Source organism: Balaenoptera physalus, assembly GCF_965194825.1.
Source record: "Balaenoptera physalus genome assembly, contig: HAP1_SCAFFOLD_818, whole genome shotgun sequence".
Classification (NCBI taxonomy): domain Eukaryota; kingdom Metazoa; phylum Chordata; class Mammalia; order Artiodactyla; family Balaenopteridae; genus Balaenoptera; species Balaenoptera physalus.
Window position 1 is genome coordinate 271,494 of NW_028125962.1, and position 72,089 is coordinate 343,582.

General features: G+C 45.6%; 1 long non-coding RNA gene across 1 annotated transcript; it reads left to right on the plus strand.

The window, feature by feature from the left end:
• Positions 1-43,724: 43,724 nt before the first annotated feature.
• Positions 43,725-48,804, plus strand: LOC309653674. The gene is made up of 2 exons (XR_014259356.1): positions 43,725-44,079; positions 48,736-48,804. It is a non-coding gene; the product is annotated as an uncharacterized lncRNA (long non-coding RNA).
• The last annotated feature ends 23,285 nt before the right edge of the window (positions 48,805-72,089 follow it).

Below are 72,089 nucleotides of genomic sequence, written 5' to 3' on the forward strand. Positions count from 1 at the left end.
ATGACAAGTGTCATGGAGCATTGTATGACATTTGCATGGTGCATTATGATGACAAGAGTTCTGGAGCATTATGATGACAAAGGCATGGAGCATTGTGATTACAGGGGCCATGGAGCTATGTGATGACATGGGCAGGGAACACTGGGATGGCAGGTGTCATGGATCGTTGTGATGACAACTGTCATGGAACATTGTGGTGAGAGGTGTCATGGAGCATTCTGAGTACATAGGCCATGGAGCATTGTGATGTCGGGGTCATGGGAATTGTAATGAAAATTGTCATGGATCATTGTGATGACAAGTGTCCCAGAACATTGTGATGACCAGGTTCATGGAGCATTGTGAAGACAAGGGCCATGGCGAATTGTGATGACAGGTGTCATGGAGCATTTTGATGACAATGGCCATGGAACATTCTGATGACAAGTGTCATGGACCATTGTGATGACACGTGCATGGAGCATTATGATGACAAGAGTTCTGGAGCATTGTGATGACAAGGGCATGGAGCATTGTGATTACAAGGTTCATCGAGCATTGTGATGACAGTGGTCATGGAATGTTGTGATGTCAACAGCCATGGCGCATTGTGAGCACAGGTGTCATGGGGCATTGTAATGACAGTGCTCATAGAGCATTGTGATGAAAGGCATCAGGGTGTAATGTGATTAGTGGGGCCACGGAGAATGGTGAAAACATAGGGCATGGAGCATTGTGATGACAGGGGTCATGAAATATTGTGACGAAAGTGGTCATGGATCACTGTGATGACAAGTTTCCTGGAACATTGTGATGACACGGTTCAGGGAGCATTGTGAAGACAAGGGCCATGGCGAATTGTGATGACAGATGTCAGGTGGCATTGTGATGATAGTGGTCATCTAGAATTGTGATGAAATGTATCATGGAGCACTGTGATGACAGGGGCCATGGAGCATTGTGATGACAAGTGTCAAGGAGCATTGTGGTGACACGGGAATGGAGCATTATGTTGAAAAGAGTTCTGGAGCGTTGTGATGACTAGTGCATGAAGCATTGTGATTACAGGGGCCATGGAGCATGGCGATGACAAGGGTCATCGAGCATTGTGATGAGAGGGGTCATGGAGCATTGTGATGACAAGGAACATGGCGAATTGTGATGACAGGGTTCATGGGGCATTGTGATGACAGGGGGCCTGGAACATTGTGATGAAAATGGTCCTGGAGCATTGTGATGACAGCGGTCACGGAAAATTGTGATGACAGTAATTATGCAGCATTGTGATGACTAGGGTCATGGAGCATTGTGATGACAGTGGTCGGTGAACATTGTGACGACAAGGTTCATGAAGCATTGTGATGACAAGGGCTTTGAGCATTGTGATGGAATGGGTCATCGTGAATTGTGATGACAGGGGTCATGGAGCATTGCGTTGACATGGGTATGGAGCATTTTAATGAGAAGAGATCTGGAGCATTGTAATGACAAGGGTATGGAGCATTTTGAGTACAGGGGCCAAGGGGCATTGTGCTGACAAGTGCATGGTGCCTTGTGATGAGAAGTGGTATGGACCATTGTGATGAAAATGTTACTGGAGCATTGTGAAGAAAGCGGTCATGGATCATTGTGATGACAGGGTTCATGGAGCTTTGTGATGACAAGGACCATGGAGCATGGTGATGACAGGGGTCATGGGGCATTGTGATGACAGGTGGCATTGGGAATTGTGATGAAAGGGTCATGGAGCACTCTGATGAAAGTTTTCCTGGAGCATTGTGATGAAAAGAACCATGGATTATTGTGATGACAAGTGCCATGGAGCATTGTGAGGACAAGTGTCATGGAATATTTTGCTGACAGGAATCATGGAGCATTGTGATGAGTGGGGCCATGGAGCATTGTGATGAAAGACGTCATGGGGCATTGTTATGACAGTGGTCATGGGGCATTGTGATGAAAGGGATCATGGGGCAATGTGATTACAGGGGCCATGGAGCATTGTGAATACATAGGACATAGAGCATTGTGATGAGAGGTGTCATGGAGCATTGTGATGAAAGTGGTCATGGATCATTTTGATGACAAGTGACCTGGAACATTGTGATGACACGGTTCATGGAGCACTGTAATGACAAGGGCAATGGCGAATTGTGATGACAGGTGTCATGGGGAAAGGTGATGACAGTGGTCATCTCGAATTGTCATGAAAGGTATCATGGAGCACTGTGATGACAAGGGCTATGGAGCATTGTGATGACATAGGCCATGGAACATTGGGATGACAAGTGTTATGGAGCATTGTGATGACACGGGCATGGAGCATTGTGATGACAAGGGTCATCGAGCATTGTGATGACAGGGGCCCTGGAGCATTGTGTTGACACGAGCATTGAGCAATGTGATGAGAAGAGATCTGGAGCATTGTGATGACAAGGGCATGGAGCATTTTGATTACAGGGGCCAAGGAGCATTGTGCTGACAAGGCATTGTGCACTGTCATGACAAGTGGCATGGAGCATTGTGATGAAAGTTGTAATTGACCATTGTGATTACATGTGTCCTGGAAACTTATGATGACACAGTTCAAGGAGCATTGTGATGACAAGGGCCATGGCGAGTTGTGATATAAGGTGTCACGGGGCATTTTGATGACAGTGGTCATCTAGCATTGTGATGAAAGGTATCATGGAGCACTGTGATGACAGGGGCCATGTAGCATTCTGATGACAAAGGCCATGGAGCATTATGATGACTCAGGCATGGGACATTATGATGACAAGCGGTCTGGAGCATTGTGATGACAAGGGCATGGAGCATTGTGATTATAGGGGCCATGGAGCATTGTGATGACCATGGCATGGAGAATTGTGATGACATGGGTCATCGAGCATTGTGATGACCAGGGTCTTGGAGCATTGTGTTGACACAGGCATGGAGCATTGTGATGAGAAGAGAACTGGAACATTGTGATGACAAGGGCATGGAGCATTGTGATTATAGGGGCCAAGGAGCACTGTGCTGACAAGGGCATGGTGTATTGTGATGAAAAGGGCATGGAGAATTGTGATGACATGGACAGGGAACATTGTGATCACAGAGGTCATGGAAAATTGTGATGACAAGTGTCATGGAACATTGTGCTGACAGGGATCATGGAGCTTTGTGATGAGAAAGGTTTTCGAGCATTGTGATGACAGGTGTCATGGGGCATTGTGATGACAGTGGTCATGGAGCAGTGTGATGAAAGGTGTCATGGAGCGCTGTGATTACAGCGGCCATGGAGCATTGTGATGAGCAAAGGCAACGGAGCATTGAGATGACAGGGGCAATGGAGCCTTGTGATGAAAACTGTCCTGGAACCTTGTGATGACACGGTTCATGGAGCATTGTGATGGCATGGGCCATGGCGAATTGTGATGACAGGTGTCATGGGGCATTGAGATGACAGGGTGCATGGAGCATTGCAGTGAATGTGGTCATAGAGCATTGTGATGAAAAGCACCATGGAGCATTGTGATGACAAGGGTCATAGAGCATGGTGATGACGCTAGTCATGGAGCATTGTGATAACATGAGATCTGGAGCATAGTGATGACAAGTGTCATGGAACATTGTGATGAAAGTGATCATGGAGCAATGTGATTACATGGGCCATGCAGCAATGTGAATACATAGGCCATGGAGCATTGTGATGACAGGGGTCATGGAACATTGTGATGAATGTGGTCACGGATCATTGTGATGACAAGTGTCCTGGAACATTGTGATGACATGGCGCATAGAACATTGTGATTACAAGGGCCATGGCGAATTGTGGTGACAAGTGTCATGGGGCACTGTGATGTCATTGGTCACCTAGGATTGTGATGAAAGGTATCATGGAGCACTGCGATGACAGGGGCCGTGGAGCATTGTGATGACAAATGCCATGGAGCATTGTGATGACAAGTGTCATGGAGCATTGTATGACATTTGCATGGTGCATTATGATGACAAGAGTTCTGGAGCATTATGATGACAAAGGCATGGAGCATTGTGATTACAGGGGCCATGGAGCTATGTGATGACATGGGCAGGGAACACTGGGATGGCAGGTGTCATGGATCGTTGTGATGACAACTGTCATGGAACATTGTGGTGAGAGGTGTCATGGAGCATTCTGAGTACATAGGCCATGGAGCATTGTGATGTCGGGGTCATGGGAATTGTAATGAAAATTGTCATGGATCATTGTGATGACAAGTGTCCCAGAACATTGTGATGACCAGGTTCATGGAGCATTGTGAAGACAAGGGCCATGGCGAATTGTGATGACAGGTGTCATGGAGCATTTTGATGACAATGGCCATGGAACATTCTGATGACAAGTGTCATGGACCATTGTGATGACACGTGCATGGAGCATTATGATGACAAGAGTTCTGGAGCATTGTGATGACAAGGGCATGGAGCATTGTGATTACAAGGTTCATCGAGCATTGTGATGACAGTGGTCATGGAATGTTGTGATGTCAACAGCCATGGCGCATTGTGAGCACAGGTGTCATGGGGCATTGTAATGACAGTGCTCATAGAGCATTGTGATGAAAGGCATCAGGGTGTAATGTGATTAGTGGGGCCACGGAGAATGGTGAAAACATAGGGCATGGAGCATTGTGATGACAGGGGTCATGAAATATTGTGACGAAAGTGGTCATGGATCACTGTGATGACAAGTTTCCTGGAACATTGTGATGACACGGTTCAGGGAGCATTGTGAAGACAAGGGCCATGGCGAATTGTGATGACAGATGTCAGGTGGCATTGTGATGATAGTGGTCATCTAGAATTGTGATGAAATGTATCATGGAGCACTGTGATGACAGGGGCCATGGAGCATTGTGATGACAAGTGTCAAGGAGCATTGTGGTGACACGGGAATGGAGCATTATGTTGAAAAGAGTTCTGGAGCGTTGTGATGACTAGTGCATGAAGCATTGTGATTACAGGGGCCATGGAGCATGGCGATGACAAGGGTCATCGAGCATTGTGATGAGAGGGGTCATGGAGCATTGTGATGACAAGGAACATGGCGAATTGTGATGACAGGGTTCATGGGGCATTGTGATGACAGGGGGCCTGGAACATTGTGATGAAAATGGTCCTGGAGCATTGTGATGACAGCGGTCACGGAAAATTGTGATGACAGTAATTATGCAGCATTGTGATGACTAGGGTCATGGAGCATTGTGATGACAGTGGTCGGTGAACATTGTGACGACAAGGTTCATGAAGCATTGTGATGACAAGGGCTTTGAGCATTGTGATGGAATGGGTCATCGTGAATTGTGATGACAAGGGTCATGGAGCATTGCGTTGACATGGGTATGGAGCATTTTAATGAGAAGAGATCTGGAGCATTGTAATGACAAGGGTATGGAGCATTTTGAGTACAGGGGCCAAGGGGCATTGTGCTGACAAGTGCATGGTGCCTTGTGATGAGAAGTGGTATGGACCATTGTGATGAAAATGTTACTGGAGCATTGTGAAGAAAGCGGTCATGGATCATTGTGATGACAGGGTTCATGGAGCTTTGTGATGACAAGGACCATGGAGCATGGTGATGACAGGGGTCATGGGGCATTGTGATGACAGGTGGCATTGGGAATTGTGATGAAAGGGTCATGGAGCACTCTGATGAAAGTTTTCCTGGAGCATTGTGATGAAAAGAACCATGGATTATTGTGATGACAAGTGCCATGGAGCATTGTGAGGACAAGTGTCATGGAACATTTTGCTGACAGGAATCATGGAGCATTGTGATGAGTGGGGCCATGGAGCATTGTGATGAAAGACGTCATGGGGCATTGTTATGACAGTGGTCATGGGGCATTGTGATGAAAGGGATCATGGGGCAATGTGATTACAGGGGCCATGGAGCATTGTGAATACATAGGACATAGAGCATTGTGATGAGAGGTGTCATGGAGCATTGTGATGAAAGTGGTCATGGATCATTTTGATGACAAGTGACCTGGAACATTGTGATGACACGGTTCATGGAGCACTGTAATGACAAGGGCAATGGCGAATTGTGATGACAGGTGTCATGGGGAAAGGTGATGACAGTGGTCATCTCGAATTGTCATGAAAGGTATCATGGAGCACTGTGATGACAAGGGCTATGGAGCATTGTGATGACATAGGCCATGGAACATTGGGATGACAAGTGTTATGGAGCATTGTGATGACACGGGCATGGAGCATTGTGATGACAAGGGTCATCGAGCATTGTGATGACAGGGGCCCTGGAGCATTGTGTTGACACGAGCATTGAGCAATGTGATGAGAAGAGATCTGGAGCATTGTGATGACAAGGGCATGGAGCATTTTGATTACAGGGGCCAAGGAGCATTGTGCTGACAAGGCATTGTGCACTGTCATGACAAGTGGCATGGAGCATTGTGATGAAAGTTGTAATTGACCATTGTGATTACATGTGTCCTGGAAACTTATGATGACACAGTTCAAGGAGCATTGTGATGACAAGGGCCATGGCGAGTTGTGATATAAGGTGTCACGGGGCATTTTGATGACAGTGGTCATCTAGCATTGTGATGAAAGGTATCATGGAGCACTGTGATGACAGGGGCCATGTAGCATTCTGATGACAAAGGCCATGGAGCATTATGATGACTCAGGCATGGGACATTATGATGACAAGCGGTCTGGAGCATTGTGATGACAAGGGCATGGAGCATTGTGATTATAGGGGCCATGGAGCATTGTGATGACCATGGCATGGAGAATTGTGATGACATGGGTCATCGAGCATTGTGATGACCAGGGTCTTGGAGCATTGTGTTGACACAGGCATGGAGCATTGTGATGAGAAGAGAACTGGAACATTGTGATGACAAGGGCATGGAGCATTGTGATTATAGGGGCCAAGGAGCACTGTGCTGACAAGGGCATGGTGTATTGTGATGAAAAGGGCATGGAGAATTGTGAGGACATGGACAGGGAACATTGTGATCACAGAGGTCATGGAAAATTGTGATGACAAGTGTCATGGAACATTGTGCTGACAGGGATCATGGAGCTTTGTGATGAGAAAGGTTTTCGAGCATTGTGATGACAGGTGTCATGGGGCATTGTGATGACAGTGGTCATGGAGCAGTGTGATGAAAGGTGTCATGGAGCGCTGTGATTACAGCGGCCATGGAGCATTGTGATGAGCAAAGGCAACGGAGCATTGAGATGACAGGGGCAATGGAGCCTTGTGATGAAAACTGTCCTGGAACCTTGTGATGACACGGTTCATGGAGCATTGTGATGGCATGGGCCATGGCGAATTGTGATGACAGGTGTCATGGGGCATTGAGATGACAGGGTGCATGGAGCATTGCAGTGAATGTGGTCATAGAGCATTGTGATGAAAAGCACCATGGAGCATTGTGATGACAAGTGTCATAGAGCATGGTGATGACGCTTGTCCTGGAGCATTGTGATAACATGAGATCTGGAGTGTAGTGATGACAAGTGTCATGGAACATTGTGATGGAAGTGATCATGGAGCAATGTGATTACATGGGCCATGCAGCAATGTGAATACATAGGCCATGGAGCATTGTGATGACAGGGGTCATGGAACATTGTGATGAATGTGGTCACGGATCATTGTGATGACAAGTGTCCTGGAACATTGTGATGACATGGCGCATGGAACATTGTGATTACAAGGGCCATGGCGAATTGTGGTGACAAGTGTCATGGGGCACTGTGATGTCATTGGTCACCTAGGATTGTGATGAAAGGTATCATGGAGCACTGCGATGACAGGGGCCGTGGAGCATTGTGATGACAAATGCCATGGAGCATTGTGATGACAAGTGTCATGGAGCATTGTATGACATTTGCATGGTGCATTATGATGACAAGAGTTCTGGAGCATTATGATGACAAAGGCATGGAGCATTGTGATTACAGGGGCCATGGAGCTATGTGATGACATGGGCAGGGAACACTGTGATGGCAGGTGTCATGGATCGTTGTGATGACAACTGTCATGGAACATTGTGGTGAGAGGTGTCATGGAGCATTCTGAGTACATAGGCCATGGAGCATTGTGATGTCGGGGTCATGGGAATTGTAATGAAAATTGTCATGGATCATTGTGATGACAAGTGTCCCAGAACATTGTGATGACCAGGTTCATGGAGCATTGTGAAGACAAGGGCCATGGCGAATTGTGATGACAGGTGTCATGGAGCATTTTGATGACAATGGCCATGGAACATTCTGATGACAAGTGTCATGGACCATTGTGATGACACGTGCATGGAGCATTATGATGACAAGAGTTCTGGAGCATTGTGATGACAAGGGCATGGAGCATTGTGATTACAAGGTTCATCGAGCATTGTGATGAAGTGGTCATGGAATGTTGTGATGTCAGCAGCCATGGCGCATTGTGAGCACAGGTGTCATGGGGCATTGTAATGACAGTGCTCATGGAGCATTGTGATGAAAGGCATCAGGGTGTAATGTGATTACAGGGGCCACGGAGAATGGTGAAATCATAGGGCATGGAGCATTGTGATGACAGGGGTCATGAAATATTGTGACGAAAGTGGTCATGGATCACTGTGATGACAAGTTTCCTGGAACATTGTGATGACACGGTTCAGGGAGCATTGTGAAGACAAGGGCCATGGCGAATTGTGATGACAGATGTCAGGTGGCATTGTGATGATAGTGGTCATCTAGAATTGTGATGAAATGTATCATGGAGCACTGTGATGACAGGGGCCATGGAGCATTGTGATGACAAGTGTCAAGGAGCATTGTGGTGACACGGGAATGGAGCATTATGTTGAAAAGAGTTCTGGAGCGTTGTGATGACTAGTGCATGAAGCATTGTGATTACAGGGGCCATGGAGCATGGTGATGACAAGGGTCATCGAGCATTGTGATGAGAGGGGTCATGGAGCATTGTGATGACAAGGAACATGGCGAATTGTGATGACAGGGTTCATGGGGCATTGTGATGACAGGGGGCCTGGAACATTGTGATGAAAATGGTCCTGGAGCATTGTGATGACAGCGGTCACGGAAAATTGTGATGACAGTAATTATGCAGCATTGTGATGACTAGGGTCATGGAGCATTGTGATGACAGTGGTCGGTGAACATTGTGACGACAAGGTTCATGAAGCATTGTGATGACAAGGGCTTTGAGCATTGTGATGGAATGGGTCATCGTGAATTGTGATGACAGGGGTCATGGAGCATTGCGTTGACATGGGTATGGAGCATTTTAATGAGAAGAGATCTGGAGCATTGTAATGACAAGGGTATGGAGCATTTTGAGTACAGGGGCCAAGGGGCATTGTGCTGACAAGTGCATGGTTCATTGTGATGAGAAGTGGTATGGACCATTGTGATGAAAATGTTACTGGAGCATTGTGAAGAAAGCGGTCATGGATCATTGTGATGACAGGGTTCATGGAGCTTTGTGATGACAAGGACCATGGAGCATGGTGATGACAGGGGTCATGGGGCATTGTGATGACAGGTGGCATTGGGAATTGTGATGAAAGGGTCATGGAGCACTCTGATGAAAGTTTTCCTGGAGCATTGTGATGAAAAGAACCATGGATTATTGTGATGACAAGTGCCATGGAGCATTGTGAGGACAAGTGTCATGGAATATTTTGCTGACAGGAATCATGGAGCATTGTGATGAGTGGGGCCATGGAGCATTGTGATGAAAGACGTCATGGGGCATTGTTATGACAGTGGTCATGGGGCATTGTGATGACAGGGATCATGGGGCAATGTGATTACAGGGGCCATGGAGCATTGTGAATACATAGGACATAGAGCTTTGTGATGAGAGGTGTCATGGAGCATTGTGATGAAAGTGGTCATGGATCATTTTGATGACAAGTGACCTGGAACATTGTGATGACACGGTTCATGGAGCACTGTAATGACAAGGGCAATGGCGAATTGTGATGACAGGTGTCATGGGGAAAGGTGATGACAGTGGTCATCTCGAATTGTCATGAAAGGTATCATGGAGCACTGTGATGACAAGGGCTATGGAGCATTGTGATGACATAGGCCATGGAACATTGTGATGACAAGTGTTATGGAGCATTGTGATGACACGGGCATGGAGCATTGTGATGACAAGGGTCATCGAGCATTGTGATGACAGGGGCCCTGGAGCATTGTGTTGACACGAGCATTGAGCAATGTGATGAGAAGAGATCTGGAGCATTGTGATGACAAGGGCATGGAGCATTTTGATTACAGGGGCCAAGGAGCATTGTGCTGACAAGGCATTGTGCACTGTCATGACAAGTGGCATGGAGCATTGTGATGAAAGTTGTAATTGACCATTGTGATTACATGTGTCCTGGAAACTTATGATGACACAGTTCAAGGAGCATTGTGATGACAAGGGCCATGGCGAATTGTGATATAAGGTGTCACGGGGCATTTTGATGACAGTGGTCATCTAGCATTGTGATGAAAGGTATCATGGAGCACTGTGATGACAGGGGCCATGTAGCATTCTGATGACAAAGGCCATGGAGCATTATGATGACTCAGGCATGGGACATTATGATGACAAGCGGTCTGGAGCATTGTGATGACAAGGGCATGGAGCATTGTGATTATAGGGGCCATGGAGCATTGTGATGACCATGGCATGGAGAATTGTGATGACATGGGTCATCGAGCATTGTGATGACCAGGGTCTTGGAGCATTGTGTTGACACAGGCATGGAGCATTGTGATGAGAAGAGAACTGGAACATTGTGATGACAAGGGCATGGAGCATTGTGATTATAGGGGCCAAGGAGCACTGTGCTGACAAGGGCATGGTGTATTGTGATGAAAAGGGCATGGAGAATTGTGATGACATGGACAGGGAACATTGTGATCACAGAGGTCATGGAAAATTGTGATGACAAGTGTCATGGAACATTGTGCTGACAGGGATCATGGAGCTTTGTGATGAGAAAGGTTTTCGAGCATTGTGATGACAGGTGTCATGGGGCATTGTGATGACAGTGGTCATGGAGCAGTGTGATGAAAGGTGTCATGGAGCGCTGTGATTACAGCGGCCATGGAGCATTGTGATGAGCAACGGCAACGGAGCATTGAGATGACAGGGGCAATGGAGCCTTGTGATGAAAACTGTCCTGGAACCTTGTGATGACACGGTTCATGGAGCATTGTGATGGCATGGGCCATGGCGAATTGTGATGACAGGTGTCATGGGGCATTGAGATGACAGGGTGCATGGAGCATTGCAGTGAATGTGGTCATAGAGCATTGTGATGAAAATTACCATGGAGCATTGTGATGACAAGTGTCATAGAGCATGGTGATGACACTTGTCCTGGAGCATTGTGATAACATGAGATCTGTAGTGTAGTGATGACAAGTGTCATGGAACATTGTGATGAAAGTGATCATGGAGCAATGTGATTACATGGGCCATGCAGCAATGTGAATACATAGGCCATGGAGCATTGTGATGACGGGGTCATGGAACATTGTGATGAATGTGGTCACGGATCATTGTGATGACAAGTGTCCTGGAACATTGTGATGACATGGCGCATGGAACATTGTGATTACAAGGGCCATGGCGAATTGTGGTGACAAGTGTCATGGGGCACTGTGATGTCATTGGTCACCTAGGATTGTGATGAAAGGTATCATGGAGCACTGCGATGACAGGGGCCGTGGAGCATTGTGATGACAAATGCCATGGAGCATTGTGATGACAAGTGTCATGGAGCATTGTATGACATTTGCATGGTGCATTATGATGACAAGAGTTCTGGAGCATTATGATGACAAAGGCATGGAGCATTGTGATTACAGGGGCCATGGAGCTATGTGATGACATGGGCAGGGAACACTGGGATGGCAGGTGTCATGGATCGTTGTGATGACAACTGTCATGGAACATTGTGGTGAGAGGTGTCATGGAGCATTCTGAGTACATAGACCATGGAGCATTGTGATGTCGGGGTCATGGGAATTGTAATGAAAATTGTCATGGATCATTGTGATGACAAGTGTCCCAGAACATTGTGATGACCAGGTTCATGGAGCATTGTGAAGACAAGGGCCATGGCGAATTGTGATGACAGGTGTCATGGAGCATTTTGATGACAATGGCCATGGAACATTCTGATGACAAGTGTCATGGACCATTGTGATGACACGTGCATGGAGCATTATGATGACAAGAGTTCTGGAGCATTGTGATGACAAGGGCATGGAGCATTGTGATTACAAGGTTCATCGAGCATTGTGATGACAGTGGTCATGGAATGTTGTGATGTCAACAGCCATGGCGCATTGTGAGCACAGGTGTCATGGGGCATTGTAATGACAGTGCTCATGGAGCATTGTGATGAAAGGCATCAGGGTGTAATGTGATTACAGGGGCCACGGAGAATGGTGAAATCATAGGGCATGGAGCATTGTGATGACAGGGGTCATGAAATATTGTGACGAAAGTGGTCATGGATCACTGTGATGACAAGTTTCCTGGAACATTGTGATGACACGGTTCAGGGAGCATTGTGAAGACAAGGGCCATGGCGAATTGTGATGACAGATGTCAGGTGGCATTGTGATGATAGTGGTCATCTAGAATTGTGATGAAATGTATCATGGAGCACTGTGATGACAGGGGCCATGGAGCATTGTGATGACAAGTGTCAAGGAGCATTGTGGTGACACGGGAATGGAGCATTATGTTGAAAAGAGTTCTGGAGCGTTGTGATGACTAGTGCATGAAGCATTGTGATTACAGGGGCCATGTAGCATGGTGATGACAAGGGTCATCGAGCATTGTGATGAGAGGGGTCATGGAGCATTGTGATGACAAGGAACATGGCGAATTGTGATGACAGGGTTCATGGGGCATTGTGATGACAGGGGGCCTGGAACATTGTGATGAAAATGGTCCTGGAGCATTGTGATGACAGCGGTCACGGAAAATTGTGATGACAGTAATTATGCAGCATTGTGATGACTAGGGTCATGGAGCATTGTGATGACAGTGGTCGGTGAACATTGTGACGACAAGGTTCATGAAGCATTGTGATGACAAGGGCTTTGAGCATTGTGATGGAATGGGTCATCGTGAATTGTGATGACAGGGGTCATGGAGCATTGCGTTGACATGGGTATGGAGCATTTTAATGAGAAGAGATCTGGAGCATTGTAATGACAAGGGTATGGAGCATTTTGAGTACAGGGGCCAAGGGGCATTGTGCTGACAAGTGCATGGTGCATTGTGATGAGAAGTAGTATGGACCATTGTGATGAAAATGTTACTGGAGCATTGTGAAGAAAGCGGTCATGGATCATTGTGATGACAGGGTTCATGGAGCTTTGTGATGACAAGGACCATGGAGCATGGTGATGAAAAGAACCATGGATTATTGTGATGACAAGTGCCATGGAGCTTTGTGAGGACAAGTGTCATGGAATATTTTGCTGACAGGAATCATGGAGCATTGTGATGAGTGGGGCCATGGAGCATTGTGATGAAAGACGTCATGGGGCATTGTTATGACAGTGGTCATGGGGCATTGTGATGAAAGGGATCATGGGGCAATGTGATTACAGGGGCCATGGAGCATTGTGAATACATAGGACATAGAGCTTTGTGATGAGAGGTGTCATGGAGCATTGTGATGAAATTGGTCATGGATCATTTTGATGACAAGTGACCTGGAACATTGTGATGACACGGTTCATGGAGCACTGTAATGACAAGGGCAATGGCGAATTGTGATGACAGGTGTCATGGGGAAAGGTGATGACAGTGGTCATCTCGAATTGTCATGAAAGGTATCATGGAGCACTGTGATGACAAGGGCTATGGAGCATTGTGATGACATAGGCCATGGAACATTGTGATGACAAGTGTTATGGAGCATTGTGATGACACGGGCATGGAGCATTGTGATGACAAGGGTCATCGAGCATTGTGATGACAGGGGCCCTGGAGCATTGTGTTGACACGAGCATTGAGCAATGTGATGAGAAGAGATCTGGAGCATTGTGATGACAAGGGCATGGAGCATTTTGATTACAGGGGCCAAGGAGCATTGTGCTGACAAGGCATTGTGCACTGTCATGACAAGTGGCATGGAGCATTGTGATGAAAGTTGTAATTGACCATTGTGATTACATGTGTCCTGGAAACTTATGATGACACAGTTCAAGGAGCATTGTGATGACAAGGGCCATGGCGAATTGTGATATAAGGTGTCACGGGGCATTTTGATGACAGTGGTCATCTAGCATTGTGATGAAAGGTATCATGGAGCACTGTGATGACAGGGGCCATGTAGCATTCTGATGACAAAGGCCATGGAGCATTATGATGACTCAGGCATGGGACATTATGATGACAAGCGGTCTGGAGCATTGTGATGACAAGGGCATGGAGCATTGTGATTATAGGGGCCATGGAGCATTGTGATGACCATGGCATGGAGAATTGTGATGACATGGGTCATCGAGCATTGTGATGACCAGGGTCTTGGAGCATTGTGTTGACACAGGCATGGAGCATTGTGATGAGAAGAGAACTGGAACATTGTGATGACAAGGGCATGGAGCATTGTGATTATAGGGGCCAAGGAGCACTGTGCTGACAAGGGCATGGTGTATTGTGATGAAAAGGGCATGGAGAATTGTGATGACATGGACAGGGAACATTGTGATCACAGAGGTCATGGAAAATTGTGATGACAAGTGTCATGGAACATTGTGCTGACAGGGATCATGGAGCTTTGTGATGAGAAAGGTTTTCGAGCATTGTGATGACAGGTGTCATGGGGCATTGTGATGACAGTGGTCATGGAGCAGTGTGATGAAAGGTGTCATGGAGCGCTGTGATTACAGCGGCCATGGAGCATTGTGATGAGCAACGGCAACGGAGCATTGAGATGACAGGGGCAATGGAGCCTTGTGATGAAAACTGTCCTGGAACCTTGTGATGACACGGTTCATGGAGCATTGTGATGGCATGGGCCATGGCGAATTGTGATGACAGGTGTCATGGGGCATTGAGATGACAGGGTGCATGGAGCATTGCAGTGAATGTGGTCATAGAGCATTGTGATGAAAATTACCATGGAGCATTGTGATGACAAGTGTCATAGAGCATGGTGATGACACTTGTCCTGGAGCATTGTGATAACATGAGATCTGTAGTGTAGTGATGACAAGTGTCATGGAACATTGTGATGAAAGTGATCATGGAGCAATGTGATTACATGGGCCATGCAGCAATGTGAATACATAGGCCATGGAGCATTGTGATGACGGGGTCATGGAACATTGTGATGAATGTGGTCACGGATCATTGTGATGACAAGTGTCCTGGAACATTGTGATGACATGGCGCATGGAACATTGTGATTACAAGGGCCATGGCGAATTGTGGTGACAAGTGTCATGGGGCACTGTGATGTCATTGGTCACCTAGGATTGTGATGAAAGGTATCATGGAGCACTGCGATGACAGGGGCCGTGGAGCATTGTGATGACAAATGCCATGGAGCATTGTGATGACAAGTGTCATGGAGCATTGTATGACATTTGCATGGTGCATTATGATGACAAGAGTTCTGGAGCATTATGATGACAAAGGCATGGAGCATTGTGATTACAGGGGCCATGGAGCTATGTGATGACATGGGCAGGGAACACTGGGATGGCAGGTGTCATGGATCGTTGTGATGACAACTGTCATGGAACATTGTGGTGAGAGGTGTCATGGAGCATTCTGAGTACATAGACCATGGAGCATTGTGATGTCGGGGTCATGGGAATTGTAATGAAAATTGTCATGGATCATTGTGATGACAAGTGTCCCAGAACATTGTGATGACCAGGTTCATGGAGCATTGTGAAGACAAGGGCCATGGCGAATTGTGATGACAGGTGTCATGGAGCATTTTGATGACAATGGCCATGGAACATTCTGATGACAAGTGTCATGGACCATTGTGATGACACGTGCATGGAGCATTATGATGACAAGAGTTCTGGAGCATTGTGATGACAAGGGCATGGAGCATTGTGATTACAAGGTTCATCGAGCATTGTGATGACAGTGGTCATGGAATGTTGTGATGTCAACAGCCATGGCGCATTGTGAGCACAGGTGTCATGGGGCATTGTAATGACAGTGCTCATGGAGCATTGTGATGAAAGGCATCAGGGTGTAATGTGATTACAGGGGCCACGGAGAATGGTGAAATCATAGGGCATGGAGCATTGTGATGACAGGGGTCATGAAATATTGTGACGAAAGTGGTCATGGATCACTGTGATGACAAGTTTCCTGGAACATTGTGATGACACGGTTCAGGGAGCATTGTGAAGACAAGGGCCATGGCGAATTGTGATGACAGATGTCAGGTGGCATTGTGATGATAGTGGTCATCTAGAATTGTGATGAAATGTATCATGGAGCACTGTGATGACAGGGGCCATGGAGCATTGTGATGACAAGTGTCAAGGAGCATTGTGGTGACACGGGAATGGAGCATTATGTTGAAAAGAGTTCTGGAGCGTTGTGATGACTAGTGCATGAAGCATTGTGATTACAGGGGCCATGTAGCATGGTGATGACAAGGGTCATCGAGCATTGTGATGAGAGGGGTCATGGAGCATTGTGATGACAAGGAACATGGCGAATTGTGATGACAGGGTTCATGGGGCATTGTGATGACAGGGGGCCTGGAACATTGTGATGAAAATGGTCCTGGAGCATTGTGATGACAGCGGTCACGGAAAATTGTGATGACAGTAATTATGCAGCATTGTGATGACTAGGGTCATGGAGCATTGTGATGACAGTGGTCGGTGAACATTGTGACGACAAGGTTCATGAAGCATTGTGATGACAAGGGCTTTGAGCATTGTGATGGAATGGGTCATCGTGAATTGTGATGACAGGGGTCATGGAGCATTGCGTTGACATGGGTATGGAGCATTTTAATGAGAAGAGATCTGGAGCATTGTAATGACAAGGGTATGGAGCATTTTGAGTACAGGGGCCAAGGGGCATTGTGCTGACAAGTGCATGGTGCATTGTGATGAGAAGTAGTATGGACCATTGTGATGAAAATGTTACTGGAGCATTGTGAAGAAAGCGGTCATGGATCATTGTGATGACAGGGTTCATGGAGCTTTGTGATGACAAGGACCATGGAGCATGGTGATGAAAAGAACCATGGATTATTGTGATGACAAGTGCCATGGAGCTTTGTGAGGACAAGTGTCATGGAATATTTTGCTGACAGGAATCATGGAGCATTGTGATGAGTGGGGCCATGGAGCATTGTGATGAAAGACGTCATGGGGCATTGTTATGACAGTGGTCATGGGGCATTGTGATGAAAGGGATCATGGGGCAATGTGATTACAGGGGCCATGGAGCATTGTGAATACATAGGACATAGAGCTTTGTGATGAGAGGTGTCATGGAGCATTGTGATGAAATTGGTCATGGATCATTTTGATGACAAGTGACCTGGAACATTGTGATGACACGGTTCATGGAGCACTGTAATGACAAGGGCAATGGCGAATTGTGATGACAGGTGTCATGGGGAAAGGTGATGACAGTGGTCATCTCGAATTGTCATGAAAGGTATCATGGAGCACTGTGATGACAAGGGCTATGGAGCATTGTGATGACATAGCCCATGGAACATTGTGATGACAAGTGTTATGGAGCATTGTGATGACACGGGCATGGAGCATTGTGATGACAAGGGTCATCGAGCATTGTGATGACAGGGGCCCTGGAGCATTGTGTTGACACGAGCATTGAGCAATGTGATGAGAAGAGATCTGGAGCATTGTGATGACAAGGGCATGGAGCATTTTGATTACAGGGGCCAAGGAGCATTGTGCTGACAAGGCATTGTGCACTGTCATGACAAGTGGCATGGAGCATTGTGATGAAAGTTGTAATTGACCATTGTGATTACATGTGTCCTGGAAACTTATGATGACACAGTTCAAGGAGCATTGTGATGACAAGGGCCATGGCGAGTTGTGATATAAGGTGTCACGGGGCATTTTGATGACAGTGGTCATCTAGCATTGTGATGAAAAGTATCATGGAGCACTGTGATGAGAGGGGCCATGTAGCATTCTGATGACAAAGGCCATGGAGCATTATGATGACACAGGCATGGGACATTATGATGACAAGCGGTCTGGAGCATTGTGATGACAAGGGCATGGAGCATTGTGATTATAGGGGCCATGGAGCATTGTGATGACCATGGCAAGGAGAATTGTGATGACATGGGTCATCGAGCATTGTGATGACCAGGGTCTTGGAGCATTGTGTTGACACAGGCATGGAGCATTGTGATGAGAAGAGAACTGGAACATTGTGATGACAAGGGCATGGAACATTGTGATTAAAGGGGCCAAGGAGCACTGTGCTGACAAGGGCATGGTGTATTGTGATGAAAAGGGCATGGAGAATTGTGATGACATGGACAGGGAACATTGTGATCACAGAGGTCATGGAAAATTGTGATGACAAGTGTCATGGAACATTGTGCTGACAGGGATCATGGAGCTTTGTGATGAGAAAGGTTTTCGAGCATTGTGATGACAGGTGTCATGGGGCATTGTGATGACAGTGGTCATGGAGCAGTGTGATGAAAGGTGTCATGGAGCGCTGTGATTACAGCGGCCATGGAGCATTGTGATGAGCAAAGGCAACGGAGCATTGAGATGACACGGGCAATGGAGCCTTGTGATGAAAACTGTCCTGGAACCTTGTGATGACACGGTTCATGGAGCATTGTGATGGCATGGGCCATGGCGAATTGTGATGACAGGTGTCATGGGGCATTGAGATGACAGGGTGCATGGAGCATTGCAGTGAATGTGGTCATAGAGCATTGTGATGAAAAGCACCATGGAGCATTGTGATGACAAGGGTCATAGAGCATGGTGATGACGCTAGTCATGGAGCATTGTGATAACATGAGATCTGGAGCGTAGTGATGACAAGTGTCATGGAACATTGTGATGGAAGTGATCATGGAGCAATGTGATTACATGGGCCATGCAGCAATGTGAATACATAGGCCATGGAGCATTGTGATGACAGGGCTCATGGAACATTGTGATGAATGTGGTCACGGATCATTGTGATGACAAGTGTCCTGGAACATTGTGATGACATGGTGCATGGAACATTGTGATTACAAGGGCCATGGCGAATTGTGGTGACAAGTGTCATGGGGCACTGTGATGTCATTGGTCACCTAGGATTGTGATGAAAGGTATCATGGAGCACTGCGATGACAGGGGCCGTGGAGCATTGTGATGACAAATGCCATGGAGCATTGTGATGACAAGTGTCATGGAGCATTGTATGACATTTGCATGGTGCATTATGATAACAAGAATTCTGGAGCATTATGATGACAAAGGCATGGAGCATTGTGATTACAGGGGCCATGGAGCTATGTGATGACATGGGCAGGGAACACTGTGATGGCAGGTGTCATGGATCGTTGTGATGACAACTGTCATGGAACATTGTGGTGAGAGGTGTCATGGAGCATTCTGAGTACATAGGCCATGGAGCATTGTGATGTCGGGGTCATGGGAATTGTAATGAAAATTGTCATGGATCATTGTGATGACAAGTGTCCCAGAACATTGTGATGACCAGGTTCATGGAGCATTGTGAAGACAAGGGCCATGGCGAATTGTGATGACAGGTGTCATGGAGCATTTTGATGACAATGGCCATGGAACATTCTGATGACAAGTGTCATGGACCATTGTGATGACACGTGCATGGAGCATTATGATGACAAGAGTTCTGGAGCATTGTGATGACAAGGGCATGGAGCATTGTGATTACAAGGTTCATCGAGCATTGTGATGACAGTGGTCATGGAATGTTGTGATGTCAGCAGCCATGGCGCATTGTGAGCACAGGTGTCATGGGGCATTGTAATGACAGTGCTCATGGAGCATTGTGATGAAAGGCATCATGGTGTAATGTGATTACCGGGGCCACGGAGAATGGTGAAAACATAGGGCATGGAGCATTGTGATGACAGGGGTCATGAAATATTGTGACGAAAGTGGTCATGGATCACTGTGATGACAAGTTTCCTGGAACATTGTGATGACACGGTTCAGGGAGCATTGTGAAGACAAGGGCCATGGCGAATTGTGATGACAGATGTCAGGTGGCATTGTGATGATAGTGGTCATCTAGAATTGTGATGAAATGTATCATGGAGCACTGTGATGACAGGGGCCATGGAGCATTGTGATGACAAGTGTCAAGGAGCATTGTGGTGACACGGGAATGGAGCATTATGTTGAAAAGAGTTCTGGAGCGTTGTGATGACTAGTGCATGAAGCATTGTGATTACAGGGGCCATGGAGCATGGCGATGACAAGGGTCATCGAGCATTGTGATGAGAGGGGTCATGGAGCATTGTGATGACAAGGAACATGGCGAATTGTGATGACAGGGTTCATGGGGCATTGTGATGACAGGGGGCCTGGAACATTGTGATGAAAATGGTCCTGGAGCATTGTGATGACAGCGGTCACGGAAAATTGTGATGACAGTAATTATGCAGCATTGTGATGACTAGGGTCATGGAGCATTGTGATGACAGTGGTCGGTGAACATTGTGACGACAAGGTTCATGAAGCATTGTGATGACAAGGGCTTTGAGCATTGTGATGGAATGGGTCATCGTGAATTGTGATGACAGGGGTCATGGAGCATTGCGTTGACATGGGTATGGAGCATTTTAATGAGAAGAGATCTGGAGCATTGTAATGACAAGGGTATGGAGCATTTTGAGTACAGGGGCCAAGGGGCATTGTGCTGACAAGTGCATGGTGCATTGTGATGAGAAGTGGTATGGACCATTGTGATGAAAATGTTACTGGAGCATTGTGAAGAAAGCGGTCATGGATCATTGTGATGACAGGGTTCATGGAGCTTTGTGATGACAAGGACCATGGAGCATGGTGATGACAGGGGTCATGGGGCATTGTGATGACAGGTGGCATTGGGAATTGTGATGAAAGGGTCATGGAGCACTCTGATGAAAGTTTTCCTGGAGCATTGTGATGAAAAGAACCATGGATTATTGTGATGACAAGTGCCATGGAGCATTGTGAGGACAAGTGTCATGGAATATTTTGCTGACAGGAATCATGGAGCATTGTGATGAGTGGGGCCATGGAGCATTGTGATGAAAGACGTCATGGGGCATTGTTATGACAGTGGTCATGGGGCATTGTGATGAAAGGGATCATGGGGCAATGTGATTACAGGGGCCATGGAGCATTGTGAATACATAGGACATAGAGCATTGTGATGAGAGGTGTCATGGAGCATTGTGATGAAAGTGGTCATGGATCATTTTGATGACAAGTGACCTGGAACATTGTGATGACACGGTTCATGGAGCACTGTAATGACAAGGGCAATGGCGAATTGTGATGACAGGTGTCATGGGGAAAGGTGATGACAGTGGTCATCTCGAATTGTCATGAAAGGTATCATGGAGCACTGTGATGACAAGGGCTATGGAGCATTGTGATGACATAGGCCATGGAACATTGTGATGACAAGTGTTATGGAGCATTGTGATGACACGGGCATGGAGCATTGTGATGACAAGGGTCATCGAGCATTGTGATGACAGGGGCCCTGGAGCATTGTGTTGACACGAGCATTGAGCAATGTGATGAGAAGAGATCTGGAGCATTGTGATGACAAGGGCATGGAGCATTTTGATTACAGGGGCCAAGGAGCATTGTGCTGACAAGGCATTGTGCACTGTCATGACAAGTGGCATGGAGCATTGTGATGAAAGTTGTAATTGACCATTGTGATTACATGTGTCCTGGAAACTTATGATGACACAGTTCAAGGAGCATTGTGATGACAAGGGCCATGGCGAATTGTGATATAAGGTGTCACGGGGCATTTTGATGACAGTGGTCATCTAACATTGTGATGAAAGGTATCATGGAGCACTGTGATGACAGGGGCCATGTAGCATTCTGATGACAAAGGCCATGGAGCATTATGATGACACAGGCATGGGACATTATGATGACAAGCGGTCTGGAGCATTGTGATGACAAGGGCATGGAGCATTGTGATTATAGGGGTCATGGAGCATTGTGATGACCATGGCATGGAGAATTGTGATGACATGGGTCATCGAGCATTGTGATGACCAGGGTCTTGGAGCATTGTGTTGACACAGGCATGGAGCATTGTGATGAGAAGAGAACTGGAACATTGTGATGACAAGGGCATGGAGCATTGTGATTATAGGGGCCAAGGAGCACTGTGCTGACAAGGGCATGGTGTATTGTGATGAAAAGGGCATGGAAAATTGTGATGACATGGACAGGGAACATTGTGATCACAGAAGTCATGGAAAATTGTGATGACAAGTGTCATGGAACATTGTGCTGACAGGGATCATGGAGCTTTTTGATGAGAAAGGTTTTCGAGCATTGTGATGACAGGTGTCTTGGGGCATTGTGATGACAGTGGTCATGGAGCAGTGTGATGAAAGGTGTCATGGAGCGCTGTGATTACAGCGGCCATGGAGCATTGTGATGAGCAAAGGCAACGGAGCATTGAGATGACAGGGGCAATGGAGCCTTGTGATGAAAACTGTCCTGGAACCTTGTGATGACACGGTTCATGGAGCATTGTGATGGCATGGGCCATAGCGAATTGTGATGACAGGTGTCATGGGGCATTGCGATGACAGGGTGCATGGAGCATTGCAGTGAATGTGGTCATAGAGCATTGTGATGAAAAGCACCATGGAGCATTGTGATGACAAGGGTCATAGAGCATGGTGATGACGCTAGTCATGGAGCATTGTGATAACATGAGATCTGGAGCGTAGTGATGACAAGTGTCATGGAACATTGTGATGAAAGTGATCATGGAGCAATGTGATTACATGGGCCATGCAGCAATGTGAATACATAGGCCATGGAGCATTGTGATGACGGGGTCATGGAACATTGTGATGAATGTGGTCACGGATCATTGTGATGACAAGTGTCCTGGAACATTGTGATGACATGGCGCATGGAACATTGTGATTACAAGGGCTATGGCGAATTGTGGTGACAAGTGTCATGGGGCACTGTGATGTCATTGGTCACCTAGGATTGTGATGAAAGGTATCATGGAGCACTGTGATGACAGGGGCCGTGGAGCATTGTGATGACAAATGCCATGGAGCATTATGATGACAAGTGTCATGGAGCATTGTATGACATTTGCATGGTGCATTATGATGACAAGAGTTCTGGAGCATTATGATGACAAAGGCATGGAGCATTGTGATTACAGGGGCCATGGAGCTATGTGATGACATGGGCAGGGAACACTGTGATGGCAGGTGTCATGGATCGTTGTGATGACAACTGTCATGGAACATTGTGGTGAGAGGTGTCATGGAGCATTCTGAGTACATAGGCCATGGAGCATTGTGATGTCGGGGTCATGGGAATTGTAATGAAAATTGTCATGGATCATTGTGATGACAAGTGTCCCAGAACATTGTGATGACCAGGTTCATGGAGCATTGTGAAGACAAGGGCCATGGCGAATTGTGATGACAGGTGTCATGGAGCATTTTGATGACAATGGCCATGGAACATTCTGATGACAAGTGTCATGGACCATTGTGATGACACGTGCATGGAGCATTATGATGACAAGAGTTCTGGAGCATTGTGATGACAAGGGCATGGAGCATTGTGATTACAAGGTTCATCGAGCATTGTGATGACAGTGGTCATGGAATGTTGTGATGTCAGCAGCCATGGCGCATTGTGAGCACAGGTGTCATGGGGCATTGTAATGACAGTGCTCATGGAGCATTGTGATGAAAGGCATCATGGTGTAATGTGATTACAGGGGCCACGGAGAATGGTGAAAACATAGGGCATGGAGGATTGTGATGACAGGGGTCATGAAATATTGTGACGAAAGTGGTCATGGATCACTGTGATGACAAGTTTCCTGGAACATTGTGATAACACGGTTCAGGGAGGATTGTGAAGACAAGGGCCATGGCGAATTGTGATGACAGATGTCAGGTGGCATTGTGATGATAGTGGTCATCTAGAATTGTGATGAAATGTATCATGGAGCACTGTGATGACAGGGGCCATGGAGCATTCTGATGACAAAGGCCATGGAGCATTATGATGCCTCAGGCATGGGACATTATGATGACAAGCGGTCTGGAGCATTGTGATGACAAGGGCATGGAGCATTGTGATTATAGGGGCCATGGAGCATTGTGATGACCATGGCATGGAGAATTGTGATGACATGGGTCATCGAGCATTGTGATGACCAGGGTCTTGGAGCATTGTGTTGACACAGGCATGGAGCATTGTGATGAGAAGAGAACTGGAACATTGTGATGACAAGGGCATGGAGCATTGTGATTATAGGGGCCAAGGAGCACTGTTCTGACAAGGGCATGGTGTATTGTGATGAAAAGGGCATGGAGAATTGTGATGACATGTACAGGGAACATTGTGATCACAGAGGTCATGGAAAATTGTGATGACAAGTGTCATGGAACATTGTGCTGACAGGGATCATGGAGCTTTGTGATGAGAAAGGTTTTCGAGCATTGTGATGACAGGTGTCATGGGGCATTGTGATGACAGTGGTCATGGAGCAGTGTGATGAAAGGTGTCATGGAGCGCTGTGATTACAGCGGCCATGGAGCATTGTGATGAGCAAAGGCAACGGAGCATTGAGATGACACGGGCAATGGAGCCTTGTGATGAAAACTGTCCTGGAACCTTGTGATGACACGGTTCATGGAGCATTGTGATGGCATGGGCCATGGCGAATTGTGATGACAGGTGTCATGGGGCATTGAGATGACAGGGTGCATGGAGCATTGCAGTGAATGTGGTCATAGAGCATTGTGATGAAAAGCACCATGGAGCATTGTGATGACAAGGGTCATAGAGCATGGTGATGACGCTAGTCATGGAGCATTGTGATAACATGAGATCTGGAGCGTAGTGATGACAAGTGTCATGGAACATTGTGATGGAAGTGATCATGGAGCAATGTGATTACATGGGCCATGCAGCAATGTGAATACATAGGCCATGGAGCATTGTGATGACAGGGCTCATGGAACATTGTGATGAATGTGGTCACGGATCATTGTGATGACAAGTGTCCTGGAACATTGTGATGACATGGCGCATGGAACATTGTGATTACAAGGGCCATGGCGAATTGTGGTGACAAGTGTCATGGGGCACTGTGATGTCATTGGTCACCTAGGATTGTGATGAAAGGTATCATGGAGCACTGCGATGACAGGGGCCGTGGAGCATTGTGATGACAAATGCCATGGAGCATTGTGATGACAAGTGTCATGGAGCATTGTATGACATTTGCATGGTGCATTATGATAACAAGAATTCTGGAGCATTATGATGACAAAGGCATGGAGCATTGTGATTAAAGGGGCCATGGAGCTATGTGATGACATGGGCAGGGAACACTGGGATGGCAGGTGTCATGGATCGTTGTGATGACAACTGTCATGGAACATTGTGGTGAGAGGTGTCATGGAGCATTCTGAGTACATAGGCCATGGAGCATTGTGATGTCGGGGTCATGGGAATTGTAATGAAAATTGTCATGGATCATTGTGATGACAAGTGTCCCAGAACATTGTGATGACCAGGTTCATGGAGCATTGTGAAGACAAGGGCCATGGCGAATTGTGATGACAGGTGTCATGGAGCATTTTGATGACAATGGCCATGGAACATTCTCATGACAAGTGTCATGGACCATTGTGATGACACGTGCATGGAGCATTATGATGACAAGAGTTCTGGAGCATTGTGATGACAAGGGCATGGAGCATTGTGATTACAAGGTTCATCGAGCATTGTGATGACAGTGGTCATGGAATGTTGTGATGTCAGCAGCCATGGCGCATTGTGAGCACAGGTGTCATGGGGCATTGTAATGACAGTGCTCATGGAGCAATGTGATGAAAGGCATCAGGGTGTAATGTGATTACAGGGGCCACGGAGAATGGTGAAAACATAGGGCATGGAGCATTGTGATGACAGGGGTCATGAAATATTGTGACGAAAGTGGTCATGGATCACTGTGATGACAAGTTTCCTGGAACATTGTGATGACACGGTTCAGGGAGCATTGTGAAGACAAGGGCCATGGCGAATTGTGATGACAGATGTCAGGTGGCATTGTGATGATAGTGGTCATCTAGAATTGTGATGAAATGTATCATGGAGCACTGTGATGACAGGGGCCATGGAGCATTGTGATGACAAGTGTCAAGGAGCATTGCGGTGACACGGGAATGGAGCATTATGTTGAAAAGAGTTCTGGAGCGTTGTGATGACTAGTGCATGAAGCATTGTGATTACAGGGGCCATGGAGCATGGTGATGACAAGGGTCATCGAGCATTGTGATGAGAGGGGTCATGGAGCATTGTGATGACAAGGAACATGGCGAATTGTGATGACAGGGTTCATGGGGCATTGTGATGACAGGGGGCCTGGAACATTGTGATGAAAATGGTCCTGGAGCATTGTGATGACAGCGGTCACGGAAAATTGTGATGACAGTAATTATGCAGCATTGTGATGACTAGGGTCATGGAGCATTGTGATGACAGTGGTCGGTGAACATTGTGACGACAAGGTTCATGAAGCATTGTGATGACAAGGGCTTTGAGCATTGTGATGGAATGGGTCAACGTGAATTGTGATGACAGGGGTCATGGAGCATTGCGTTGACATGGGTATGGAGCATTTTAATGAGAAGAGGTCTGGAGCATTGTAATGACAAGGGTATGGAGCATTTTGAGTACAGGGGCCAAGGGGCATTGTGCTGACAAGTGCATGGTGCCTTGTGATGAGAAGTGGTATGGACCATTGTGATGAAAATGTTACTGGAGCATTGTGAAGAAAGCGGTCATGGATCATTGTGATGACAGGGTTCATGGAGCTTTGTGATGACAAGGACCATGGAGCATGGTGATGACAGGGGTCATGGGGCATTGTGATGACAGGTGGCATTGGGAATTGTGATGAAAGGGTCATGGAGCACTCTGATGAAAGTTTTCCTGGAGCATTGTGATAAAAAGAACCATGGATTATTGTGATGACAAGTGCCATGGAGCATTGTGAGGACAAGTGTCATGGAATATTTTGCTGACAGGAATCATGGAGCATTGTGATGAGTGGGGCCATGGAGCATTGTGATGAAAGACGTCATGGGGCATTGTTATGACAGTGGTCATGGGGCATTGTGATGAAAGGGATCATGGGGCAATGTGATTACAGGGGCCATGGAGCATTGTGAATACATAGGACATAGAGCATTGTGATGAGAGGTGTCATGGAGCATTGTGATGAAAGTGGTCATGGATCATTTTGATGACAAGTGACCTGGAACATTGTGATGACACGGTTCATGGAGCACTGTAATGACAAGGGCAATGGCGAATTGTGATGACAGGTGTCATGGGGAAAAGTGATGACAGTGGTCATCTCGAATTGTCATGAAATGTATCATGGAGCACTGTGATGACAAGGGCTATGGAGCATTGTGATGACATAGGCCATGGAACATTGTGATGACAAGTGTTATGGAGCATTGTGATGACACGGGCATGGAGCATTGTGATGACAAGGGTCATCGAGCATTGTGATGACAGGGGCCCTGGAGCATTGTGTTGACACGAGCATTGAGCAATGTGATGAGAAGAGATCTGGAGCATTGTGATGACAAGGGCATGGAGCATTTTGTTTACAGGGGCCAAGGAGCATTGTGCTGACAAGGCATTGTGCACTGTCATGACAAGTGGCATGGAGCATTGTGATGAAAGTTGTAATTGACCATTGTGATTACATGTGTCCTGGAAACTTATGATGGCACAGTTCAAGGAGCATTGTGATGACAAGGGCCATGGCGAATTGTGATATAAGGTGTCACGGGGCATTTTGATGACAGTGGTCATCTAGCATTGTGATGAAAGGTATCATGGAGCACTGTGATGACAGGGGCCATGTAGCATTCTGATGACAAAGGCCATGGAGCATTATGATGACTCAGGCATGGGACATTATGATGACAAGCGGTCTGGAGCATTGTGATGACAAGGGCATGGAGCATTGTGATTATAGGGGCCATGGAGCATTGTGATGACCATGGCATGGAGAATTGTGATGATATGGGTCATCGAGCATTGTGATGACCAGGGTCTTGGAGCATTGTGTTGACACAGGCATGGAGCATTGTGATGAGAAGATAACTGGAACATTGTGATGACAAGGGCATGGAGCATTGTGATTATAGGGGCCAAGGAGCACTGTGCTGACAAGGGCATGGTGTATTGTGATGAAAAGGGCATGGAGAATTGTGATGACATGGACAGGGAACATTGTGATCACAGAGGTCATGGAAAATTGTGATGACAAGTGTCATGGAACATTGTGCTGACAGGGATCATGGAGCTTTGTGATGAGAAAGGTTTTCGAGCATTGTGATGACAGGTGTCATGGGGCATTGTGATGACAGTGGTCATGGAGCAGTGTGATGAAAGGTGTCATGGAGCGCTGTGATTACAGCGGCCATGGAGCATTGTGATGAGCAAAGGCAACGGAGCATTGAGATGACAGGGGCAATGGAGCCTTGTGATGAAAACTGTCCTGGAACCTTGTGATGACACGGTTCATGGAGCATTGTGATGGCATGGGCCATGGCGAATTGTGATGACAGGTGTCATGGGGCATTGAGATGACAGGGTGCATGGAGCATTGCAGTGAATGTGGTCATAGAGCATTGTGATGAAAAGCACCATGGAGCATTGTGATGACAAGGGTCATAGAGCATGGTGATGACACTAGTCATGGAGCATTGTGATAACATGAGATCTGGAGCGTAGTGATGACAAGTGTCATGGAACATTGTGATGAAAGTGATCATGGAGCAATGTGATTACATGGGCCATGCAGCAATGTGAATACATAGGCCATGGAGCATTGTGATGACAGGGGTCATGGAACATTGTGATGAATGTGGTCACGGATCATTGTGATGACAAGTGTCCTGGAACATTGTGATGACATGGCGCATGGAACATTGTGTTTACAAGGGCCATGGCGAATTGTGGTGACAAGTGTCATGGGGCACTGTGATGTCATTGGTCACCTAGGATTGTGATGAAAGGTATCATGGAGCACTGCGATGACAGGGGCCGTGGAGCATTGTGATGACAAATGCCATGGAGCATTGTGATGACAAGTGTCATGGAGCATTGTATGACATTTGCATGGTGCATTATGATGACAAGAGTTCTGGAGCATTATGATGACAAAGGCATGGAGCATTGTGATTACAGGGGCCATGGAGCTATGTGATGACATGTGCAGGGAACACTGGGATGGCAGGTGTCATGGATCGTTGTGATGACAACTGTCATGGAACATTGTGGTGAGAGGTGTCATGGAGCATTCTGAGTACATAGGCCATGGAGCATTGTGATGTCGGGGTCATGGGAATTGTAATGAAAATTGTCATGGATCATTGTGATGACAAGTGTCCCAGAACATTGTGATGACCAGGTTCATGGAGCATTGTGAAGACAAGGGCCATGGCGAATTGTGATGACAGGTGTCATGGGGCATTGGGATGACAGAGCGCATGGAACATTGCAGTGAATGTGGTCATGGAGCATTGTGATGAAAAGCACCATGGAGCATTGGGATGACAGGGGGCATGGAGCATTGCAGTGAATATGGTCATAGAGCATTGTGATGAAAAGCACCATGGAGCATTGTGATGACAAGGGCCATAGAGCATGGTGATGACACTAGTCATGGAGCATTGTGATGAAAAGGGAATGGATCATTGTGATAACATGAGATCTGGAGCATAGTGATGACAAGTGTCATGGAACATTGTGATGAAAGTGATCATGGAGCAATGTGATTACATGGGCCATGGAGCAATGTGAATACATAGGCCATGGAGCATTGTGATGTCAGCGGTCATGGAACATTGTGATGAATCTGGTCATGGATCATTGTGATGACAAGTGTCATGGAATATTGTGATGACACGGCTGATGGAACATTGTGATGAAAAGGGCCATGGCGAATTGTGGTGACAAGTGTCATGGGGCACTGTGATGACAGTGGTCACCTAGGATTGTAATGAAAGGTATCATGGAGCACTGTGATGACAGGGGCCGTAGAGCATTGTGATGACAAATGCCATGGAGCATTGTGATGACAAGTGTCATGGAGCATTGTATGACATTTGCATGGTGCTTTATGATGACAAGTGTTCTGGAGCATTATGATGACAAAGGCATGGAGCATTGTGATTACAAGGGCCATGGAGCTTTGTGATGACATGGACAGGGAACTCTCTGATGGCAGGTGTCATGGATCGTTGTGATGACAACTGTCATGGACCATTGTGGTGACAGGGGTCATGGGACATTCTGAGTACATAGGCCATGGAGCATTGTGATGTCGGGGTCATGGGAATTGTAATGAAAATTGTCATGGATCATTGTGATGACAAGTGTCCCAGGACATTGTGATGACCAGGTTCATGGAGCATTGTGAATACAAGGGCCATGGCGAATTGTGATGAGAGATGTCATGGAGCATTTTGATGACAATGTCCATGGAACATTCTGATGACAAGTGTCATGGACCATTTTGAAGACAACGGCATGGAGCATTATGATGACAAGTGTTCTGGAGCATTGTGATGCCAAAGGCATGGAGCATTGTGATTACAGGGGCCATCGAGCATTGTGATGAAAGGGGTACTGGATCATTGTGAGCAAAGGTGTCATGGAGCATTGTGATGACAAATGCCATGGAGAATTGTGATGAGAGGTGGCATTGGGCATTGTGATGGAAGGGGTCATGGAGTACTGTGGTTACAGGGGCCATGGAGCATTGTGACAAGAAGTGACATGGAGAATGGTGATGACAGGCATCATAAAGCATTGTGATGACAAGTGCCATTTAGCATTTTGATGACAGTGTTCATCAGGCATTGTGTTGACAGGGGTCACGGAGCATTGTGATGACAAAGGCCATGGAGCATTTTGAAGACAAGATTCATGGAGCATTGTGATGACACGGGCATGAAGCATGGTGATGACAACAGACCTGGAGCATTGTGATGACAAGGGCATGGAGTATTGTGATTACAGGAGACATGGAGCAATTTGATAACATTGGCAGGGATCGTTGTGATTACAGGGATCATGGAGCATTGTGATGACAAGTGTCATGCAATAGTGTGCTGACACAGATCATGGAGCATTTTGATGAGAGTGGCCTTGGAGCACAGTGATGAGAGACCTCATGGGGCATTATGGTGACATTGGTCAAGGAGCATTGTGATGAAAGTGTTCATGGAGCAACGCGATTATCGGGACAATGGAGCATTGTGAATACAAAGGCCATGGAGCATTGAGATAACAGAGTTCATGGAGCATTGTGATGAAAGTGGTCATGGATCACTGTGATGACAAGTGTCCTGGCACCTAGTGATGACACGGTTCATACAGCATTGAGATGACAAGGGCCAAGGCGAATTGTGATGACATGTGTCATAGGGAATTATGATGACCTTGGTCATCTTGCATTGTGATGACATTGGTCATGTAGAATTTTGATTAAAGGTATCATGGAGCACTGTGATGACAAAGGGCAAGGAACATTTTGATGACAAGTGTCATTGAGCAATGGGATGCCACGGGAATGCAGCATTATGTTGACAAGTGTTCTGGAGCATTGTGATGACAAGGGTATTGAGCATTGTGATTACAGTGGCCATGGAGCATTGTGATGACAGGGGTCATTGAGCATTGTGATTACAAAGACCATGAGGCATTGTGATGACAGGGGCCTTGGAGCATTGTGATGACAATGGTCATGAAGCATTGTGATGACAGGGGTCATAGAGCATTGTGATGAGAAAGACCATGGAGCATGGTGATGACAGAGGCCATGGAACATTGTGATGACAAGGCCATGTACCATTGTGATTAGAAGGGTCATGGAGCATTTTGATGACAAGGGCAGGGAACCTTGTGGTGACCGGGGTCATGGAGCATTTTGATGACAACTTTCATGGAACATTGTGATGACAGGGGTCATGGAGCATTGTGTTGAAAGGGAACATGGAGCAGTGTGATTACAGGGTCCATGGAGCATTGTGAATACATAGGCCATGGAACAATGTGATGACAGGGGTCATGTAGTGTTGTGATGACAGGGTCATGGAGCATTGTGATTACAGGGGTTATGGGGCACTGTGATGACAGGGGGCATGGAGCATTGTGATGAAAATTGTCCTGGAGCATTGTGATGACAGCGGTCACAGAGAATTGGGATGAAAGGTATCATGCAGCATTGTGATGACAACGGTCATGGATCATTTTGATGACAGGGGTCATGGAAAATTCTGATAACAAGGTTCATAAAGCATTTTGATGACAGGGGTCATGGAGCATTGTGTTGACACAGGCATGGAGCATTGTGATGATAGGATATCTGGAGCATTGTGATGAAAAGGGGATGGAGCATTTTGATAACAGCGGTCACAGAGAATTGGGATGAAAGGTATCATGCAGCATTGTGATGACAACAGTCATGGATCATTTTGATGACAGGGGTCATGGAACCTTCTGATAACAAGGTTCATAAAGCATTTTGATGACAGGGCTCATGGAGCATTGTGTTGACACGGGCATGGAGCATTGTGATGATAGGATATCTGGAGCATTGTGATGAAAAGGGGATGGAGCATTTTGATGACAGGGTCCAAGGAGCATTGTGCTGACAATGGCATGGAGCATTGTGATGAAAAGGGTACTGGAGCACTGTGAGGAAAGGAGTCATGGATCATTGTGATGACACGGTCCAGGAACATTGTGATGACAAGAATTTTTGAGCATTGTGATGAAAGGGCATGGAGCATTGTGATTAAAGGTGACAAGGAGCATTGTGATGATATGGGCAGAGAAATTTGTGATGACAGGGGTCATGGAGCATTGTGATGAAAAGAGTCATGGAACATTGTGCTGAAAGGGATCATGCAGCTTTCTTGTAAGAGAGGCCTTGGAGTTTTGTGATGGCAGGCATCATGGGGAATTGTGATGACAGCGGTCTTGGAGCATTGTGATGAAAGGGGTCATGGAGCACTGTGATTACAGGGGCAATGGAGCATTGTGAACACAAGGGCTATGGAGCATTGAGATGACAGGGTTCATGGAGCATTGTGATGAGAAGGACCATGGTAAATTGTGATGACATCTGTCATGGGGCATTGTTATGACAGTGGTCATCTAGAATTGTGATGTAAGGTATCATGGAGCACTGTGATGACAGGGGCCATGGAGCATTGTGAATACAAAGGCCATGGAGCATTGTGATGACAAGTGTCATGGGGCATTTTGATGACAATGGCATGGAGCATTATGATGACAAAAGTTCTGGAGCATTGTGATGACAAGTGTCATGGGGCATTTTGATGACATTGGCATGGAGCATTATGATGACAAGTGTTCTGGAACATTTTGTTGACAAGGGCATGGAGCATTGTGATGAAAAGGGCAGGGAATACTGTGATGACTAGGTTCATGGAGAATTGTGATGAAAGGGGCCATGGAGCATTGAGATGACAGGCGTCATGAGGCATGGTGATGACGGTGGTCATGGAGCATTGTGATGAAAGAGATCATGGAGCAATATGAAAACAGGGGCCATGGAGCATTGTGATGACAAGTGTATTGGAGCATTGTAATGAAAGGTTTCATTGTGCACTGTGATGACAAGGGGGATGGAGTATTGTGATGAAACTGGTCCTGGAGCCTTGTGACAACAAAAGCCATGGAGCATTGAGATTTCAGGCATCATGGAGCACTGTGAAGAAAGGGGCCATGGGGAATTGTAATGACAATAGAGAAATGTGATGAAAATGGTCAGCGAGCATAGTGATTAAAGTGGTCTTTGAGAATTGTGATGAAAAGCGACATAGAGCATTGTGATGACAAAGGTCATGGAGAACTGTGATGACCAGGGTCATGTAGCATTGTGATGACACGGTCTTGGAACATTGTGATGACCAGAATTCTGGAGCATTGTGCGGAAAAAGGCATGGAGCATTGTGATTATAGGGGACATGGAGCATTGTGATGACATGGGCAGGGAACACTGTGATGACACGGGCCTTGGAGAATTGTGATGATAGGCATCATGAGGCATTGAGTTGGCAGTGGTCATGGAGCATTATGATGAAGGGTGTTATGGAGCACTGTGATTATAGGGGCCATGGAGCATTGTGGATACAAAAGCCATGGAGCATTGAGATGACAGTGGTCATGGAGCATTGTGATGAAAGTGGTAATGCATCATGGTGATGACAATTGTCCTGCAACCCTGTGATGACATGGTTCATGGAGCATTGTGATGACAATGGTCATGGCGAATTGTGATGACAATGTCATGGGGCATTGTGATGGCAGTGGTCATCTAGAAGTGTGATTAAAGTTATTATGGAGCACAGTAATGAGAGGGGTCATGGAGCATTGTGATGACAAGTGTCATGGAGCATGGTGATGAAATGGACATGGAGCCTTATAATGACAAGAGTTCTGGAGCCTTGTGATGACAAGGGCATGGAGCATTGTGATTACAGGGGCCATGGAACAATGTGATGACAAAGGCTTGGAGCACTGTGATGACAAGGGTCATCGAGCATTGTGATTACAGTGTTCATGGGGCATTGTGATGAGTGAGGTAATGGAGCATTGAGATGAAACGGGTCATGGAGCACTGTGATTAGAGGGTCCATGGAGCATTGTGATGACAAAGGCCGTGGAGGATTGTGATGACAGGTGTCATGGAGCATTGAGATGAAACGGGTCATGGACCATTACGATGACAGGGGTCATGGAGAATTGTGATGACAGTGGCCATGGGGAATTTGGATGAAAGACGTAGTGGAGCATTGTGAAGAATTGTTTCATGGAACATTGTGATGACAAGGGCCATGGAGCATTGTGAAGACAAGATTTATGGAGCATTGTGATGACAAGGGCATGGAGCATTGTGATTACAGGAGACAGGGAGAATTGTGATGACATTGGGAGGGATCATTGTGATTACAAGGATCATGGAGCATTGTGATGACAAGTGTCATGCAATATTGTGCTGACACAGATCATGGAGCATTTTGATGAGAGTGGCTTTGGAGCACAGTGATGAGAGACATCATGTGGCATTATGGTGACAGTGGTCATGGAGCATTGTGATGAAAATGTTCATGGAGCAACGTGATTATAGGGACAATGGAGCATTGTGAATACAAAGCCCATGGAACATTGAGATAACAGAGTTCATGGAACATTGTGATGACAAGGGTCCTGGAACCTAGTGATGACACGGTTCATACAGCATTGAGATGACAAGGGCCAAGGCGAATTGTGATGACACTTGTCATGGGGCATTGTGATGACATTGGTCATCTTGCATTGTGATGACAGTGGTCATGTAGAATTTTGATTAAAGGTATCATGGAGCACTGTGATGACACGGGAATGGAGCATTATGATGACAAGTGTTCTGGAGCATTGTGATGACAAAGGCATGGAGCATTGTGATGACAACGGCATGGAGCATTGTGATGACAGGGGTCATTGAGCATTGTGATTACAAAGACCATGAGGCATTGTGATCACAGGGGCCTTGGAGCATTGTGATGACAATGGTCATCAAGCTTTGTGATGACAGGGGTCATAGAGCATTGTGATGAGAAAGACCATGGAGCATGGTGATGACAGAGGCCATGGAGCATTGTGATGGCAAGGCCATGTACCATTGTGATTAGGAAGGTCATGGAGCATTGTGATGACATGGGAAGGGAACCTTGTGGTGACCGGGGTCATGGAGAATTTTGATGACAACTTTCAAGGAACGTTGTGATGACAGGGGTCATGGAGCATTGTGTTGAAAGGGAACATGGAACAGTGTGATTACAGGGTCCATGGAGCATTGTGAATACATAGGCCATGGAACAATGTGATGACAGGTCTCATGTAGCATTGTGATGACACGATCATGGAGCATTGTGATTACAGGGGTTATGGGGCACTGTGATGATAGGGCGAATGGAGCATTCTGATGAAAATTGTCCTGGAACATTGTGATGACAGCGGTCACAGAGAATTGGGATGAAAGGTATCATGCAGCATTGTGATGACAACGGTCATGGATCATTTTGATGACAGGGGTCATGGAACATTCTGTTAAAAAGATTCATAAAGCATTTTGATGACAGGGGTCATGGAGCATTGTGTTGACACGGGCATTGAGCATTTTAATGATAGGATATCTGGAGCACTGTGATGAAATGGGGATGGAGTATTTTGATGACAGGGTCCAAGGAGCATTGTGCTGACAATGGCATGGAGCATTGTGATGAAAATGGTACTGGAGCACTGTGAGGAAAGGAGTCATGGATCATTGTGATGACAGGGGTCATGGAGCTTTGCGATGACAAGGGTCATGGAGCATTGTGATGACACGGTCAAGGAACATTGCAATAACAAGAATTCTGGAGCATTGTGATGAAAGGGCATGGAGCATTGTGATTAAAGGTGACAAGGAGCATTGGGATGATATGGGCAGAGAACTTTGTGATTACAGGGGTCATGGAGCATTGTGATGAAAAGTGTCATGGAACATTGTGCTGACAGGGATCATGGAGCTTTTTGGCAAGAGAGGACTTGGAGATTTATGAGGGCAGGCGTCATGGGGCATTGTGATGACAGCGGTCTTGGAGCATTGTGATGAAAAGGTTCATGGAGCACTGTGATTACAGGGGACATTGAGCATTGTGAATACAAAGGCTATGGAGCATTGAGATGACAGGGTTCATGGAGCATTGTGATGAAAGTGATCATGGATCATTGTGATTAAAAGTGTCCTGGACCATTGTGATGACACGGGTCATGGAGCATTGTGATGACAAGGGCCATGGCGAATTGTGATGACATCTGTCATGGGGCATTGTGATGACAGTGGTCATCTAGAATTGTGATGAAAGTTATCATGGAGCACTGTGATGACAGGGGCCATGGAGCATTGTGATGACAAGTGTCATGGAGCATTGTGATGACAGGCATCATGGAGCATTGTGACGAAAGGGTTCATGGGGAATTGTAATGACTATAGAGAAATGTGATGAAAATGGTCAGCGAGCATAGTGATTAAAGTGGTCATTGAGAATTGTGATGAAAAGCGACATAGAGCATTGTGATGACAAAGGTCAGGAAGAAGTGTGATGACTAGGGTCATGTAGCATTGTGATGACACGGTCATGGAACATTGTGATGACAAGAATTCTGGAGCATTGTGAGGAAAAAGGCATGGAGCATTGTGATTATAGGGGACATGGAGCATTGTGAAGACATGGGATGGGAACACTGTGATGACAGATGTTATGGAGCAATGTGATGACAAGTGTCATGAAACATTGTGATGAGAGGGGCCTTGGAGAATTGTGATGACAGGCGTCATGGGGCATTGAGATGGCAGTGGTCATGGAGCATTATGATGAAAGGTGTTATGGAGCACTGTGATTACAGGGGTCATGGAGCATTGTGAATACATAGGCCATGGAGCATTGAGATGACAGTGGTCATGGAGCATTGTGATGAAAGTGGTAATGGATCATTGTGATGACAAGTGTCCTGGGACCCTGTGATGACATGGTTCATGGAGCATTGTGATGACAATGGTCATGGCGAATTGTGGTGACAATGTCATGGGGCATTGTGAAGGCAGTGGTCATCTAGAAATGTGATTAAAGTTATTATGGAGCACAGTAATGAGAGGGGCCATGGAGCATTGTAATGACAAGTGTCATGGAGCATGGTGATGAAACGGACATGGAGCATTATAATGACAAGAATTCTGGAGTATTCTGATGACAAGGGCATGGAGCATTGTGATTACAGGGGCCATGGAGCAGTGTGATGACAAAGGCTTGGAGCATTGTGATGACAAGTGTCATGGGGCATTTTGATGACATTGGCATGGAGCATTATGATGACAAGAGTTCTGGATCATTTTGATGACAAGGGCATGGAGCATTGTGATGACAGGTGTATTGGATCATTGTGATGAGAGTAGTCATGGATCATTGTGATGACATGTGTCCTGGAACACTGTGATGACACGGTTCATCGAGTATTGTGAGGACAAGGGTCATAGGGAATTGTGATGACAGGCGTCATGGGGCATTGAGATGGCAGTGGTCATGGAGCATTATGATGAAAGGTGTTATGGAGCACTGTGATTACAGGGGCCATGGTGCATTGTGAATACAAAGGCCATGGAGCAGGGAGAAGACAGTGGTCATGGAGCATTGTGATGAAAGTGGTAATGGATCATTGTGATGACAAGTGTCCAGGGACCATGTGATGACATGGTTCATGGAGCATTGTGATGACAATGGTCATGGTGAATTGTGATGAGAATGTCATGGGGCATTGTGATGACCTTGGTCATCTTGCATTGTGATGACTGTGGTCATGAAGAATTTTGATTAAAGGTATCATGGAGCACTGTGATGACAAAGGGCAAGGAACATTTTGATGACAAGTGTCATTGAGCAATGGGATGACACGGGAATGGAGCATTATGATGACAAGTGTTCTGGAGCATTGTGATTACAGGGGCCATGGAGCATTGTGATGACAATGGCATGGAGCATTGTGATGACGGGTCATTGAGTATTGTGATTACAAAGACCATGAGGCATTGTGATGACAGGTGCCTTGGAGCATTGTGATGACAATGGTCATCAAGCATTGTGATGACAGGGGTCATAGAGCATTGTGATGAGAACGACCATTGAGCATGGTGATGACAGAGGCCATGGAACATTGTGATGAAAAGGTCATGTATCATTGTGATAACAAGGGTCATGGAGCATTGTAATGACAAGGGCAGCGAACCTTGTGGTGACCGGGGTCATGGAGCATTTTGATGACAACCTTCATGGAACGTTGTGATGACAGGGGTCATGGAGCATTGTGTTGAAAGGGAACATGGAGCAGTGTGATTACAGGGTCCATGGAGCATTGTGAATACATAGGCCATGGAAAAATATGTTGACAGGGGTCATGTAGCATTGTAATGACAGGGTCATGGAGCATTGTGATGAAAGATATCATGGAGCAATATGATAACAGGGGCCATGGAGCATTGTGATGAAAGGTGTATTGGAGCATTGTGATGAAAGTAATCATGGATCTTTGTAATGACATGTGTCCTGGAACACTGTGATGACACAGTTCATCGAGTATTGTGATGACAAGGGTCATAGCGAATTGTGATGACAGGTGTCATGGGGCATTTTGATGACATTGATCATCTAGGAATTGTGATGAAAGGTATCATGGAGCACTGTGAGGACTGGGGGCATGAAGCATTGTTATGAAAATTGTCCTGGTTTCTTGTGATGAAAGCAGTCATGGAGAATTGTGATGACAGGGATTATGCAACATTGTGTTGACAAGGGCATGGACTATTGTGATTAAAATGGTCATGGAGCAATGTGATGAAAGTTTTCATGGAACATCGTGATGAAAAGTGCCTGGGAGCATTGTGACAATAAAGGCCATGGAGCTCTGTGATGACAAGTGTCATGGACCATTATAATGAAAGGTTTCAGTGTGTACTGTGATGACAAGGGGGATGGAGTATTGTGATGAAAGTGGTCCTGGAGCATTGTGATAACAAAAGCCATGGAGCATTTTGATGACAGGCATCATGGAGCATTGTGAAGAAAGGGGCCATGGGGAATTGTAATGACAATAGAGAAATGTGATGAAAATGGTCAGCGAGCATAGTGATTAAAGTGGTCATTGAGAATTGTGATGAAAAGCGACATAGAGCATTGTGATGACAAGGGCCATGGAGCATTGTGATGCCATGGTCATGGAACATTGTGATGACAAGAATTCTGGAGCATTGTGAGGAAAAAGGCATGGAGCATTGTGATTATAGGGGACATGGAGCATTGTGATGACATGGGCAGGGAACACTGTGATGACAGGTGTTATGTAGCAATGTGATGACAAGTGTCATGGAGCATTGTGATGAGAGGGGCCTTGGAGAATTGTGATGACAGGCGTCATGGGGCATTGAGATGGCAGTGGTCATGGAGCATTATGATGAAAGGTGTTATGGAGCACTGTGATTACAGGGGCCATGGAGCATTGTGAATACAAAGGCCATGGAGCTTTGAGATGACAGTGGTCATGGAGCATTGTGATGAAAGTGGTAATGGATCATTGTGATGACAAGTGTCCTGGGACCCTGTGATTACATGGTTCAGGGAGCATTGTGATGACAATGGTCATGGTGAATTGTGGTGACAATGTCATGGGGCATTGTGAAGGCAGTGGTCATCTAGAAATGTGATTAAAGTTATTATGGAGCACAGTAATGAAAGGGGCCATGGAGCATTGTGATGACAAGTGTCATGGAGCATGGTGATGAAACGGACATGGAGCATTATAATGACAAATGTTCTGGAGCCTTGTGATGACAAGGGCATGGAGCATTGTGATTACAGAGGCCATGGAGCAGTGTGATGACAAATGCTTGGAGCACTCTGGTGACAAGGGCTATGGAGAATTGTGATTATAGGTGTCATGGGGCATTGTGATGAGTGAGGTCATGGAGCATTGAGATGAAACGGGTCATGGAGCACTGTGATTACAGGGGCCATGGAGTATTGTGATGAAAAAGGCCATGAAGCATTGTGATGACAGGTGTCATGGAGCATTGAGATGAAACGGGCCATGGACCATTATGATGACAGGGGTCATGGAGAATTGTGATGACAGTGGCCATGGGGAATTTGGATGAAAGGCGTACTGGAGCATTGTGAGGAAATGTTTCATGGAGCATTGTGATGACAAGGGCCATGGAGCATCGTGATGACAGGTGTCATGTGGCATTTAGCTGAAAGCGGACATGGAGCATTGCGATGAAAAGCGCTATGGAGCATTGTGATGACAAGGGCCAGGGAACATTGTGAATACAAGGGACATGGAGCCTTGTGATGACAAGGGTAATGGATCATTGTAAAAACAGGTATCATTGGGCATTGTGATGAGAGGGGCATGGAGCATTTTTATGTAAGTTGCCATGGAGAATTGTGATGGAAGGGATCATGTGGATTTGTAATGACAAGGGCCATGGAGCATTGTGATGAAACAAATCTTTGAGTATTTTGATGAAAGTTGTCATGGAGCATTGTGATGAATAGCACCAAGGAACATTGTGATGACAAGGGCCATCGAGCATTGTGACGACAAGTGTCATTGAGCATTGTGATGACAGGTGTCATGGAGCATCGTGATGACAAATGCCATGGAGAATTGTGATGAGAGGTGGCATTGGGCATTGTGATAAAAGGGTCATGGAGTACTGTGATTACAGGGGCCATGGAGCATTGTGATAACAAGTGACAAGGAGAATAGTGATGACAGGCATCATAGAGCATTGTGATGACAAGTGCCATTTAGCATTTTGATGACAGGGGTCATCAGGCATTGTGTTGACAGGGTTCACGGAGCATTGTGATGACAAAAGCAATAGAGCATTGTGATGACAGGGGTCGTGGAGAATTGTGATGACATGGGCCATGGAGCATTGTGAAGACAAGATTCATGGAGCATTGTGATGACACGGGCATGAAGCATGGTGATGACAACAGACCTGGAGCATTGTGATGACAAAGGCTTGCAGCATTGTGATTACAGGGATCATGGAGCATTGTGATGACAAGTGTCATGCAATATTGTGCTGACACAGATCATGGAGCATTCTGATGACAGTGGCCTTGGAGCACAGTGATGAGAGACGTCATGGGGCATTATGGTGACAGTGGTCAAGGAGCATTGTGATTAAAGTGTTCACGGAGCTGCACGATTATCGGAACAATGGAGCATTGTGAAAACAAAGGCCATGGAGCATTGAGATAACAGAGTTCATGGAGCATTGTGATGAAAGTGGTCAAGGTTCACTGTGAAGACAAGTGTCCTGGAACCTAGTGATGACACGGTTCATACAGCATTGAGATGACAAGGGCCAAGGCGAATTGTGATGACACGTGTCATGGGGCATTGTGATGACATTGGTAATCTTGCATTGTGATGACAGTGGTCATGTAGAATTTTGATTAAAGGTATCATGGAGCACTGTGATGAAAAAGGCCAAGGAACATTTTGATGACAAGTGTCATTGAGCAATGGGATGACACGGGAATGGAGTATTATGATGACAAGTGTTCTGGAGCATTGTGATTTCGAGGGCATGGAGCATTGTGATTACAGGGGCCATGGAGCATTTTGATGACAACGGCATGGAGCATAGTGATGTTATGGGCATCGAGCATTGTAGTGATAGGATATCTGGAGCATTGTGGTGAAAAGGGGATGGAGCATTTTGATGACAGTGTCCAAGGAGCTTTGTGCTGACAATGACATGGAGCATTGTGATGAAAAGGGTACTGGAGCACTGTGAGGAAAGGAGTCATGGATCATTGTGAAAACATTGGTCATGGAGCATTGTGATGACAAGTGTCATGGGGCATTTTGATGAAATTGGCATGGAGCATTATGATGACAAGAGTTCCTGAGCATTATGATGACAAGGGCATGGAGCATTGTCATGACAGGTGTAATGGAGCATTGTGATGACTTTGGCATGGAGCATTATGATGACAAGGGTTCTGGAGCATTTTTATGACAAGGGCATGGAGCATTGTCATGACAAGGGTCATGGGGCATTTTGATGACATTGGCATGGAGCAGTATGATGAGAAGGGTTCTGGAGCATTTTGTTGACAAGGGCATGGATCATTGTGATGACAGGGCCCATGGAGCATTGTGATGAAAACGGCAGGGAACATTGTGATGACTGGGTTCATGGAGCATTGTGATGAAAGGGGCCATGGAGCATTGAGATGACAGGCGTCATGAGGCATGGTGATGACAGTGGTCATGGAGCATAGTGATGAAAGAGATCATGGAGCAATATGATAACAGGGGCCATGGAGCATTGTGATGACAAGTGTATTGGAGCATTGTGATGAAAGTAGTCATGGATCATTGTGATGACATGTGTCCTGGAAGACTGTGATGACACGGTTCATCGAGTATTGTGATGACAAGGGTCATAGCGAATTGTGATGACAGGTGTCATGGGGCATTGTGATGACATTGATCATCTAGGAATTGTGAGCAAAGGTATCATGGAGCACAGTGATGACTTGGGGCATGAAGCATTGTTATGAAAAATTTCCTGGATTATTGTGATGACAGCAGTCATGGAGAATTGTAATGACAGGGATTATGCAGCATTGTGTTGACAAGGGTATGGACTATTGTGATGACAATGGTCATGGAGCAATGTGATGAAAGTTTTCATGGAACATCCTGTTGACAATGTTCATGGAGCAATGTGATGAAAGTTTTCATGGAACAACGTGATGAAAAGTGCCCGGGAGCATTGTGACGAGAAAAGCCATGGAGCATTGTGATGACAAGTGTCATGGAGCATTGTAATGAAAGGTTTAATTGTGCACTGTGATGACAAGGGGGATGGAGTATTGTGATGAAACTGGTCCTGGAGCATTGTGATAACAAAAGCCATGGAGCATTGTGATGACAGGCATCATGGAGCATTGTGAAGAAAGGGACGATGGGGAATTGTAATGACAATAGAGAAATGTGATGAAAATGGTCAGCGAGCATAGTGATTAAAGTGGTCATTGAGAATTGTGATGAAAAGCGACATAGAGCATTGTGATGACAAAGGTCATGGAGAACTGTGATGACCAGGTTCATGTAGCATTGTGATGACATGGTCATAGAACATTGTGATGACAAGAATTCTGGAACATTGTGAGGAGAAAGGCATGGAGTATTGTGATTATAGGGGACATGGAGCATTGTGATGACATGGGCACGGAACACTGTGATGACAGGTGTTATGGAGCAATGTGATGACAATCTCATGGGGCATTGTGATGGCAGTGGTCATCTAGAAGTGTGATTAAAGTTATTATGGAGCACAGTAATGAGAGGGGCTATGGAGCATTGTGATGACAAATGTCATGGAGCATGGTGATGAAACGGACATGGAGCCTTATAATGACAAGAGTTCTGGAGCCTTGTGATGAGAAGGGCATGGAGCATTGTGATTAGAGGGGCCATGGAGCTGTGTGATGACAAAGGCTTGGAGCACTGTGATGACAAGGGCCATGGACAATTGTGGTTACAGGGGTCATGGGGCATTATGATGAGTGAGGTCATCGAGCATTGAGAGGAAACGGGTCAGGGAGCACTGTGATTACAGGGGCCATGGAGCATTGTGATGACAAAGGCCATGGAGCATTGAGATAACAGAGTTCATTGAGCATTGTGATGAAAATGGTCATGGATCACTGTGATGACAAGTGTCCTGGAACCTAGTGATGACACGATTCATACAGCATTGAGATGACACGGGCCAAGGCGAATTGTGATGACACGTGTCATAGGGCATTATGATGACATTGGTCATCTTGCATTGTGATGACAGTAGTCATGTAGAATTTTGATTAAAGGTATCATGTAGTACAGTGATGACAAAGGCCATGGAATATTTTGATGACAAGTGTCATTGAGCAATGGGATGACACAGGAATGGAGTATTATGATAACAAGTGTTCTGGAGCATTGTGATGAAAAGGGCATGGAGCATTCTGATGATACGGGCATGGAGCATTGTAATGATGTGATATCTGAAGCTGTGTGATGAAATGGGGATGGAGCATTTGGATGACAGGGTCCAAGGAGCATTGTGCTGACAATGGCATGGAGCATTGTGATGAAAAGGGTACTGGAGCACTGTGAGGAAAGGAGTCATGGATCATTGTGATGACAGGGGTCATGGAGTTTTGTGATGACAAGAGTCATGGAGCATTGTGATGACACGGTCAAGTAATATTGCGATGACAAGAATTCTGGAGCATTGTGATGAAAGGGCATGGAGCATTGTGATTAAAGGTGACAAGGAGCATTGTGATGATACGGGCAGAGAACTTTGTGATGACAGGGGTCATGGATTATTGTGATGAAAAGTGTCATGGAACATTGTGCTGACAGGGATCATGAAGTTTTTGGTAAGAGAGGCCTTGGAGATTTCTGATGGCAGGCGTCATGGGGCATTTTGATGAGAGTGGTCTTGGAGCATTGTGATGACAAGGACCATGGCGAATTGTGATGACATCTGTCATGGGGCATTGTGATGACAGAGGTCATCTAGAATTGTAATGAAAGGTAACATGGAGCACTGTGATGACAGGGGCCATGGAACATTGTGATGACAAAGGCCATGGAGCATTGTGATGACAAGTGTCATGGGGCATTTTGATGACATTGGCGTGGGGCATTATGATGACAAGAGTTCTGGAGCATTTTGATGACAAGGGCATGGAGCATTGTGATGACAGGGCCCATGGAGCATTGTGATGAAAAGGGCAGGGAACATTGTGATGACTGGGTTCATGGAGCATTGTGATGAAAGGGGTCATGGAGCATTGAGATGACAGGCGTCATGTAGCATTGTGATGACAGGGTCATGGAGCATTGTGATGAAAGATATCATGGAGCAATATGATAACAGGGGCCATGGAGCATTCTGATGAAAGGTGTATTGGAGCATTGTGATGAAAGTAATCATGGATCTTTGTGATGACATGTGTCCTGGAACACTGTGATGACACCTTTCATCGAGTATTGTGATGACAAGGGTCATAGCGAATTGTGATGACAGGTGTCATGGGGCATTGTGATGACATTGATCATCTAGGAATTGTGAGGAAAGGTATCATGGAGCACTGTGATGACTGGGGGCATGAAGCATTGTTATGAAAATTGTCCTGGATTATTGTGATGACAGCAGTCATGGAGAATTTGATGACAGGGATTGTGCAGCATTGTGTTGACAAGGGTATGTACTATTGTGATGACAATGGTCATGGAGCAATGTGATGAAAGTTTTCATGGAACATCATGATGAAAAGTGCCTGGAAACATTGTGACGATAAAGGCCATGTAGCATTGTGATGACAAGTGTCATGAAGCATTGTAATGAAAGGTTTCATTGTGCACTGTGATTACAAGGGGGATGGAGTATTGTTATGAAACTGGTCCTGGAGCATTGTGATAACAAAAGCCATGGAGCATTGTGATGACAGGCATCATGGAGCATTGTGAAGAAAGGGACGATGGGGAATAGTAATGACATTAGAGAAATGTGATGAAAATGGTCAGCGAGCATAGTGATTAAAGTGGTCATTGAGAATTGTGATGAAAAGTGAAATAGTGCATTGTGATGACAAGGGCCATGGAGCATTGTGATGCCACGGTCATGGAACATTGTGATGACAAGAATTCTGGAGCATTGTGTGCAAAAAGGCATGGAGCACTGTGATTATAGGGGACATGGAGCATTGTGATGACATGGGCAGGGAACACTCTGATGACAGGTATTATTGAGCAATGTGATGACAAGTGTCATGGAGAATTGTGATGAGAGGTGCCTTGGAGAATTGTGATGACAGGCATCATGGGTCATTGAGATGGCAGTGGTTATGGAGCATTATGATGAAAGGTGTTATGGAGCCCTGTGATTACAGGGGATATGGAGCATTGTGAATTCAAAGGCCATGGAGCATTGAGATGACAGTGGTCATGGAGCATTGTGATGAAAGTGGTAAGGATCCTTGTGATGACAAGTGTCCTGGGACCCTTTGATGACATGGTTCAGGGAGCATTGTGATGACTATGGTCCTGGTGAATTGTCATGACAATGTCATGGGGCATTGTGATGGCAATGGTCATCTAGAAATGTGATTAAATTTATTATAGAGCACAGTAATGAGAGGGACCATGGAGCATTGTAATGACAAGTGTCATGGAGCACGATGATGAAACGGACATGGAGCATTATAATGACAAGAGTTCTGGAGCCTTGTGATGACAAGGACATGGAGCATTGGGATTACAGGTGCCATGGAGCAGTGTGATTAGAGGGGTCATGGGGAATTGTGATGAGTGAGGTCACGGAACATTGAGATGAAATGGCTCATGGAGCACTGTGATTACAGGGGCCATGGAGCATTGTGAATACAAAGGCTATAGAGCATTGAGATGACAGGGTTCATGGAGCATTTTGATGAAAGTGATCATGGATCATGGTGATGACAAGTGTCCTGGAACCTTCTGATGACACGGTTCATGAAGCATTGTAATGAGAAGGACCATGGCGAATTGTGATGACATCTGTCATGGGGAATTGTGATGCCAGTGGTCATCTGGAATTGTGATGAAAGGTATCATGCAGCACTGTGATGACAGGGGCCATGGAACATTGTGATGACAAAGGCCATGAAGCATTGTGATGACAAGTGTCATGGGGCATTTTGATGACATTGGCATGGAGCATTATGATGACAAGACTTCTGGAGCATTTTGATGACAAGGGCATGGAGCATTGTGATGACAGGGCCCATGGAGCATTGTGATGAAAAGGGCAGGGAACATTGTGATGACTGGGTTCGTGGAGCATTGTGATGAAAGGGGCCATGGAGCATTGAGATGACAGGCGTCATGAGGCATGGTGATGACAGTGGTCATGGAGCATTGTGATGGAAGAGATCATGGAGCAATATGATAACAGGGGCCATGGAGCATTGTGATGACAGGTGTATTGGAGCATTGTGATGAAAGTAATCATGGAGCTTTGTGATGACAAGTGTCCTGGAACACTGTGATGACACCGTTCATCGAGTATTGTGATGACAAGGGTCATAGCGAATTGTGATGACAGGTGTCATGGGGCATTGTGATGACATTGATCATCTAGGAATTGTGAGGAAATGTATCATGGAGCACTGTGATGACTGGAGGCATGAAGCATTGTTATGAAAATTGTCCTGGATTATTGTGATGAGAGCAGACATGGAGAATTGTGATGACAGGGATTATGCAGCATTGTGTTGACAAGGCTATGGACTATTGTGATGACAATGGTCATGGAGCAATGTGATGAAAGTTTTCATGGAACATCCTGATGACAATGTTCATGGAGCAATGTGATGAAAGTTTTCATGGAACATCGTGATGAAAAGTGCCCGGGAGCATTGTGACGATAAAAGCCATGGAGCATTGTGATGACAAGTGTCATGGAGCATTGTAATGAAAGGTTTAATTGTGCACTGTGATGAAAAGGGGGATGGAGTATTGTGATGAATCTAGTCCTGGAGCATTGTGATAAAAAAGCCATGGAGCATTGTGATGACAGGCATCATGGAGCATTGTGAAGAAACGGGCCATGGGGAATTGTAATGACAATAGAGAAATGTGATGAAAATGGTCAGCGAGCATAGTGATTAAAGTGGTCATTGAGAATTGTGATGAAAAGCGACATAGAACATTGTGATGACAAAGGTCATGGAGAACTGTGATGATCAGGGTCATGTAGCATTGTGATGACACGGTCATGGAACATTGTGACGACACGAATTCTGGAGCATTGTGAGGAAAAATGCATGGAGCATTGTGATTAAAGGGGACAGGGAGCATTGTGATGACATGGGCAGGGAACACTGTGATGACAGGTGTTATGGAGCAATGTGATGACAATGTTATGGGGCATTGTGATGGCAGTGGTCATCTAGAAGTGTGATTAAAGTTATTATGGAGCACAGTAATGACAGGGGCTATGGAGCATTGTGATGACAAGTGTCAAGGAGCATGGTCATGAAACGGACATGGAGCATTATAATGACAAGAGTTCTGGAGCCTTGTGATGACAAGGGCATGGAGCATTGTGATTAGAGGGGCCATGGAGCAGTGTGATGACAAAGGCTTGGAGCACTGTGATGACAAGGGCCATGGAGCATTGTGATTACAGGTGTCATGGGGCATTGTGATGAGTGAGGTCATGGAGCATTGAGAGGAAACGGGTCATGGAGCACTGTGATTACAGGGGCCATGGAGCATTGTGATGACAAAGGCCATTGAGCATTGACATAACAGAATTCATGGAGCATTGTGATGAAAGTGGTCATGGATCACTGTGATGACAAGTGTCCTGGAACCTAGTGATGACACGGTTCATACAGCATTGACATGACAAGGGCCAAGGCGAATTGTGATGACACGTGTCATGGGGCATTATGATGACTTTGGTCATCGTGCATTGTGATGACAGTGGTCATGTAGAATTTTGACTAAAGGTATCATGGAGCACTGTGATGACAAAGGCCAAGGAACATTTTGATGACAAGTGTCATTGAGCAATGGGATGACACGGGAATGGATTATTATGACGACAAGTGTTCTGGAGCATTGTGATGACAAGGGCATGGAGCATTGTGTTTACAGGGTCCATGGAGCATTGTGATGACAACGGCATGGAGCATTCTGATGACACGGGCATTGAGCATTTTAATGATATGATATCTGGAGCATTGTGATGAAATGGGGATGGAGCATTTTGATGACAGGGTCCAAGGAGAATTGTGCTGACAATGGCATGGAGCATTGTGATGAAAATGGTACTGGAGCACTGTGAGGAAAGGAGTCATGGATCATTGTGATGACAGGGGTCATGGAGCTTTGTGATGACAAGGGTCATGGAGCATTGTGATGACACGGTCAAGGAACATTGCGATGACAAGAATTCTGGAGCATTGTGATGAAAGGCCATGGAGCATTGTGATTAATGGTGACAAGGAGCATTGTGATGATACGGGCAGAGAACTTTGTGATGACAGGGGTCATCGAGCACTGTGATTACATGGGCCATGGAGCATTGTGAATACAAAGGCTACGGAGCATTGAGATGACAGGTTTCATGGAGCATTGTGATGAAAGTGAATATGGATCATTGTGATGACAAATCCCCTGGAACCGTGTGATGAACCGGTTCATGGAGCATTGTAATGACAAGGACCATGGCGAATTGTGATGACATCTGTCATGGGGCATTGTGATGACAGTGGTCATCTAGAATTGTGATGGAAGGTATCATGGAGCACAGTGATGACAGGGGCCATGGAACATTGTGATGACAAAGGCCATGGAGCATTGTGATGACAAGTGTCATGGGGCATTTTGATGACATTGGCATGGAGCATTATGATGACAAGAGTTCTGGAGCATATTGATGACAAGGGCATGGAGCATTGTGATGACAGGGCCCATGGAGCTTTGTGATGAAAAGGGCAGGGAACATTGTGATGACTGGGTTCATGGAGCATTGTGATGAAAGGGGCCATGGAGAATTGAGATGACAGGCGTCATGAGGCATGGTGATGACACTGGTCATGGAGCATTGTGATGAAAGAGATCATGGAGCAATATGATAACAGGGGCCATGGAGCATTGTGATGACAGGTGTATTGGAGCATTGTGATGAAAGTAGTCATGGATCATTGTGATGACATGTGTCCTGGAACACTGTGATGACACGGTTCATCGAGTATTGTGATGACAAGGGTCATAGCGAATTGTGATGACAGGTGTCATGGGGCATTGTGATGACTGGGGGCATGAAGCATTGTTATGAAAATTGTCCTGTTACTAACTACCAGTCTCAGACTACTCCTAATCAGGCCCTGGCACTGTCCATAACTTAGGCTCTGGCACTACTCCTAACTCAGACACTGACGCTGTCCCTTAACTAAGGGTCTGACACTCCTCTCAACTCAGACACTGACACTCTCCCTAACAAAGTCCTTGACACTACTCTTAACTAATACCCTGACACTGTCCCTAACAAAGACCCTGACACTATTCCCAACTCAGGCGCTGTCACTCTCCGTAACTAAGACCGTGACTCTACTTCCATCTCAGCCACTGACATTGTCCCTAAGGCCCTGACACTACCTCTAACTCAGGCACTGACACTATCCCTAACTACAGCCCTGACACTTCTCCTAACTCAGGCACTGACACTGTCCCTTACTAATATCTTGACACAACTCCCAACTCAGGCACTGACTTTGTTCCTAACAAAGGCAGTGACACTAATCCCAACAGAGGCACTGAGACTGTCCCGAAATATGCCCTGACAGTACTCCCACCTCAGGCACTGACACTGTCCCTAACTAAGGCCCTGACACTACTCCCAAACTAGGCACTGACATTGTCCCTAACTAAGGCCTTGACATTACTCTCAACTCAGGCACTAACACTGTCCCTAACTAAGGACTTGAGACTACTCTTAACTCAGGCCCTGGCGCAGTCCCTAACGAAGGCCTGCCACTACCCCCAAGTCTGGCACTGAGAGTGTCCCTAACTACGGCCATCACACTACTCCAAACTCAGGCACTGACGCTGTCCCTATGTAAGGCCCTGACACTACTCCCAACGCAGGCACTGACGCTGTCCCTAACTAAGGCTCTGACACTACTCCCAACACAGGCATTGACACTGTCCCTAACTAAGGCCCTCACACTACTACTTACTTAGGCATTGACAAGCTACCTAACTAAGGCCCTGAGACTACTTCTACCTCAGACCCTGACACTGTCCCTAACGAAGGGCCTGATACTACTCCCAACACAGGCACTGACACTCTCCCTAACTAAGGCCTTGACACTACTTTTAACTCATGCCCTGATGCTGTCCCCAAGAAAGACCCTGAGACTATTCCCAACTCAGGAACTGACACTCTCCCTAACTAACACCCTGACACTACTCCCATCTCAGCCACTGACGCTGTCCCTAATGCCCTGACACTACTACCAACTCAGGCACTGACACTGTCCCTAACTAGGCCCTGACATTACTCCCAACTCAGGCACTGACACTGTCCCTAACTAAGGCCCTGACATAACTCCCATCTCCGGCACTGACACTTTCTCTAACTATGGCCCTGAAACTACTCACAACTCAGGCACTGACACTGTCCCTAACTAGGCCCTGACACTACTCCCAACTCAGGCACTGACACTGTCCCTAATTAAGGCCCTGACATAACTCCCAACTCTGGCACTGACACTTTCTCTAACTAAGGCCCTGTAACTACTCACAACACAGGCCCTGACACTGTTCCTAACTACCAGTCTCCGACTACTCCTAACTTAGGCCCTGACACTATTCCTAACACAATCACTGACACTGTCCCTAACTAAGGTCCTGAGACTATTCCTAACTCAGACCCTGACACTGTCCATAACTTAGGCCATGTCACTACTCCCAACTCAGGCACTGTCTTTGTTCCTAACTAAGGGTCTGACACTACTCCAAACTGAGACACTGACACCCATCCAAATTAAGGCCTTGACACTACTCTTAACTCAGGCCCTGACACTGTCCATAATAAAGACCCTGACAAAAATCCCAACTTAGGCACTGACAATGTCCGTAACTAAGGCCCTGACACTATTCCCATCTCAGCCACTGACACTGTCCCTAACTATGGCCCTGACACTACTCCCCATGCAAGCACTGGCGCTGTCCCTAACTAAGGCACTGGCATTACTCCCAACTCGCCCTGGCGCAGTCCCTAACTAAGGCTCTGACACTACTCCCAATTCAGGCAATGACAGTGTCCCTAACTGAGGCAATGATACTACTCCTAACTCAAGCACTAAGGCTCTGGATCATTGTGATGACAAGCGCCATGGAGCATTGTGATGACAAGGGCCATGGAGAATTGTGATGACAGGTCCTGTAGCATTGTGGTGACAAGGGCCATGGAGCATTTTGATTACAGGGGTCATGGGGAATTGTGATGAAAGTGGTCATGGAGCATTGTGATTACAGGGGTCATGGGGAATTGTGATGAAAGTGGTAATGGAGCATTGTGATGAAAAGTGCTATGGAGCATTGGGATGAAAGGGGTCATGGAGCATTGCGATGACAAATGCGTGGGGATTTGTGATGATGAGGACCATGGGGTATTGAGATTATAAGGATCATGCAGCATTGTGATGACAGGGGCCATGGAGCATTTTAATGACAAGGGACATGGAGCATTGTGATGAAAAAGGCCAGGGAACATTGTGATGACAGGAGTTATGGAGCACTGTGATGAAAACGGACCTGGAGCATTGTGATGAAAGGGGTCAAGGCTCATTGTGATGACAGGGGTCCTGGAACATTGTGATGACAGGGGTCCCGGGGCATTGTGATGACAAGGGCCATGGAACATTTTGATGATAGTGGTCATAAGGCATTTTGAATGACAGGGGCCATGAAGCATTGTGATGACAAGAGTCATGGAGTCTTGTGATGACAGCGGGCATGGAGCTTTGTGATTTCACAGCCATGTAGCATTTTAGACAAGGGTCATGGAGCACTGTGATGACAGGGGTCATGGAGCATTGTGACGATAAGGGCATGGAGCATTGTGATGACAATGGCATGTAGCATTGCGATGACAAAGTCATAGAGCATTGTGATGACAGGGGTCATGGAATGTTGTGACGATAAGGGCATCGAGCCGAGTTAGGGACAGTCTAGCGGCCTTGGGACTAAATTCAGTGCCTGAATTAGGCACAGCATAAGGTCTTTAGTTAGCATAAGAGGTAGAACATTAGCTCGGGACAGGGTTAGGGTAAAGGCTTGGAATCGTGTCAGGAAATGACCTAAGGATAGTGTGAAGACCTTTGTTACTGAAACCCTCAGGGACTTATTCAGAAGCAGTGTTAGGGCTTCAGGTAGGGACAGCATCAGGGCCTGACTTAGGGAGAGCGACAGGGCCTGAGTGAGGCCTAATGTCAGGCCCTTAGCTGGGGACACTGTCAGGGAATGACTTAGGAGCAGCATCAGTGCCTTTGTTGGATCAGCTTTAGGTTCTTCGTTAAAGACATGACTGGAACCCTAGTTAGTCACAGCGTCAAGGCCTCAGTTAGGGAAAGCTTCAGGGTCTGAGTTACAGACAGCCTCAGGTCTTCACTTAAAGACAGCGACAGGGCTTTCTTAGCGACAGTCTCAGGACCTTGGTTAGAAATGAGTCAGGATATTAGCTCAGGAGAGTGTCAGGATTTTAGTTATTGCTGGCAGCAGGGCGTATATTAAGGACAGATTCCGGGCCTTTGTTAGATTCAGTGTCATGGCCTTAGTTAGGAGTAGTCAGGGCCTTAGTTAGGGAGAGCATTAGGGTTTCAGTTAGCATAAGATGCAGGAGATTATCTCGGGACAGAGTCAGGTTCCAGGCCAGAGACAGTGAAAGGAAATGACCAAGGGATAACAAGAAGACCTTAGTTATTGAGAGCATCAGGCCCTTAGCAGCAGCGTGAGCGCCTTAATCAGGACCAGTGCCAGGGCTTGATGTATGGACAGCATCAGAGCCTAACTAAGGTACAGCAACAGGGCCTAAGTGAGGCCTATCTTTAGGGCCTGAGTAAGGGACAGTATCAGGGCATGACTTAGGAGCAGCATAAAGGCCTCTGTAGGATCAGCATTAGGGTCTTGGTTAAAGCTATTATCAGGGCCTCCGTTAGGGATAGCCTCAAGGCCTCACTTAGGGACAGCGTCAGGGCTTACTTTGGGAAAGTTTCAGGACCTTGGTAAGACATGGGTCAGGCTATTAGCTCAGGATAATATCAGGTGTTCAGATATTGACGACAGCAGGGCGTTAGTTAGAGGCAGTGTCAGGGCCTAAGTTAGGACTAGCATCAGAGCCTTTGTTAGGTACAGTGTCAGTGACTGAGATAGGTGTAGTGTCAGAGCCTTAGTTAGGGACAGTCTCAGGGCCTGCATTAGGACGAGCCTCCAGGCCTCAGTTAGGGACAGGTTCACGGCCTCGGACCTAAACTCAGGGCCACATTTAGGGACAGAATCAGGGATTTAGCTAGCATAAGGGGATCTACAGCTGAAAGCAACCTGAACACCACAACAAGCAGATGCAGAAGTGAACCATGCACGCTCCTATGAAGGAATATTCCACAGCAGTTGAGTACAATTTGTTTAATGTTAGTAACACTATAAAAATTATGTTTTGAAGAAAACTATATTCAGAAGATGAAAGAATCTCGTTCTAAAGACTCTCTTTAGCTAATCTCGACATTAGCTAAAGAGAAGCTTAGGTTAAGTTCTAGGGTGAGTGTCAGGAAATGACCTACGGATAGTGTCAAGACCTTAGTTACTTAGCACATCAGGACCTAATTTAGGAGCAGTGAGTGTCAGAGCTTCGGGTAGGAACAGCGTCAGAGCCTGACTTAGGGAGTGGGCCAGGGCCTGAGTGAGGCCTAGCCTCAGGGCCTTAGCTAGAGACAGTGTCAGAGCATGACTTAGGAGCAGCATAAGAGCTCTGTAGGATCAGCCTCAGGGGCTATGTTAAAGATATTATCAGGGCCTCTGTTAGGGACAGCCTCAAGGCCTCACTTAGAGACAGCATCAGGGCTTCCTTAGGGACAGTTTCAGGACCTTGGTAAGAGATGGGTCAAGAAATTAGCTCAGGATAGTGTCAGGACTTTAGATATTGACGGCAGCAGGGCCTTAGTTAGGGACAGTGTCAGGCCCTGAATTAGGACGAACATCGAGGCCTTAGGTACGGACAGGGTCACAGCCTCGAGAGGAATTTTAGGCCCTTAGTTAAGGACAGCAGCAGGGCTGTAGTTAGCATAAGAGGCACGACATTTGCTAGGGACAGGGTCAGGTTATGGTCTAGGGATAGTGTCAGGAAAGGACCTAAGCATAGTGTCAAAACCTTAGTTACTGAGAGTATCAGATCCTTATTTAGAACCGGTGTCAGGGCTTCAGGTAGGGACAGCATCAGAGCCTGACTTAGGGAGAGCGACAGGGCCTGAGTGAGGCCTAGCGTCAGGCCCTTAGCTGAGGACACTGTCAGGGCATGACTTAGGAACAGAATCAGCGCCTCTGTTGGATCAGCCTTAGCGTCTTTGTTACAGATATGATCAGGGCCTGACTTAGTCACAGCTTCAAGGCCTCAGTTAGGGAAAGCTTCAGGGCCTGAGTTAGGGACAGCCTCAGTTCTTTTTTTTTTTTTTTTTTTTTTTTCACGGGTTTTTAAAAGTAATTGATTTTTATTTTTTTTTTATTTTTTTTTCATGCACACACTGTATTTTATTTTTACAAGAGATAAGTAGACTGACACCAAGCATTGTACATGGATGACCACAACAAATGCAACAATGATTGCAATTACCAAACATGGAACACACTCATACTATGTCATAATATCGAAATTCAGTCCAGTAATCCTCTACTGTAACAGCTCCTTTACTTTGCAGTGAAAATTGATTTGTATATTCTTTGCCTCTGAGTCCTTGTGGGATTTTTTTTTTAAATGCAGACAGAAAGTCACAAAAATTATACTCATCCTCATCAGTTCACTCAGTCCCATGTAATTAATTGTGTTTTTTCATCTTGATCTTTTGTTAGCACTTTTATGAGTTCATCAGTTTTTCATCAGAGTTCTGAAAATGCTTATTCATTCAGTTCAGCAGTACAGTCAGTTACCAGAAACCTGTACTTGTCAGAGTCTTTTCCATGAATTTCTTGAAGATGAAACCCTTTTATAGGAACATATTTGCAAAATCATCAGAGTACACCCAGAACTGTCTGTAAATGACAAAAGACATAAAAATGACCACGGTAAAAGATTTGATGAAAGTTCATAATAATGCAGTTGACAAGAAAATTAGTTATTTCTGAGATATACATTTTAAAGTAATAACTAGGATTAGTACTTATAACATTATACCAGAACATATAAGATTTTTAGAAATTTCATGTAATGTCTGAAACATTTATATTAACATATTTCCATATATATTTCCATACAAATACAAATATAAGATTTTTAGAAATTTCATGTAATGTCTGAAACATTTATATTAACATATTTACATACATATTTCCATACAAATACAAATATAAGATTTTTAGAAATTTCATGTAATGTCTGAAACATTTATATTAACATATTTCCATACAAATAACCCAATGAAAGTTTAGTATTAGTTGTTTTGTTTGTTTTTTTATACTGCAGGTTCTTATTAGGCATCAATTTTATACACATCAGTGTATACATGTCAATCCCAATCGCCCAATTCAGCACACCACCATCCCCACCTCACCACAGTTTTCCCCCCTTGGTGTCCATATGTCCATTCTCTACATCTGTGTCTCAACTTCTGCCCTGCAAACTGGCTCATCTGTACCATTTTTCTAGGTTCCACATACATGCATTAATATACGATATTTGTTTTTCTCTTTCTGACTTACTTCACTCTGTATGACAGTCTCTAGATCCATCCACGTCTCAACAAATGACTCAATTTCGTTCCTTTTTATGGCTGAGTAATATTCCATTGTATATATGTACCACACTTCTTTATCCATTCGTCTGTTGATGGGCATTTAGGTTGCTTCCATGACCTGGCTATTGTAAATAGTGCTGCAATGAACATTCGGGTGCATGTGTCTTTTTGAATTACGGTTTTCTCTGGGTATATGCCCAGTAGTGGGATTGCTGGGTCATATGGTAATTCTATTTTTAGTTTTTTAAGGAATCTCCATATTGTTCTCCATAGTGGCTGTATCAATTTACATTCCCACCAACAGTGCAAGAGGGTTCCCTTTTCTCCACATCCTCTCCAGCATTTGTTTTTTGTAGATTTTCTGATGATGCCCATTCTAACAGGAGTGAAGTGATAACTCATTGTAGTTTTGATTTGCATTTCTCTAATAATTAGTGATGTTGAGCATCTTTTCATGTGCTTCGTGGCCGTCTGTATGTCTTCTTTGGAGAAATGTCTATTTAGGTCTTCTGCCCATTTTTGGATTGGGGTGTTTGTTTCTTTGATATTGAGCTGAATGAGCTGTTTATATATTTTGGAGATTAATCCTTTGTCCGTTGATTAATTTGCAAATATTTTCTCCCATTCTGAGGGTTGTCTTTTCGTCTTGTTTATGGTTTCCTTTGCTGTGCAAAAGCTTTGAAGTTTCATTAGGTCCCACTTGTTTATTTTTGTTTTTATTTCCATTACTCTAGGAGGTGGATCAAAAAAGATCTTGCTGTGATTTATGTCAAAGAGTGTTCTTCCTATGTTTTCCTCTAAGAGTTTTATAGTGTCCAGGCTTATATTTAGGTGTCTAATCCATTTTGAGTCTATTTTTGTGTATGGTGTTAGGGAGTATTCTAATTTCATTCTTTTACATGTAGCTGTCCAGTTTTCCCAGCACCACTTATTGAAGAGACTGTCTTTTCTCCATTGTATATCTTTGCCTCCTTTGTCATAGATTAGTTGACCATAGGTGCGTGGGTTAATCTCTGGGCTTTCTATCTTGTTCCATTGATCTATGTTTCTGTTTTTGTGCCAGTACCATATTGTCTTGATTACTGTAGCTTTGTAGTATAGTCTGAAGTCAGGGAGTCTGATTCCTCCAGCTCCATTTTTTTGCCTCAAGACTGCTTTGGCTATTCGGGGTCTTTTGTGTCTCCATACAAATTTTAAGATGATTTGTTCTAGCTCTGTAAAAAATGCCATTGGTAATTTGATAGGGATTGCATTGAATCTGTAGATTGCTTTGGGTAGTATACTCATTTTCACAATGTTGATTCTTCCAATCCAAGAACATGGTATATCTCTCCATCTGTTGGTATCATCTTTAATTTCTTTCATCAGTGTCTTATAGTTTTCTGCATACAGGTCTTTTGTCTCCCTAGGTAGGTTTATTCCTAGGTACTTTATTCTTTTTGTTGCAATGGTAAATGGGAGTGTTTCCATAATTTCTCTTTCAGATTTTTCATCATTAGTGTATAGGAATGCAACAGATTTCTGTGCATTAATTTTGTATCCTGCAACTTTACCATATTCATTAATTAGCTCTAGCAGTTTTCTGGTGGCAGTTTTAGGATTCTCTATGTATAGTATCATGTCATCCGCAAACAGTGACAGTTTTACTTCCTCTTTTCCAATTTGTATTCCTTTTATTTCTTTTTCTTCTCTGATTGCCGTGGCTAGGACTTCCAGAACTATGTTGAATAATAGTGGTGAGAGTGGACATCCTTGTCTCGTTCCTGATCTTAGAGGAAATGCTTTCAGTTTTTCACCATTGAGAATGATGTTTGCTGTGGGTTTGTCATATATGGCCTTTATTATGTTGAGGTAGGTTCCCTCTAAGCCCACTTTCTGGAGAGTGTTTATCAGAAATGGGTGTTGAATTTTGTCAAAAGCTTTTTCTGCATCTATTGAGATAATCATATGGTTTTTATTCTTCAATTTGTTAATATGGTGTATCACATTGATTGATTTGCATATATTGAAGAATCCTTGCATCCCTGGGATAAATCCCACTTGATCATGGTGTATGATCCTTTTAATGTGTTGTTGGATTCTGTTTGCTAGTATTTTGTTGAGGATTTTTGCATCTATATTCATCAGTGATATTGGTCTGTAATTTTCTTTTTTTGTAGTGTCTTTGTCTGGTTTTGGTATCAGGGTGTTGGTGGCCTCATAGAATGAGTTTGGGAGTGTTCCTTCCTCTGCAATGTTTTGGCAGAGCTTGAGAAGGATGGGTGTTAGCTCTTCTCTAAAGGTTTGATAGAATTCACCTGTGAAGCCATCTGGTCCTGGACTTTTGTTTGTTGGAAGATTTTTTATCACAGTTTCAATTTCATTACTTGTGATTGGTCTGTTCATATTTTCTGTTTCTTCCTGATTCAGTCTTGGAAGGTTATACCTTTCTAGAATTTGTCCATTTCTTCCAGGTTTCCACTTTATTGGCATAAAGTTGCATGTAGTAGTCTCTTAGGATGTTTTGTATTTCTGCGGTGTCTGTTGTAACTTCTCCTTTTTCATTTCTGATTTTATTGATTTGAGTCCTCTCCCTCTTTTTCTTGATGAGTCTGGCTAATGGCTTATCAATTTTGTTTATCTTCTCAAAGAACCAACTTTTAGTTTTATTGATCTTTGCTATTGTTTTCTTTGTTTCTATTTCATTTATTTCTGCTCTGATCTTTATGATTTCTTCCCTTCTGCTAACTTTGGGTTTTGTTTGTTCTCCTTTCTCTAGTTTGTTTAGGTGTAAGGTTAGATTGTTCACTTGAGATTTTTCTTGTTTCTTTAGGTAGGCTTGTATAGCTATAAACTTCCCTCTTAGAACCGCTTTTGCTGCATCCCATAGGTTTTGGTTCGTCGTGTTTTCATTGTCATTTGTCTCTAGGTATTTTTTTATTTCCTCTTTGATTTCTTCAGTGTTCTCTTGGTTATTTAGTAACGTATTGTTTAGCCTCCATGTGTTTGTCTTTTTTACGTTTTTTTCCCTGTAATTCATTTCTAATCTCATAGCATTGTGGTCAGAAAAGATGCTTGGTATGATTTCAATTTTCTTAAATTTACTGAGGCTTGATTTGTGACCCAAGATGTGATCTATCCTGGAGAATGTTCCGTGCGCACTTGAGAAGAACGTGTAATCTGCTGTTTTTGGATGGAAAGTCCTATATATATCAATTAAATCTATCTGGTCTATTGTGTCATTTAAAGCTTCTGTTTCCTTATTTATTTTCATTTTGGATGATCTGTCCATTGGTGTAAGTGAAGTGTTAAAGTCCCCCACTATTGTTGTGTTACTGTCGATTTCCTCTTTTATAGCTGTTGGCAGTTGCCTTATGTATTGAGGTGCTCCTATGTTGGGTGCATATATATTTACAATTGTTATATCTTCTTCTTGGATTGATCCCTGGATCATTATGTAGTGTCCTTCCTTGTCTCTTGTAACATTCTTTATTTTAAAGTCTATTTTATCTGATATGAGTATAGCTACTCCAGCTTTCTTTTGATTTCCATTTGCATGGAATATCTTTTTCCATCCCCTCACTTTCAGTCTGTATGTGTCCCTAGGTCTAAAGTGGGTCTCTTGTAGACAGCATATATATGGGTCTTGTTTTTGTATCCATTCAGCCAGTCTATGCCTTTTGGTTGGGGCATTTAATCCATTCACGTTTAAGGTAATTATCGATATGTATGTTCCTATGACCATTTTCTTAATTGTTTTGGGTTTGTTTTTGTAGGTCCTTTTCTTCTCTTGTGTTTCCCACTTAGAGAAGTTCCTTTAGCATTTGTTGTAGAGCTGGTTTGGTGGTGCTGAATTCTCTTAGCTTTTGCTTGTCTGTAAAGCTTTTGATTTCTCCATCAAATCTAAATGAGATCCTTGCCGGGTAGAGTAATCTTGGTTGTAGGTTCTTCCCTTTCATCACTTTAAGTATATCATGCCACTCCCTTCTGGCTTGCAGAGTTTCTGCTGAGAAATCAGCTGTTAACCTTATGGGAATTCCCTTGTATGTTATTTGTCGTTTTTCCCATGCTGCTTTCAATAATTTTTCTTTGTCTTTAATTTTTGCCACTTTGATTACTATGTGTCTTGGCGTGTTTCTCCTTGGGTTTATTCTGTATGGGACTCTCTGCGCTTCATGGACTTGGGTGGCTATTTCCTTTCCCATGTTAGGGAAGTTTTCGACTATAATCTCTTCAAATATTTTCTCTGGTCCTTTCTCTCTCTCTTCTCCTTCTGGGACCCCTATAATGCGAATGTTGTTGCGTTTAATGTTGTCCCAGAGGGCTCTTAGGCTGTCTTCATTTCTCTTCATTCTTTTTTCTTTAGTCTGTTCCGCAGCAGTGAATTCCACCATTCTGTCTTCCAGGTCACTTATCCGTTCTTCTGCCTCAGTTATTCTGCTATTGATTCCTTCTAGTGTAGTTTTCATTTCAGTTATTGTATTGGTCATCTCTGTTTGTTTGTTCTTTAATTCTTCTAGGTCTTTGTTAATCATTTCTTGCATCTTCTCAATCTTTGCCTCCATTCTTATTGCGAGGTCCTGGATCATCTTCACTATGATTATTCTGAATTCTTTTTCTGGAAGGTTGCCTATCTCCACTTCATTTAGTTGTTTTTCTGGGGTTTTTTCTTGTTCCTTCTTCTGGTACATAGCCCTCTGCCTTTTCATCTTCTCTATCTTTCTGTAACTGTGGTTTTTGGTCCACAGGCTGCAGGATTGTAGTTTTTCTTATTTCTGTTGTCTGCCCTCTGGTGGTTGAGGCTATCTAAGAGGCTTGATGGGAGGCTCTGTTGGTGGGTAGAGCTGACTCCTCAGTTCTTAACATAGGGACAGCGACAGGGCTTTCTTAGGGACAGTGTCAGAACCTGGGTTAGAAATATGTCAGGATATTAACTCAGGCTAGTGTCCAGTTTTTAGTTATTGCTGACAGCAGGGCCTATATTAGGGGCTAATTCTGAGCCTTACTTAGAGACAGTGTCAGGGCCTGAGTTAGGACTAGCATCAGAGCCCTTGTAAAGTACAGTGTCAGGGACTGAGTTAGGTGTAGTGTCAGGGCTTTGGTTAGGGACAGTGTCAGCGCCTCAGTTAGGATGAGCCTCCAACCTCAGTTAGGGACAGGTTGACGGCCTCAGGACTAATTTTAGGCTCTTAGTTAGAGACAGCATCAAGGATTTAGTTAGCATAAGAGGCTCGACAATAGCTAAAGACGAGTTCAGGTTAAATTCTAGGGATAGTGCCAGGAAATGACCTAGGGATAGTGTCAAGACCATAGCTAATTAGAGCATCTGTGAAAATTTAGGCCCAGTGTAAGGGCTTCAGGTAGGGACAGAGTCTTAGCCTGACTTAGGGAGAGCGACAGGGCCTGAGTGATGCCTAGAGTCAGGGCCTTAGCTACGGACAGCGTCACGGCATGACATAGGATCAACATAAGGGCCTCTGTAAGATCAGCATTAGAGTTTAGTTAAAGACATTATCAGGACCTCTGTGAGGGACAGCATCAGGGCCTCACTTAGGGACAGTGTCAGGGCTAACTTTGGGAGAGTTTCAGGACCTTGGTAAGACATGGGTCAGGATATTAGCTCAGGATAATGTCAGGACTTTAGATATTGATGGTAGCAGCGCCTACGTTAGGGAAAGTTTCAAGGCGTTAGTTAGGAGTAGCGGGCCTCTGATAGGTCCAGTGTCATATCCTCAGTTAGCAATAATGTTAGGGCCTTAGTTAGGGACAGTGTCAGGGCTGGATGTAGGGCGAGCTTCTAGGCCTTAGTTCAGGACAGTTTCATGGTCTTGGGACTAAATTCAGTGTCTGAGGTAGGCACAGCCTAAGGGCTTCAGTTAGCATAAGAGGCAGGACATTAGCTAGTGACCGTGTCAGTTTAACATCTAGGGATAGTGTCAGGTAATGACCTAAGGATAGTGTGAAGACATTTGTTACGGAGACTCTCAGGGCCTTATTCAGAACCAGTGTTAGGGCTTCAGGTAGGGACAGCATCAGAGCCTGACTTAGGGATAGCGTTAGGGTCTGAGTGAGGCCTAGCATCAGACACTTAGTGGGGGACACTATCGGGGCATGACTTAGGAGCAGCATCAGGGCCTCTGTTGGATCAGCCTTAGGGTCTTAGTTAAAGACATGATCAGGGTCTGAGTTAGTCACAGCATCAAGGCCTGAGTTAGTTAGGGAAAGCTTCAGGGCCTCCTTTAGGGACAGCGTCAGGGCTTACTTTGGGACAGTTTCAGGACCTTGGTAAGACATGCGTCAGGTTATTAGCTCCGGATAATGTCAAGACTTTAGATGTTGATGGCAGCAGCCCTTAGTTAGAGACAGTGTCAGGCCCTGAGTTACAACTAGCATCAGAGCCTTTGTTAGATACAATGTACGGGACTGAATTAGGAGTAGAGTCAGGGCCTTAGTTAGTGACAGTGTCAGGGCCTGACTTAGGGAGAGCGACAGGGCCTGAGTGAGGCTTAGCGTCAGGCCCTTAGCTGGGCACACTGTCAGGGCATGACTTTGGAGCAGCATCAGCGTCTTTGCTGGATCAGCATTAAGGTCTTCGTTAGGTACATGATCAGGGACTGAATTAGTCACAGCTTCAAGGCTTCAGTTAAGGAAAGCTTCAGGGCCTGAGTTAGGGACAGCCTCAGGTCTTCACTTAGGGACAGCGTCAGGGCTTCTTTGAGACAGTTTCAGGACCTTGGAAAGACATAGGTCAGGATATTAGCTCAGGATAATGTCAGGACTTTTGACAGTGATGGCAGCAGGGCCTTAGTTACAGACGGTTTCAGGGCCTGAGTTAGGCCTAGCATCAGAGACTTTGTTAGGTACAGTGTAAGGGACTGAGTTAGGAGTAGTGTCAGGGTCTTGCTTAGGGACAGTGTCAGGGTCTGATTTAGGTGTACTGTCTGAGACCTAGTTAGGGACAGTGCTAGGGCCTGAGTTAGGATTAGTGTCAAGGCCTTATTTAGGACCAATTTCAGGGCCTTAGTTTGGACTAGCATCAGAGCCATTGTTAGGAATCGTAGGAGGGCCTGAGTTAGGCATACTATCAGGGCCTTAGTTAGGGACAGTTTTAGGGCCTGAGTTAGGATTAGTGTCAAGGCCTTATTTAGGACCAATTTTAGAGCTTTAGTTTGGACTACCAACAAAGCCTTTGTTAGGTATCCTGTCGGGGCCTCAGTTAGGTGTAGTGTCAGGGCCATTGTTAGGGACAGTATCAGGGCCTGACTTAGGAGAATTTCAGGGCCTTAGCCAGGGAAAGTGTCAGGGCCTTAGTTAGGGACATTATCAGGGCCTGAATTAGCTGTAGTGTCAAAAGTCCTTAGTGAGGAGACTAAGGAGTAAGTCAGGACTCAGGCCCTGACACTGTTCTTAAATAAGGCCCTGACATTACCTGTAACACAGGTCCTGATCTCATTCCTATCATAGGCGCTGATGTTGGACTTAACTAAGGCCCTGACACTGGTCCTAACTCAAGCTGTGACACTACTCTTAACTCAGGCCCTGACACTGTCCCTAACAAAGCCTCTGACACTACTCCTAAATCAGGCACTGACACTGTCCCTAACTAAGGCCCTGACATACACCTAACTCAGGCCCTGACACTGTCTCTAACTAAGGCCCTGATACTACTCCAAACTCAGCACTGACACTGTCACTAACTAAGGCCCTGACACTATTCATAGATCACGCCCTAACACAACTCCTAAATCCTGCCTTGACAATGTCCCTAACTAAGGCCCTGACACTATTCCTAACTCAGGCGCTGACACAATACTTAAGGAAGGCCCTGACATTACTTCTAACTCAGGCCCTGAAAAGGTTCCTAACTAAGGCCGACACAACTCCTAACTCAGGCACTAACACTCTCCCTAAATAAGGCCCTGAAACTATTCCTAACTGAGGCGCTGATACAATACCTAACGAAGGCACTGATGCTAATCCTAACTAAGGCCCTGACACTACTCCTATCTCAAGCAATGACACTGTCTCTAACTTAGGCCCTGACCCTACTCCTGTCTCAAGCACTGACACTGGCCCTAACTTAGGCCCTGACACTACTCCTAACTAAGCAACTGACACTGTCCCTAACTAAGGCCCGGACACTACTCCTTACTCAGGCACTGACAATGTCACTAACTAAGGCTGTGACACTACTGCCAAAATAGGCACTGAGACTGTCCCTAAATATGCCCTGACAGTACTCCGAACTCAGGCACTGACACTGTCCTTAACTAAGGCCCTGATACTACTTCCACCTCAGGCACTGGCACTCTCCCTAAGTAAGCCCTGACATTACTCCCAATTCCGGCATTGACACTTTCGCTAACTAAGGCCCTGAAACTATTCACAACTCAGGCCCTTACACTGTTACTAACTAACGGTCTCAGACTACTCCTAACTCAGGCCCTGGCACTGTCCATAACTTAGGCTCTGGCACTATTCCTAACTCAGACACTGACGCTTTCCCTAACTAAGGGTCTGACACTACTCCCAACTCAGACACTGACACTCTCCCTAACAAAGGCCTTGACACTATTCTTCACTAATACCCTGACACTGTCCCTAACAAAGACCCTGTCACTATTTCCAACTCAGGCGCTGTCACTCTCCCTAAGACCGTGACACTACTCCCATCTCAGCCACTGACACTGTCCCTAAGGCCCTGACACTACCTACAAATCAGGCAATGACACTATCCCTAACTACAGCCCTGACACTTCTCCTAACTCAGGCACTGACGCTGTCCCTAACTAAGGCTCTGACACTACTGCCAACACAGGCATTGACACTGTCCCTAACTAAGGCCCTCACACTACTACTTACTTAGGCACTGACACGCTACCTAAGGCCCTGAGACTACTTCTACCTCAGACCGTGACACTGTCCCTAACGAAGGGCCTGAAACTACTCCCAACACAGGCACTGACACTCTCCCTAACTAAGGCCTAGAAACTACTTTTAACTCATGCTCTGATGCTGTCCCCAAAAAAGACCCTGAGACTATTCCCAACTCAGGCACTGACACTCTCGCTAACTAAGACCCTGACACTACTCCCATCTCAGCCACTGACACTGTCCCTAATGCCCTGACCCTACTTCCAACTCAGGCACTGACACTGTCCCTAACTAGGTCCTGACACTACTCCCAACTCAGGCACTGACACTGTCCCTAACTAAGGCCCTGACATAACTCCCAACTCCGGCACTGACACTTTCTCTAACTATGGCCCTGAAACTACTCACAACTCAGGCACTGACACTGTCCCTAACTAGGCCCTGACACTACTCCCAACTCAGGCACTGACACTGTCCCTAATTAAGGCCCTGACATAACTCCCAACTCTGGCACTGACACTTTCTCTAACTAAGGCCCTCTAACTACTCACAACTCAGACCCTGACACGGTTCCTAACTACCAGTCTCAGACTACTACTAACTTAGGCCCTGACACTCTTCCTAACACAATCACTGACACTGTCCCTAACTAAGGTCCTGAGACTATTCCTAACTCAGACCCTGACACTGTCCATAACTTAGGCCATATCACTGCTCCCAGCTCAGGCACTGACGCTGTTCCTAACTAAGGGTCTGACACTACTCCAAACTGAGACACTGACACTCTTCCAAATTAAGGCCTTGACACTACTCTTAACTCAGGCCCTGACACTGTCCATAATAAAGACCCTGACAAAAATCCCAACTTAGGCACTGACAATGTCCGTAACTAAGGCCCTGACACTATTCCCGTCTCAGCCACTGACACTGTCCCTAACTATGGCCCTCACACTACTCCCAGCGCAAGCAATGGCGCTGTCCCTAACTAAGGCACTGGCACTACTCCCAAATTGCCCTGTCGCTGTCCCTAACTAAGGCTCTGACACTACTCCCAATTCAGGCAATGACAGTGTCCCTAACTGAGGCAATGATACTACTCCCAACTCAAGCACTAAGGCTCTGGATCATTGTGATGACAAGCGCCATGGAGCACTGTGATGACAAGGGCCATGGAGAATTGTGATGACTTGTCCTGGAGCATTGTGGTGACAAGGGCCATGGAGCATTTTGATTACAGGGGTCATGGGGCATTGTGATGAAAGTCGTCAGGGAGAATTGTGATTAAAGTGGTCATGGAACATTGTGATAAAAGTGGTCATGTAGCGTTGTGATGAAAAGTGCTATGGAGCATTGGGATGACAGGGGTCATGGAGCATTGTGATGACAAATGCGTGGAGATTTATGATGACGAGGACCATGGAGCATTGAGATTATAAGGATCATGCAGCATTGTGATGACAGGGGCCATGGAGCATTTTAATGACAAGGGACATGGAGCATTGTGATGACAGAGGTCATGGAGCATTGTGGTGACCAGCGGCATGGAGCATTGTGAAGAAACGGGTACTGTAACATTGTGATGAAAGGGTCAAGGAGCATTTTGATTACAAGGATCATGGAGCATTGTGATGACAAGGGCCATGGAGCATTGTGATGACAGGGCTCATGTGGCATTATGATGACAGTGGACCTGGAGTAATGTGTTGAATGTTGTCATGGAGCACTGTGATTACAGGGGCGATGGAGAATTGTGATGACAAAGGCCAGGGAACATTGTGATGACAGGGGGCCTGGAACATTGTGATGACAGGGGTCACGGGGCATTGTGATGACAAGGGCCATGGAACATTTTGATGACAGGGGTCATATGGCATTTTGAATGACAGGGTCCATGAAGCATTGTGATGACAAGAGTCATGGAGACTTGTGATGACAGGGGGCATGGAGCTTTGTGATTTCACAGGCATGTAGCATTTTAGACAAGGGTCATGGAGCATTGTGATGAAAGGGGTCATGGAGCATTGTGAAGACAATGGCATATAGCATTGTGATGACAAAGGTCATGGAGCATTGTCATGACAGGGGTTACGGAGCACTGTGATGACAAGGACGTGGAGCATTGTGATGACAGTGGTCATGGAACATTGTGACGATAAGGGCATCGAGCTGAGTTAGGGACAGTCTAGCGGCCTTGGGACTAAATTCAGTGCCTGAATTAGGCACAGCATAAGGTCTTTAGTTAGCATAAGAGGTAGGACATTAGCTCGGGACAGGGTTAGGGTAAAGGCTTGGAATCTTGTCAGGAAATGACCTAAGGATAGTGTGAAGACCTTTGTTACTGAGACCCTCAGGGACTTATTCAGAAGCAGTGTTAGGGCTTCAGGTAGGGACAGCATCAGGGCCTGACTTAGGGAGAGCGACAGGGCCGGAGTGAGGCCTAATATCAGGCCCTTAGCTGGGGACACTGTCAGGGAATGACTTAGGAGCAGCATCAGTGCCTTTGTTGGATCAGCTTTAGGTTCTTAGTTAAAGACATGACTGGAGCCCTAGTTAGTCACAGCGTCAAGGCCTCAGTTAGGGAAAGCTTCAGGGTCTGAGTTACAGACAGCCTCAGGTCTTCACTTAAAGACAGCGACAGGGCTTTCTTAGGGACAGTGTCAGGACCTTGGTTAGAAATGAGTCAGGATATTAGCTCAGGAGAGTGTCAGGATTTTAGTTATTGCTGGCAGCAGGGCGTATATTAAGGACAGATTCTGGGCCTTTGTTAGATTCAGTGTCATGGCCTTAGTTAGGAGTAGTCAGGGCCTTAGTTAGGGAGAGCATTAGGGTTTCAGTTAGCATAAGATGCAGGAGATTATCTCGGGACAGAGTCAGATTCCAGGCCAGAGACAGTGAAAGGAAATGACCAAGGAAAACGAGAAGACCTTAGTTATTCAGAGCATCAGGGCCTTAGTTAGCAGCAGCGTGAGCGCCTTAATCGGGACCAGTGCCAGGGCTTGATGTATGGACAGCATCAGAGCCTAACTAAGGTACAGCAACAGGGCCTAAGTGAGGCCTATCTTTAGGGCCTGAGTAAGGGACAGTATCAGGGCATGACTTAGGAGCAGCAGAAAGGCCTCTGTAGGATCAGCATTAGGGTCTTGGTTAAAGCTATTATCAGGGCCTCCGTTAGGGATAGCCTCAAGGCCTCACTTAGGGACAGCGTCAGGGCTCACTTTGGAAAAGTTTCAGGACCTTGGTAAGACATGGGTCAGGCTATTAGCTCAGGATAATATCAGGTGTTCAGATATTGACGGCAGCAGGACCTTAGTTAGAGGCACTGTCAGGGCCTAAGTTATGACTAGCATCAAAGCCTTTGTTAGGTACAGTGTCAGTGACTGAGATAGGTGTAGTGTCAGAGCCTTAGTTAGGGACAGTGTCAGGGCCTGCATTAGGACGAGCCTCCAGGCCTCACTTAGGGACAGGTTCACGGCCTTGGACCTAAATTCAGGGCCTCATTTAGGGACAGAATCAGGGATTTAGCTAGCATAAGGGGATCTACAGCTGAAAGCAACCTGAACACCACCACAAGCAGATGCACAAGTGAACCATGCATGCTCCTATGAAGGAATATTCCACAGCAGTTTAGTACATATTGTTTAAAGTTAGTAACACTATAAAAATTATGTTTTGAAGAAAACTATATTCAGATGAAAGAATCTCGTTCTAAAGAATCTCTTTAGCTCATCTCCACATTAGCTAAAGAGAAGGTTAGGTTAAGGTCTAGCGAGAGTGTCAGGAAATGACCTAGGGATAGTGTCAAGACCTTAGTTACTTAGCACATCAGGACCTAATTTAGGAGCAGTGAGTGTCAGGGCTTCGGGTAGGAACAGCGTCAGAGCCTGACTTAGGGAGTGGGACAGGGCCTTAGCTAGAGACAGTGTCAGGGCATGACTTAGGAGCAGCATAAGAGCCATGGTAGGATCAGCCACAGGGGCTATGTTAAAGATATTATCAGGGCCTCTTTTAGGGACAGCCTCAAGGCCTCACTTAGAGACAGCATCAGGGCTTCCTTACGGAGTGTTTCAGGACCTTGGTAAGAGATGGGTCAAGAATTTAGCTCAGGATAGTGTCAGGACATTAGATATTGACGGCAGCAGGGCCTTAGTTAGGGACAGTGTCAGGCCCTGAATTAGGACGAATATCGAGGCCTTAGGTACGGACAGGGTCACAGCCTCGAGAGGAATTTTAGGCCCTTAGTTAAGGACAGCAGCAGGGCTGTAGTTAGCATAAGAGGCACGACATTTGCTAGGGACAGCGTCAGGTTACGGTCGAAGGATAATGTCAGGAAAGGACCTAAGCATAGTGTCAAAACCTTAGTTACTGAGAGTATCAGATCCTTATTTAGAACCAGTGTCAGGGCTTCAGGTAGGGACAGCATCAGAGCCTGACTTAGGGAGAGGGACAGGGCCTGAGTGAGGCCTAACGTCAGGCCCTTAGTTGAGGACAATGTGAGGGCATGACTTAGGAACAGCATCAGCTCCTCTGTTGGATCGACTTTAGAGTCTTAGATACAGACATCAACAGGTCCTGAGTTAGTCACAGCGTGAAGGCCTCAGTTAGGGAAAGCTTCAGGGCCTGAGTTAGGGACAGCCTCAGTTCTTAACTTAGGGACAGTGATAGGGCTTTCTTAGGGACAGTGTCAGGACCTTGGTTAGAAATATGTCAGGATATTAACTCAGGCTACTGTCCAGTTTTTAATTATTGCTGACAGCAGGGCCTATATTAGGGGCAAATTCTGGGCCTTACTTAGAGACAGTGTCAGGGCCTGAGTTAGCACTAGCATCATAGCCTTTGTAAAGTACAGTGTCAGGGACTGAGTTAGGTGTAGTGTCAGGGCTTTAGTTAGGGACAGTGTCAGCGCCTCAGTTAGGATGAGCCTCCAAACTTCAGTTAGGGACAGGTTGACGGCCTCAGGACTAATTTCAGGCTCTTAGAGACAACGTCAGGGATGTAGATAGCATAAGAGGTTCAACAATAGCTAAAGACAAGTTTAGGTTAAGATCTAGGGATAGTGTCAGGAAATGACCTAGGGATAGTGTCAAGACAATAGCTAATTAGATCATCAGTGCCTAATTTAGGCCCAGTGTCAGGGCTTCAGGTAGGGATAGAGTCTTAGCCTGACTTAGGGAGAGCGACAGGGCCTGAGTGATGCCTAGAGTCAGCACCTTAGCTACGGACAGCGTCAGGGCATGACATAGGATCAGCCTAAGGTTCTCTGTAGGATCAGTATTAGGGTCTTAGTTTAAGACATTATCAGGACCTCTGTGAGGGACAGCCTCAGGGCCTCACTTAGGGACAGTGTCAGCGCTAACTTTGGGAGAGTTTCAGGACCTTGGTAAGACATGGGTCATGATATTAGCTCAGGATAATATCAGGACTTTAGATATTGATCGTAGCAGGGCCTAAGTTAGGGACAGTGTCAAGGCGTTAGTGAGGAGTAGCGGGCCTCTGATAGTTCCACTGTCAGGTCCACAGTTAACAATTGTGTTAGGGCCTTAGTTAGGGACAGTGTCAGGGCCGGATGTAGGGCGAGCATCTAGGCCTTAGTTCGGGACTGTTTCACGGTCTTGGGACTAAATTCAGTGCCTGAGGTAGGCACAGCCTAAGGGCTTCAGTTAGCATAAGAGGCAGGACATTAGCTAGTGACCGTGTCAGTTTAACATC